This window comes from Heterocephalus glaber, unplaced genomic scaffold (genome assembly GCF_053883595.1).
Source record: "Heterocephalus glaber isolate CG9 unplaced genomic scaffold, H.glaber_assembly_v1.0 deba00001724, whole genome shotgun sequence".
Classification (NCBI taxonomy): domain Eukaryota; kingdom Metazoa; phylum Chordata; class Mammalia; order Rodentia; family Bathyergidae; genus Heterocephalus; species Heterocephalus glaber.
The window spans coordinates 2318728-2390816 of NW_028258435.1; the positions used below are offsets into that span (position 1 = coordinate 2318728).

At 35.8% G+C, this 72089-nt stretch overlaps 1 pseudogene; it reads right to left on the bottom strand.

Annotated features, from left to right (window-relative positions):
• Positions 1–5546: 5546 nt before the first annotated feature.
• LOC101705397 (akirin-1 pseudogene) lies at positions 5547–56863 on the bottom strand (annotated as a pseudogene).
• Between the last annotated feature and the right edge of the window lie 15226 nt (positions 56864–72089).

Sequence of the window (72089 nt, forward strand, 5' to 3'; positions counted from 1 at the left end):
AGAACTTGACATACAGATAAGTGAGGCATATAGGACTCCAGCTAGCCCTTATCAAAAAAAAAATCTACACATACGCATATAATAGTTAGGATTCTAGAAATCCAACAGAAGAGTAAAATTTTACAAGCAGTGAGAGAAAAGAAACAAATCACATACAAAGGAAAGCCCATCAGAATCACAGCAGACTTCTCAATGCAAACCCTCAAGGCAAGAAGAGCTTGGAGTGATGTACTTCAAGCCCTAATGGAAAACAGCCTCCAACCCAGATTGATGTACCCTGCAAAGCTATCTTTCAAAATTGATGGAGAAATAAGATACTTTCATGATAAAGAGCACCTCAGGAACTTCATGAATACCAAACTGGTACTCCAAAAATTTTAGACAATACCCTAGGAAAAGACAATGAGGATCACAACCCCAGGAAACCAAGTGGAATGAATCCACTGGGCTTGACAAATTAAACACAAAAGGGGAGAATCCAACAAAAAGGAAAAGTCATGACAAGGCTTTTAAAACTTTTAACTTCATCTCGCTAATGAGTGCATAATTCAATCTTGTTATTGTACTGATTAGTATTTTTCTGATTCTAGAGTTGCATACCTTTCCTTGTGCTATACTGGCTATTTATCATCTTATGTCTACTTTTTAATTGGGTTGTCTATTAATGAGCTATGAGTTCTTTATATATTCTGGTCATAGGTTATGTGCATTGTAAATATGTTCTGTTTAAGGACTACTTTTCATTTTAATGATGTCATTTAAAGTTCTAAATTTTGATGGAATCTCATTTATCAATTTTTTTCTTTTATACATCATGTTTTTTGTATCCTAGGTAGTTCTTGCCTACCCTGAATTCATAAACATTTTCCCTTATAATCTCCTCTTAAAGTTTTATACTTTTAGGCTTTCTTATTTAGGTTCACAGATCCCTTTAAGTTATTTTCATGTATGGAAATAAAGGGCTGAGGTTAATTTTTTATATGCAGATACCAGGTGTTCTAGTGCTGTTTGCTAAAAACACTATCTCTTCCTCGGCTCTTGAATTGAGTTCATATTCTATAAAATGCTAATGTTAAATAATCTTTCAAAGCTCAGTGGACCATGTATGTGTGGTTCTATTTCTAGATTCTCTGTTTTATTCCAATGATCTATATGTCTTTCCTTACACCACCACTGCCTTGATTAGTGTAGCTTTAGAAGGAGTTTTAAAATTAGGTACTAAACGTCTTCCAATTATTTTTTTTTTTACTTTTCTAGGTCCTTTGTACTCCTACATAACTTTTAAATTTCAATATCCAATTCTTCATTTATAGCAAGTATACACAGACCTGAATTTTTTATATATACCTTGTGTTTTCTAATCCTGCTAAATTCAAATACAAGTTCTCGGGATTCCTAGAGATTTCTTAGTATTTCTCTGTAGATGATCATTTCATCTACATATAAAGATTTTGCTTCTACCTTGCCAATCCTATCCTAATTGTGTCATTTTATTGCCAGACTATTTTGGTGGGGCCTAGGTTTCAAAGTTTAATGGACAGATAAACAGTAAGCATATCTGCCCTTGTTCCCCACCTTAAGGAGAAAGCATTGTATCTTCTCCATACATATAAGGCGCTCTCACTGGAAGTATGGAGTACATCTCTTTAATCTATTAAGAAGGTTCTTTCTGTTCTACTTCTAGTCTCCTGATAGCTTTTACCATGAACAGCTGTAGAATTTAGTCCAATACTTTTTCTGCAACTACAGACGGGATCATATGGCTTTTTCCTTTCCTCTGTTAAAATGATGAATTTTGGGGGTGGATATTCCAATGCTGAACCAACACTGCCATCCCTATAACAAAACCACTTTCTACATACTGCCAGATCTGACTTCTAATAGTTTGTTTTGTTAAACAGATTTTTATCTATGTTCATACTTTTTTCTTTATCCAGATTTATTATTAGCAAAATGTTGATTTCCTAAAATGAGTGAAGTGTTCCTTCTTTTTTCTGCTTTAATTGTTTGATATAATTTATCAGTCAAAATGTATATGAGCCTGCTGTTGTCATATAGGTAGTTTTTCAAGCTAGGAATATACTTTCTTTAATAGGTGCTATTCAAATTTTATATTTCCTCCAGAGTTAGTTTCATTAATTTGTCTTTCAAGGTACTTCTTAGGAGTTGTCAAATTTATTTCAAAAAAGATTTTTGGAATATGCTTTCTATATCCTTTTAAATTCTGTAAAATCTGTGGTAATGTCTCCTAGATCTTGATATTGTAATTTAAAAAATGTATAATTGATATTTTCTAATAGGTAGAAAAGGTCTAAAGGAGCAGGGGAAGTGGGAGGGGTAGGAGAAAGGAAAGAAGGGAAAAGAAAAAATATGAGAAAAGTAAAAAACTGGAAACAAAATCTTTGCAAACAGTGAAGGGTGGAGGGGGTGAAGGGAGGGCAGGGGAAGGGGAAAAAAAAATAAGAACCAAGATACTCATGTAAAGGTACAAGATCCCAATGATGAATGTAACTGAATTTTATACCTAAAATGTACCAACAAACTTTATGGGAAAATAAATAAATAAATAAATACTCTCTACTGAGAAACCCTATGAATGTGAGCAGTGTAAGAAAGCTTTCTGCACACATAGTCAGTATGAAATACATGAAAGAATTCACACTGAATAGAAAATCTGTGGAAAAGCATTAACTACACATAGTTATTGTCATATATGTGAAAGAACTCACACTAGTGAGAAACCCTACATAAGAAATGTATGAAAGCATTCAATACTCTGCAGAAGACTTTACTCCAGTTTCATCATAGACATTAAAAAACATCACAGAAGAAATTAACCATGAGTATGTAATGGCACAATGACATGAAAGGATTCAGAGTGGAAAGAAGCCCTTTCTTTGTAAACAATGGGAAGTTAGTAGTGCTCACAGGTATCAATACATACATAAAAGAATTTGGAAGGAAGAAAACCTGAACACATGTGAACACTGTGGTAAAGGTTTTTATTTACCTTGAAACATGAAGAAATTAACACTGGATAAAAGCCTTATGTAGAAAGCCTGTTGTAATTTCCATCACTTCAGAAAACACACTGAAAATACATATAAATATAAATTGTGGAAATTCTTCACTTTTACATGATCTTTCATGTAAAAAGAAACATGAACAACAGTCCAGATTACTCCTCTAAATGGGCACTCTATGAGAACACCTGTAGTCATTTAGAGTCTATTCTTACAGAAGAATGTAATATAGTGAGAAACCATGAATGGAAGGGATGCACCCAAGTTGTAGCTGGCTTATATATAAGAATGTAAATTGGATCAAAAATCCCAGTAAATGCATAAATATCTTAGTTATAACTAATTTTCAAAGTCCTTTGAATATTTCTCATGTAGTGAAAACCTAAAAACCATATTATACAAAAACCTGACGACAATTACTTTGTGTAGAATGCTCCAGAAAGTACACAAAGAAGGGATACATCATACACTATAAATATAGTGTAGATCTCTGGATTATGTAAGTTCACTTCTAAGAATTAATGTGCTGACATAATTCTATGTTTGTGAAGCAGTATTGTGGGAATTTACTGTCTTGTAATCAAATTACGTGCTACATTAATTTGCATCATGTTGAGTTCACAGGTGAATTGACATACATTTTTATATTACAAGAAGCTTAATATTTGCACTGTTTTAATAATTGTGAGGAGGCCTGGGGATGTAGCTCAGTGGTTCCGCCTCCTGCCTCACAAGCACAAGATCTCGAGTTTGATCCCTGGTACCAAAAAAAAATTGTGAGGTAATAGGACACTTAAAACTGAATTTTTATTAATGATTGAAATTTTCCCACTAGATTCTGTTTAAATTCTTCGTGGATATGCTTCAGTTTTTCCTCTTTGTTATAAGGGTTTTTAAATGAATGTTGTATTTTAAAATTATAATATATATATATTTTAATATTTTTGAACATGTATTTTAGACAGTTCAACTGTTTTCCAACAACTTACAGATTAGCAAGTATTGTTTTCCGTATTCTGAGATGATATCTGTATGTATCCAAACATAATTATAGATTATATGCAGTGTATAATTTTTCCTGTTTTCTTTGATATCAAGAAACATTATCATGTCTATACAATTTTAAGGTTTTTGTACAAAATAAATATTTATTTTTTATGCTAAAATAAATAAGGACTCTTTGAATGTGACTATTCCAGAAATTTCTCTAAGCCATTTGATCAGAACATTTTGTCTCTGAGTATTATCTTAGTTTGAAACGTATTGGCATACATTTGAATTTAACTGAAGATCTTTCAAAATAAGCTATAATTTAAAAAACTATTCTATATGCAAACTAAAACAATTTTAATAGAACTTTCCTTTCCAGAAACAATAAAGGAAACAAGGCATTTTGTAAAATGTGGTCCTGAACAAGTCACAGTAAAAAATAAATGTATCCTTAGCTTCCACCTCCTCAAAACAGAGGCTACTTTCTGTTCCCCAGCCTTGGAAACAAGGTGAAGAACAGCCTGTAAGCCACTTTGGACGAGGGGCTGCCAAAATGAAGCTCAAGCGGTTGAACACGGACATCTCAGGAAAGTGTTTTGGGGAACCTAACCAAAGGATCTGAATTCTATTTTAACAAGTGATGCAAAGGTGAAGTGGCTCTTCCCAAGTAGCAGTGCTGCCAGGGCCTGGCCTAGTCCTGTGCTCCCCTGTGTTATGCTCCCGCTCTAGGGGAGAGCTTTTCCCTTTAGAAGCTCGGTATCCAGGGAGCTCTCTGTGTGAATGAGACGAGTGTCCACTCCACCGGGTCTTTTAAGGCTTGGAGTCGAAGTATTTTTCTAACAGGCTGGGCAGAGTCCATGTGTCAAGACCCATATCCAGTTTGCTCTAATTTCTAACCGCACATTTGTAGATCTGGGACTGCAGATCTTTGCTTTATCATCATAATCACACTTAATGTCCATCCTAACTTACGATTCATATTTTGTGCCCGGGAGCAGTCCCTGTATTTAACAATAATACCTACACATAAAACAATCTACTGTTACAGCGTATATGGTCACAAAACATTAACCATCTTCTGTAGACCAAGCAAATGGTTTTAACTATAATTGTCATGCATCAATTCACAGCCAGAATCCCCAAGATCAAAAAAATTTGCACAATACAAATGATAACTTAAAATATACACACACACATACACACACTCCTTACAGATCTGTGCTTGGGGAAACACCATTTGTTGAGTGCCACTGAAGGCATATTTTGCTAAACTGCTGCTCCAGGTATTTTTGTTTGGAATATCTATCACAGTAGGGCAGAGCTGTTTATTGGATGAGCAGAAAAGAAAGATATGCTTATGGCAACCAGAAAATTTTAAGGTCTTTCAAGTTGTATAAAATGGAGCTGCAGAAACAGTTAAGTGTTCTCAGGATGCACAATTTGGAGCTGAAATGTGATACCAAACCATTTGCAAAAAGTGTACAGCAGTCATCTCTTGAGGTCAAACCTGGTACCCAGATGTGTAAGAAAGCTTCAGGATACATAGCTTGTTGCCCCTGTCCCATATAGCCCCATAATTTGATCATGTGTGAATTTCACAAAAGATTCATACTTCTCTGGTAATTTGGTATTAAGGATTTGCTCATATTCCTCTCGAATTTTATCTTCACTCTGGTCCTTGCACATCTTCATAGTCTTAAGAGGCTCTCGCGTATTATTCCAACTCGCCGAAGGGTAAAGCTGGGCTGGTCCTTCTTCATTCAGAGGAACCTGGAGAACTAGGTGCCGTGAGTCCTGAGGAGTGAGGCTGGCTTTCTAAAGCGCAAGCTTCACTCTGATGGAGAACAGCTTCTAGATGTCTCCACCTCTGATAAGGACTGTATTCTTGCTTCTGAAAAATTTGCTCCGGATTTGGAAGGTGTCACTCGCTGCAGGGCGGGGTCTGCGTCTGAAGTGGCTAAGGCGGCTCAGCGTCCGGGGGCCTGAAGCCCAGAGTGGGGCCAGGCAGAGGGGCACAGCGCTGCCTTTTCGGGGAACCCGGCTCAGCAGCGCCTCCTCGAACTCCGTACTTCGGCGTCGCCCCTCACGCCTTGCCGCTGAGGGGCCAGAGACGAGGAGCCGACTCGGGGACGACTGCGGTCGGAGCTCAGGCTCCTTAGCGGGGCTCGCAAGCCAAGCGGGCTGGAAGGGCGCCTCCAGCACCCGGCTTGCTCTCAACACTTTAAAAAGCTTCCCTCCTCTATCTTCCTGAGAAGCATATTGGGATGGTTTTCTACGGGCACAATTATCAAGAGATTTCCTTACACAGTATGTGACAAAAATTTACAGTGAATGTTTAAATAAATATAAAATTATTACAGAAAACATCACTTTACCATGAATTCTTCTCAAAACACTTCCCCTCACTAAAAATTTAAATCCCAGTATTCTTGCCCCTTACTGAGGCAGTAACAGACGTCCACTTTCATGAGTTAGGGTCGGTTTAGTGTTAGGGTTTCACGAGTTAGGATTAGTGTTACTTTATGGCATTGCTCTGAACTGGTTCGAAATAGTTATGGCAATTTCTGTCGAAGAAAGACATGACACTCTGCCCTCATCCACCATATTCATGAGATCTGGCACTGTGCAACTTCGAACTCTTTCCCAAAAATCACAATGAACGTGAAAAGTAAATACTTTTAATCTATCCAACACATTGAGGCTGTTGGGACAGCAAAACTGAAGACCCTTAGGAGAGAGGACTTCAGAGCTGCTGCAGAAAGTGGCAAGAATGACGGGATGAGTGTGTTTGAAGGCAGAGGAAGGATTTGAAGGGAATGAATAGCATTGTGTCCTTAACTGTAATCATTACTTTTAAAATTTAAACATTGACCATATTTTTATCACACCTCTTGCAGAAACAGAGTTGTCTCCACATACATACTGTAAGGATATATCAAAAAGGGAAATCTTTAAAAGATGTGAAAAGAAAGTAAAATATGTATATGTTCATATTTGTGTTTGTGTATACACACATGTGTTTTAAAACAAAGAAGTATATATGTATTCATTTTCATCTCTACAATGAAAATAATACTGGAGTAGAAATTTATTTATTCATTTATTCTTACAATTTTACATGATAAATGAAGTAAGGTAACATCAATATATATATGGTTATTATATAAAATATGATTAATATTTTGACTACTTTCCTTACTCCAACACAAAGGGAAAGATTTAAATGTTTGAATACTTCATTGTTTTTAAGTAGTAGTGCTTGTAATAATCTCTATAAAACACAATGGTTCATATGCACAGGAAGTTAATTGGTATTTTCTCTAGATGTAATAAAATGTTAACATGTGTCATGTGACATCAAGAATTCCATGTACAGTGAGTTTCATGGCTACAAGAAAAATTTCATGGCTGTAGTTCAGATAGAAAAATAAATTTGAAAATAATTTTGAAATCAAAATATGTAAGGGAACTATGTAATAAAATTTTGGGATAAATATTTTTAATGAGTATAAATATAGAAGTAAACATTTTTATATTCATTCAAAATATAGGATTTATTTAAAGTGAGAAATGTAAAACATACATAATATGGTCCCATATTTATAAACACATCTGTCTGTTTATATATTTAGAGAAAAAATTAGAATAATAGTAACAGACTTTGAGTTGTTTTATTTCTCCAAAATTTGGTATATAAGAAATATTTTATTTTACTTTTAATTCTTAACTTTTAAAAATAACTTTTTTAAAGAAATGAATATGTATATTTAAAACAAAAAGAAACAGCAAGTAAATCATTACTCAAAGGAAAAACATCCTTTCTCTTCAATTTGTTACACTCTTGATAAATTCTTCCTTTACTCTGCTAACAACAAAACCAATCTGGCTCTTTTCCAAAGCTAATGTACACTTGTCATTATGGATGATAATTTTGTGCTTGATTCCTGTATGCTGTCTCCCAGGCTAGATGATGAGACCTTCAATGAGTGAAAGTTGTGATATTTTGGAATCCGAAGCCTTAGAAATTTCCAGTCCTCAACACTTTAATATTTGCTGATGCTATACATGTACAAGGTGGACACCAGTGGCCTCAGAGTTGGGTACAGATTAAAATCAGCAACAAAACATTAAGCACCCCCAGACCCGTGTCCCTCTTTAAGCTTCCGGGAATGATAAACCTGAAGCTCCAGATTAAAGAATGAGAGGTATCAGTGTCTTAGAAGTGAGTCCAATATGAAGTTAAGGTTAAGAACCACACACATAAACAGAATTTCTACTAGCATACATAATACAATATTTTATCTAGAATTTATCCTTCCCCCAGAAGTTTCAATTGGAGATTTAATAAATCATATTTTTTATGTGACTCACCTTTTCCCTCTATTATTATATATAATACAAACTACACACAAATACTATTTTTCATTTAGATTTTATATATGATTTATGTTCACAGAAAAAAATACAATAGACTTTCTGTAGAAAGACCAAGGGTATAATTGTTCAAAGTTATGGTCACGTTTGAAGAAGGTTGTTTGAATTTGGCCTAAAACAGGGCTTTGTTAAAGCATAACAGCTACCAAAGCTCAAAAATTAAATTCATGTTAACTAAAACTTACATAGGTCTAAGTAAATACCTTAATATCGCTTCAGAAAAGTACCTTAAATATATTCAGAAGGAATGAAAATTACAGTAATCAACAGTAAGCATATATTAAGAAGAAAAAGTAGCTCTAGTTAAAATATTACATCATGTATGAGGTAAATTTTAGGCTTTAAACTTTTTAATTCAGTTCTCAGAAAGGCTTTTGAAGCAGATATTATATTCTAGTTTATACAAAAAGTTGAACTGGGGTACGGACACTTTGGATAATTTTCCTAGGATCATACCACTCAAAATTGACAGAGAAAGAATTTCAACATTTGTGTGTTTCTGTCTAGAACCTATTTTATATCCGTGTATTCTTTTCCCTCTCAAGGAACTTGTGTTGCTGAATTATAACACAAATAAATACAGCATTCACTAATCTTGATAAATCATTCTAATGCAAACAATTTCCCTTCCATCTACGAGACTTGTATGCTGAAGTCAACCTGAATCAGAGGGTTTTGCAGTAAGGATGAAGCCTTTACAAGTATGTTACAAAAAATATTTGACTATTTTTGAAACTATTGATTTTTAAATGAACATTTCTTTCAACGAAGTCCGAGAGCTCTATGCAGTTTAAAGAGTAAAAAGTTCCATAAATCGTATTAAGGAAAACAGCCACTCCTTCCCCGTCACATTCCCCAAAGAGGAGAGGACTCCTTTGGTTGTAAGACTCATGAGTCTGATCTGAGGGGACTGAGTAACTGGCCTGCTCTGTATCTTGTTGCTGCGTGCTTAGGAGCAGGTGGTAATTGCTCATGAGAGAGGAACTTGCATCTGGCCAGAGACTGGGTGATCCATACAAGATGATCCAGACGTTCATAAAATCTTCATGGAGAGGGTCAAAAAGAACTTCTCCCAGGTAGCAGAACACCCCCTTTACATGGTTGGCATGGTTCAGAACTTCATTGCCTTTTTTTTAGCCTCCATGGAATGGAAGGTACCTAATGTTTCCTCCCTAGTGCCCCATAGTAAGATGATTATAGACACTATTTAACTTTATAACAATCATTTTACTAAGCTTGGATAGTTTACCAATTTCTCTTCATCCAGGTATAATAATACCTCCAAATGAATCAAGGTGCATGTATAATTTATTTTTGGTTTTATCACAGTGAATTGCTCATACAACCTCAATAAATATTAAAGTCACTGGAATTTTGTGGCTTGAAATTAATTTACTTAACTTGCATTAAACCCTGGGGCTGTTTCATTTGTTAATGGATTTGTGTGTGAATTTCTTAATAAGAGGCAGTGTACTAAAGCCATGCTTAATGAATGGGATAGAATAACTATGACATTTGATTTATTCAATTTCTGTTCTTTATCTATGTTCTCTGAAAACCAAATTTATTTGTGAAATACTCATTCCTTTATGAGAAGTCCATAAATAAAAAAATTTATAAATATTCTTTTAAGATTATTTTTATTTGGTTACTGTGCATATTTAAGGAATCATCTACAGAAATGTTTAGCATTTGCACTGTAAATAAAAGAATCACAACTTATAAAGTGTTATAGAATTAGGCCACATTAACGTCAAAGAGGCATTTTTTAATTTAAAATATCTTTTGTAATTAAAGCAGGAAATTTAACTAAACGTAAAGAAATCAGTAATAATCACTAAAGATGAAAACCTTCACAATTCAACCCTACTGGATCTGCATGGAGAATCATCTAGAAACATTGCTTTGAGACAATTCCGCAGATCCTAGGTTCCTGGGATCTGAGGCAGGAATGAGGATGGGGTTTGCAATGGGCACTGTGATTTCCATGGGTTAAACTGCTGGGAGCCTGGTCAGGTTTCCAGAGCAGTGAGAGGCTGCTAAGGAGAATGCAGTGTGTGGACACCTCCTGTTCCTTTACATGTTTCCTTACCAGGAGCATTGTCCTTGGGCGTGTTTTGATCCCCCTAACTTACACATTAGTGGAAGCTTTACCTTAATATTTGCTTTATTAAGATTCAGCAAGTTGGGCATGGTAGCATAAGCCTGTTTTCCCAGTATACTCAGAGGCTGAGGTAGGGGGACTGCAACTTTGAGCCCATCCTGGGCAGTTTAGCAACTATGCAAGACCTAGTCTCAGAGTAAACAAATGAAAAACAAAAGAAAACAAGAACAAGAACAAGACAAAACAAAACAAAAAAGAACACGGCTGGGGATTCAGCTCAGTGTAAAGGCACTGTGATCAACCCCTAGTACTGGAGGGGGAATAGTAGTCTCCATTCTACTTTATGACTGGTTTTGTTTTGTGGAGTGTTGGGCAGGAATGTATCTTATGAGATCTTCTAGGGCTGTTACTCAATTTCCTTAATACTCCTGGCTCTTCACCAGTTTAGCACTGTTACACTCTTGTAGTGATCTGTGTCTAGAATCAGACTTTTCATTTCAGAAGATATAAATGGAGCCTAAGGGATTGCTATGTTGCCTCAAGAAAATCTGCACAGATGGTTAAGAAGCAATACAAACCCAAGTCAATATCTCTACAACTTTCAGATCCTTGCATTCACACCCTTTGTACACCTATCAGCTTTGTGACATTGGTATGTGATAGTTATGTTTCTAATCATTAGGCTTATTTTCAACCATCAATAAGTTGCAAGATTGGACTTTCAGAAAGTTTTCCTAGTAAGTGTTTATTTTTATTACTTTGCCTTTAATTGAATTTCCTACAGTATTATAAAAGTTGTTTTAACAAACTGGTGCCCCTCTGATGATCAAAAAGTCCTTTACTTTCATAAACAGTAAGCATCTGTGGATCTCAAAACACAAAAATAAATTTGTATATTTAAAGTGAAGGGGAGGGAATGGAAAGAAATGAGATTAGGGAAATTTAAATTGAATAACTGATTTGCTAGTTGATTCATATGAAATCACAAAAGTTTTCATAGATATTATGGCTTTCTTTCCCAAATATACATATATATCAATGAGAAGAGATGGTATATCACTTACTTAAGATGACATAATAGATGGATAAAATTTTGTTTTAATACGTGTCTCTTCAGTTTGAATACATATGGCATTTATCTTGTGTTTGCTATTGACAGGAAACATAAAAACACATCAGTTATTAGGGGGGTAGGAGATCAATGCAAACATGATCAAGTTAGATATGGAAGACAGAATTTTTACAAAAGAGAGGGTGATTTTGTCGTAGTGTGTTTTTCTTTTTTTTAGCAGTGCAATCTTGTTTGGACCATGCAGACATTGAAGTGTCACATGAAAAGAGATTTTCCCCTTATAAACCAAATCTCCTGTAGCAGAGAAAGGGCAAGTCTCTTTCTACTGTGATACAATATTTTCATAGTTGGTAAGCATAAGTGTGTTACTTTACACCCCTGGTACACAATTTTTTCTAATAAGGGAAATAATCGCCATTTTCCTACCTTACAAAACTGCTGTGAAAATCTCGTGAAATATTGCATATGAAAGGTCATAAGAAATCTAAAGTGTTAAACACATCCAAGAGACAATGATTCAGGCAAAGTAATGAATTCTGAGAATTTCCATTCCCTCAAAGAAAGAGATCCAGTACTTTTGTTTATTTATTTATTTTCAAAGACGTACAACACAGAGAAATCGACCAGTGCAGAGGAATTGCAGAGGAATTTATGGAATGAATTCTGATTTAATGTTTATAAATCTGTGGCATTTAAAGAATAATGCTATGTCCAAAATCTTATTAATCAGAATCATCAGCATTGTATTAATCTGTATTCCTCACAAGGTGGTTATTATTCAATCATTAAAACACAGAGAGGTTTAAAGCATCTAATGTCAGCACCAATGGTTAAAAGTTCAGTGATTGGATCTCAAAAGAAAGAGAAGAGCAAACATTTCTGTATGCAATAAAATATGATAGCGAAGACCATCCTTGCTCCCACCAATCCATCTGAGGCCTGCCAAGATGTGCCTTTCATCTCCTCTCCTGGTTGCAGAAGGAGAATCCAGGTGCAGAGCAGCCACTGGCAAAGTCGCAAATTAAGTTTTGAGGTTTGCAAAAGCTGAAATCGCAGACGTGATTCCAAGCAAAGATTAGGAAATGCCACTTTACCCAGTGTCGGAATGGCATTAAAACTTAGAAATTATTTAAACCACTCAGGTGAAGGAACATGCAGGGAGGTTTCCTCAGGCAAATTTCATTCCATTTTTTTCTGCTTAGCATACTATGTAACATAGCTCATTAATTTATACTGTGACTCAAAAATACTACATCTGGGAGACCAAGGAAGGAGGATTGTGAGTTGGAGTCCAGCCTGGGAAACTTTGACACTAAGTGGGATCTTATCTCAAAACAAAATTTAAACAAATGGGTGGGCATGTAGCTCAATGCCAAGACCTTGGGTTCGACCCCCAGTCACACACACACACACACACACACACACACACACACACACACACACGAGGTTAGCAGAGAAGCTAAAATTTGGAAATTTTTCTAGGTCAGCATCTAGACCTAGGATTTACTGGTATGAGGTAGAATGAGATCATATAGGAAGAGGAAATATTATCCAACTCAAGGATATACTACTAATTTCCCCAACTTCATTGAAAAGAAAGTTTTGCATTATTGTCTGTGTCATTTTTGTAAGAGAGAACCTTTAGGTCTGTGTCTTCTACTCTGAGTAACTACTTTTAAGATAATGATATGCAGTGTATTAACTTTTCTCATTATTTTGTCACAAAATTTTATTCTATTTTTACATAAAAAAGAATATATATCATTTTGGAGTGAATAGTCAAATAGTTTTGCAATTCATCGTTTGAGGAGATCTTAATGTGAAACAAAAGATGTTCATTTACAATAATTGAGATCACAAGAAAAGCTAGTACTTTCAATGATTAGAACTCTCAATATCGTGAAAATGTAATTTTTGGTCTTTACTTAAAAGATTTCTGATTACCTACTTGCTATTCATGTTTCTCAATGTAAATCAATATTTCAGAAGAAAAATACTGAAAAATCACAGAAATTAAGGAAAGCAATATTGTCTGCTTTAAATTCTTCATTAAAAGTAATTTTTCACACTTATGAATGACTTTTCTTTTTTTCTTTTTTTATTTATATATTAATTGGTACATTGTAGGTAAACAATACATTTACATTTATCACTGGGTGCTTGTACCTGAACATGATGCATCTTAGTTCTTATTTTTTTCCCCATTACCTGTGCACCCTTCACCCTCTCCGCCCTTCCCTATTTACATAGATTTCCTTTCCATTTTTTTTCTTTCTCATAATTTTTCCTTTCCCTTCTTCCCTTTCCCCTTCTCCTCCCACTTCCCCTACCCCTTTGGACCTTTTCCTATTTCAAATTATCAATTATTCATTTTAATCATTTTCATCCTTATTTACACTTTCAGTTTCTCACACTAGAGAAACTCGAAAGACTTTTCTTTAGGAATAGTTAAAAACATCTGCAAAAATTTAGGCTCAAAGTTATTATTTGTTGTGGCTTGAAATGATGTAGAAATAGCGTCCAGAAATTGTGTAGCTGTCCCCCAATACAAAACGATTAAGTATTCAGGAAACTGAGAAGGTTTAAACATATAATTATGCTCTTGAATATGAATATGTGTAAAAAGATTCTTGTGGTGTATAAAATATCTTTAGGAGTGAAATTAGGCAGAGTGTAGCTGAATAGGAGATAAAGAAGTATGCTATTATTTTTTATAAGAACTTTATTGATATATGATTCAAATACCTTAAAATTTACCTTCAGGTTGAAAATTGAGTGGTTTCAAGTGTATTCACAAAATGAATATCCAAGTTGAGACATTCATCACTCCAAAACGATGCTTTGCACCCATTAGCATTTACTCCCCTTTCCTCCCAACCCAGAAATCACTAATGTGCTTGGAGTCAGTGAATTTGAATATGTTGGACATTATCTGTCAACAGAATGATGTGTTTCCTATGTGGCTCTTTGAGACTGCCTTCTTCCGTGTAACATGATGTTTTCTGTATGCTGTAGCTGTATTTTAGTTCTTCATTTTTGTTGCAGAAAAAATTATTTTTTGTCATTCATTGGTTGATAGAAAGTTTGGGTTGTTGCCACTTTTGTCTATCATGAATTATGCAGTTATAAACATTGTATAAAATATTTTTGGGTGAACATAAGTTATGCTTTCTCGTGCATCTACACTCGGGAGTGGAATTGCTATCTATGTTTATTCTGTTGAGTGACTGTCAAAGTGATTTGCAAAGTGACTGAACCATTTTATATTCAGACCAAAGGGTTTGAAGCTTCTGATTTTCAACATTCTTGTCAAAACGCGTTATTCTCTGTCTTTCTGATTAGAGGCATCCTAACGTGCTTGAAGTGGCAATTTATAGTGACTTTTATTTGCATTTTTAATAGCTAATGATGTTGAACATTCTTTCATGTGTATATTGGCTGTTTATATATCTTCTTTAGAGAACTCTTTCTTATTTATTTTTTGATCGAGTAATTTGTTCTGTTATTGTCAAGCAGAAGAGGATTTTACATATTCTAGATATAAGCTCACACTCAAACATATGATTTCCAAACACTATCCCATTCTATTGGTTGCTTGTATACATGCTGCTCTTTACACTAAAGCTTTTAATTTTCACGAGGTCTCATTTATTATCTATTTTTGTTGCTTCAGCATGTGTTGCATCTGAGTTTAACATAAGAAACTTGTAGAGCTTAGCATTTAAATATACGGGTGCTCTTTTGTTATTTTTGTTTATTAAGGGATGATGTGAGGGTTTAACTAAATGTTTTTCTATTGCAAGTAGACTTACATTTATTCCAGAAACAGATTGTGAAAGATAATTCTTTCCCATTGAATGGTCTTGGATCCCTTCTTGACAACCAATATTGACTGAAAAAGATAAAAATTTTTAGTTGGATTCTCAATTTTATTCCATGCACCTATATTTTTATCCTCATGCTAATATCTTATTTTCTTGATTTCCATAGCCTAATAATAAATTTTGAAACTGAGATTTATGTCTTTTCCAATTCTATTCTTCTTTTTCAAGATTATTTTGCCTTTTGGGGGTTTCTTAAATTTCCACGTGAATTTTACAGAAAGCTTGAAAGTTTCTGCAAAATTCTGAACCCAGATTTTGACAAGGATGATTCAATTTGTAGATCTATTTGGGCAGTATTCACATGTTGAAATACTGCTTTCTGAAAAGCTATTTACTTACTAGGTCTTCTTTAATTTCTTTCAACCAGTGTTTGCTATTTTCAGTGGACAAGTTTTGAACTCATTTTCTTGAGATTATTCCCAAATATTTATTTTAATTTTATTTTATTAAATATTGAATTGTTTTCTTATGTTTCTGATCAACTTGTTTAATGATAATGTATAAAACTATAATTGATTTCTTGACATTGATCTTGTATACTGCAACCTTACTGATTTACCCTGTTATGTCTAATATTATTTCTAACACTACTTTTGTGAACTCATTAGGACTTTTTATGTAAATATCATGTCATCTTTAGACAGAAACAATTTTACTTCTTCCATCCAAATATGAATACCTTTTATTTTCTTGCCTAATTGTTACTTTAGTTGTCATTCAATGATTAAACGATGCTCTCCTTAGATTTCTTGAGCCAGAAAACCACCAAGTCCTTGTTTAGTGGTTCCTTTTGTGTTGGGGCTGGCTTCAGCACTCCAGCAGTTGACAGCCCTGCCTTACCTTACCCTTTTGCTCTGCAAAGCTGCATGTTAGCCAAAGATAAGTCAGTCCATGCTGAGGGCCTTCTATAATCTTCAGGGCCTGCTCAAAGCCAGGAACTTGTGAACAGTCTCTAGTCCCAGGTCTGTGCTAGAGCTATCCCAACCCTCCATGAACATCTCCTTATCCAAGTTTTGTTTTTAAGATTTGTGAGCACAACTGGTATTGCCACCATAACGAAATGATTTCCACTCATTATTTTCAACAAGTTTTCTGGAGACAGGACTGTCCAGTGAACAGTGAGTTGGAGTGGATAAAAATAAGTCCTATGACTTGCATTATTATAGGAAGAATATATGCAGGTTTAACAGTGGTGATTCTTCAGTCATGTGGCTTTTGAGAATGTTCTTTGTCCGTTCTGCCCTTCCACTTCTAGTGTGCTCTGTTTGCAGCCCCTGGGATTGTCAGAATTGGCTTTCAAAGCCACTCCAGAGGTGAGGACAGGAAGCCGGCATTTGAGGAAGTTAAAAAAACAGAATATGTACTGTTCCTACTAACATTCAACTATTCTTCTTAAATAAAAGCTCATCAAATTGTTGCACATCTTTGTTAATTTACACAGTTCTATTTTCTAGTGTAGTCTTTGCTTTGATGGGATAGTTAATTGTGCTTATTTCTTGACTCCAGAACTGCTTCTAGTCCATATCAGTTTCAAGATAAGCACGCATCACAACCTGAATCAACTTCCCTTGTAAATGTTAAAGTATATAGATAGCATACTTTTACAAATAAGCAGATTATCAAAATGTTCTGTACCTGTGAGGCACGAGGTAGAAAGTGGAAATTCCTGGACTGAGCAGGTTTTGATGGGCAGGGGGAAAAAGAGGAAGCTGGCTCTCTAAAACCCACAGAGTGCCCAGTTCTAGCAGCTCACCACAACTGGGAAAGACAAGAGGGCACATATGCTATAGCACTCTGGGAGGCCAAGATAATCTCTCTAGGAACAACAAAAAGCACTTGCTTTGAAGGATTAAGCTATGCTTTGGGAATGAATATGCGATAGAAATCCTAAAGAAACAAAAGTGACCCCGGGTCAATTATAATTAATTGCAATCTCACGTGCATTGTGGTTTTGATCCTCTAGGGACTTTGGGCATCATGACAGTTCCTCAAAGTCCATATAGGGATAAAAGCTCCTTCCACGGAAAGGAGGCGACTTGACCTGATTGGAGTGAGCTGCAGCACCAGATCAAAGAGCTGCCCCCTCCCTCTAAAGACCACATGAAGGCTCTGACGCCTGGCTTCTTCTGGGCCATGAGCTCTTTTCACTGGCCAGGTCCCACCCTGGCCGCAAAATCTAGGCTCTCGCTTCTACCTATGTGTGTGCTGTTCAATTCTTTGTTCTGGATACCAAGAATCTAGGATGGTCACAGCCTTGCAACATCAAAATATACAGAAAGTGGAAAGATAATTTGAACTAGATAATTATTAAAATGGGATATATGAGAGTTCTTGAAGGTTTTGAAAGGCAATATGGACATTCAGAGTGGAGGAAATTATATGAGCAACTGCACATAGATATGCTACTGTGAATTATGTTTAGAAATGTGAGGTAAGAACAAATATATCATGGGATCAGTTATTTTTATTTTGTCAGGGGCTTTTTGTACATCGTCAGTATAAAGTAAATATAGCAGGAAACAAACTCAGAAAAGCTGAACAACTTTTCATACTCACAGAGGTCAGCACAGAGTCACCACAGAAACCCAGAGCTCTAGAGCAAAAATATTTGGGAACTCATGTCACCTTCCACTTTAAATGTACCAGAATAGTGTGTACTGAAGGTAGTTCTGTAAGGCAGGACTGGGCAGTAGACTTAATTTTCTTGTTTACAATCTAAAAATCAGATGTATCTATATAACAGTAACCCTAATTATCCTGAGAAATAATGACCTACTTTTTTATTCAAAAATGATATAAGGTAAATTGGAGAGGGGGATATTGCAAATTTTAAGTCATGAAATACGTAAGTTAAGACATAAGATTGCATGAAGATTCATACCTCAGTGTTTATAAGAGGCTATGATATAGCTGAGAACTTGAAAAAAAGGATTTTGGAAAGTCAGAGTGGTTGGGGTGGCTTTCTAAATCTCACAAAACACAATGAGAAACTTAAAGGACAGTGATTATGGAAACTTAAAGAGATGCACAGGATTTTTTTTTTTAAATATTCCTCCCAGAACTCTTTAAGAGTTAAATTTGTTTTTTTTTCTTTTTTTTTTAGTTCTTTTATTGGTACATTTTAGATATACAATTCATTTACATTCATCATTGGGTGTTTGTACCTGTACATGATATATCTTGGTTTTTATTTTTTTCCCCATTACCTGTGCACCCTTCACCCCCTCCACCCTTCCCTATTTACATAGATTTCATTTCCATTTTTTTTTCTTTTCTCATAGTTTTTCCCTTCCCTCTTTTCCTTTCCCCTTCCCCTCCCTTCACTCCTTTGTCTTTGGACTTTGTTTTCCTATTTCAAATTATCAATTATTCATTTTAATCATTTTAACCCTTGTTTACACTATCAGTTTCTCACACTAGTGAAACTATTCAGTATTTACACATGTGTGTCCTATTTATTTCACTTAAGAGTATGGCCTCAATATGCATCTTTTTAGCTATAAATGACTCTAGGTTTTCATTATTTATGGCTGAGTAGTACTCCATTTTATCAAAAAACCCACATTTTCTTTATCCAGTTTCCAGTTGATGGGTGCTTGGGCTGCTTCCAAGCTTTAGCTATTACAAACTGTGCCGCTATGAGCATGGGTGCACATATATCACTGTGGTATGATTCTTTTAATTCTTTGGGGAAGATCCCCAGCAGGGGAATAGATAGGTCAAATGGGACCTCCAGCCCTAGTTCTTTGAGGTATCTCCATACTGACTTCCACAGTGGTTGTGCCAGTCTGCACTCCCACCAACAATGGAGAAGGGTTCCTTTCTCCCCACACCCCCGCCAGCATTTGTTATTGATTGATTTCTTCATAGCAGCCATTCTTTCTGGGGTGAGGTGGAATCTCACTGTTGTTTTCATCTGCATCTCTAGAATGACAAGTGATGTTGAACATTTTTTCATATATTTGTTTGCTGCTTTTACTTCCTTGCCTGAGAAATGTCTGTTCATTTCAGATGCCCATTTTTGAATTGGTTCTTTGAATTTGGGGGATCTGATTTTTTCAATTCTTTATATATTCTAGATAGTAGCCCTTTGTCTGAGGTACAGCTGCTAAAAATTATTTCTCATATTGTAGGTTGTCTGTTAGTTCTGTTGGTGGTTTCTTTTGCAGTGCAGAACTTTTTAATAAGGTGAGATCCCAGTTGTTGATTCTTTCTGCTAGTTCCCGTGCTGCTGAGGTTTTGTTCATGAAGTGTTTTCCTATGCCAATGTCTTCAAGAGTTCTATCTAACTTATCTTCCAGTAAGTTTAGTGTTTCTGGCTTAATATTTATATCTTTAATCCACTTCGATCTTAGTTTAATGCATGGTGATAGGTATGGATCTAGTTTCAGTCTTTGGCAGGTTGAAATCCAATTTTTCCAATACCATTTATTAAACAGGCTATCTTTCCTCCAATGAGGGTGGTTGGCTCCTTTGTCAAAGATGAGGTGGCTGAGTGTGCCTGGAGTTGTTTCTGCATCTTCAAATCTATTCCACTGATCCTCAGGTCTGTTTCTTTGCCAGTACCATGCTGATTTTATCACACTAGCTTTGTACTATAGTTTCAAGTTGGGGATTGTGATACCCGCAGCCATGTCTCTGTTGCTTAGAATTGCTTTAGCTATTCTAGGTCTCTTCTGGTTCCAAATGAAGTTTTGGGTTCTTTTCTCTAGTTCTGTGAAGTATATTGTTGGAATTTCAATTGGTATTACATTGAATCTATATAGTAGTTTTGGAAGTATGGCCATTTTCACTATATTGTTTCTTCTTACCCAGGAGCAAGGGATGTCTTTCCATTTTCTTGTATCCTCTTCAATCTCTTTTTTCAGAGTGCTGTAGTTTTCATTGTAGAGGTCTTTTGCTTCCTTTGTTAGATTTATTCCTAGGTATTTCATTTTTTTAGATTGCACAGCATTTTCTTAATAAACATTAGGCAAATCATAAAGTGATAAAATGCATGCTTGGTAAACCACATTAACAATAATAACAGGTGTTTATTTCTTCATATATGACAAAATGTATCATGGATGCAATATATGATTTGCATTCATTTTGACTAATGTTATGAAATACTCTGTTGGAAATTGCAAAAAGATTACCAACTCTTTGAAGTGTCCCTTTGAAGAAAGTCTATTTACCTAGTTATTCTTGCCCATGTGACTTGCTTTAGCCAATGAAATGAAGGACCCTTGATGTAAGAAGATTGTTAAATTCTTTACACATCATCATTGGGCTGGGCCACCCCAACTTGGGGGATCTTTTTTGGGATCCTGTGCATAACTCTAAGCTAAGTTCTTAGGTAAAGAAAGACCTTGAAAAGGGAGATTTCCACTTTTCCAAATACACCTGAGCTGAGGCCAAACATATGAGTGAACCATTCTAGGTCATCCAGTCCAAAGTAGCCATCTTGACTGCTGGAACCATCTGGCTTACGTGCAAAATGTAAACCAATTAAATAATTATTGTTTTAATCCCTTAGCTTATGGACTGTTTGTTTTACAGCAACATTAATAAAAAATCTAGTTGTATGCTTGGGATTATCTTAAGTCATCAGATGAAACAGTTTAATTTCATAGTATTAAAGTTCATTATTCAATGCTCTCCAATTCAAAAGAATAAATATTGAGATTCAAAATCATATCTGTTTCAATTAGCAGTTCAGTCCGTCCTTTGAATGTCACTGACTACACACACTGGTTCATTTCACCCACTGGTCCAAAGTATGAAATACAGAACTTGCCTGGTTGACCCCTTCAGCTAGTCAATTGCATCTAGAGTGCATACTTTCTATGTGAAGGCCCACAGGACAATCAAGAGAAAGATATTTGGAAAGAAAATCACTGTATTTAAAAATACTCATGAGTCTAAGTGCTTTAATGTGCTGGGCACAATGTGCTATTTCTAAAATTTAGTAGAATTCAATAAACAGTTTTAAATCCTGAAAGAAATTGCTATTTAGTCTAAAATGCTTTTTAACATACAAAATTGACCCTAGAATGGTACTCTGTGCATATTGGAAAATAAAATTTGCTCCTACAGATTTTTCTACAAAGAAAGTAAAAGTAAAGTGCTCTAAGTGCTTTTTAAATATTGACATGTACAGCTAGTAGCTATATCCTTCTTCTTTCCTACTGGGCAGTACAAGAAGCCCAAATTTAGAACTGATATAGATTTCCTACTCTATCAACAAAACTCCAATACTACATTCATTAATTCACAAATCCATATTACATCAGAGATACAAACTTAAGTATTTTTGATAACCATACATGATTATGGGTCAGCCTTCTGAATGACTTCACCACTACTAAATCTATTTGTTTTTTGGATTATCCTTTATATTTTTTGAATATCAGTTTCATTGTTTCTGTTCAGTATATATGTCATTGTCTTAACAAAGTGTAGCTACTGACGCTGGCAGTGATTTTATTAAAATATAAACCTTTTATGTCATGAGTCCATCATTGCTATAATAACCTGAGATCAGTTGCCATAAAATATTTCCTTAGATTTTTTCTCAGAATCTTTTCAAACTAACAGATTAATAGATAATCTGTACAAACTTCTAAACAGTGATACCTCATTTGTTGAACTCAATTTGTTCCCCATTCGTGTTCAAACACAAATAAGTTCAAGAACTGAACATACTTTTCCCATAAGAGAAAATGGAAAACCAACTAATTGGTTCTGAGGTCCAAAAAATTGCACTTATAAATTCATTTGTTCAGGACTTTAACAAATTTCCCAATGCTTTTTTTTTTTTTTTTTTTAGCTCTATCGTGGTCCTCAGTTTTCTTCTTAGCTTCACTGCTGGCATCACTAACTTTCTTTGGAGCCATGATGACAATATTTTAAACAAAGTGCAAAAAAAGCACAATGATGAATGCTCCAAGGCGCCAATGCAAGATATGTGTTGCATGGAGGACAGTGGTACTTAGACGGAAGCATCGCGCCTTCCCGTCCGCTGCAGCAAAACGCGTCGTGACTCACTCAGCCCACACAGGTTTTTTCAAGTTAGGTTTTTGGTTCGACTATCAAACAAAGTTATGAACATCGAGGAGATTGTTTCCAACTTTGCTGTTCAAGTAGTGCAAAGTTCGAATTTGGAGCTGTTGGTGATGGAAGTATCACTGTATTTTATTTTCCTTTCTCTACCTTGTTTTGGCCCTCAGGTGGGAGATTAGGACTGGGGCAAACAGATTAAGCAACTGAGCAAAATCTCCCAAAGTCCTGGAGACCCAAGGCACGTGGGCAGAACACAGGACCTGGGAGGAATCTGCAGCTCCTGAGCTGTGCCCCAGCCAATAAGAAAAGCGCTGCTTTCAATTCCACAGTTGCATCTGTTTCAAGGCCAAGTAAGTCTTTCAATAGAGCAGTTTAAATCTAGCGCCAGGTCAAGGGAGTTTTTAATAGGAAAACCTTCCCAATGCCTAATTTACACGAGGGAGAAGCCATTGGAGAAATTCCAGGTACAAAAGACCATTTCCACATCCTCACTGCCGCTGTGAATCAGCTCACCAGCACACTCTCACTCTGCAGAGTGTACTTCTTTTCCACCTTCAGTAAATGCACAGCTCCCCTACTTTTCTGTGTGTCTTGGCCAGTTCTTTGTTCAGGGGACCAAGAACCTGGAAAGGATTCCCCCAGCCCCTTCATGTGGTAACAGTCCTGCTGCATGACCAGTGTGCTTGTGTGACCGCTGGCAGCTCACCCACATTCCACTCAGCAAGAGAAAACTGCTTTCTCTAGAATTCAATATACAGCTTAAAATGTGTTATGAACACACAGAGCCAGGAAATGCTTTCACACACTGTTAAAAATGATCCACATGCATAGTTGTGGCACAGGTTCATGAAATTCTATTTGTCTTCTCTATTTCTCAATCTGAGAAAGCTGAAAAGTCCCCCTCCAGAAATAGCCCTAACATCTTCATTTTGCTGGGAGCATACTAAGCTTTACAGATGTATAATCCCTGGGAAGAAAAAGTGAACTTTTTGCTTCTCATGTTGTGCCTCAGCATCAACCTCTCTACAGAGTGACTGACACTTGAAACCTTGTTGCTCTCAAAAATTTGTCCCCTCTCTCAGGGGGCAGGTGCCAGCCTCACAGAGGGAAAGGTAATTTCAACACGTGAAGGAATAGTTCCCACGATCTGAGGCACATGTTCAACGGCAAAACTCAGTTCATGTTATGCTGCACAAGCAGAGCATATTTATTTTTTACAGGCTGTCCTTCAGGTTGCCTGCGGAAAGGACTTCTTGTCAAAATCTGATAGCCTGAGGACAACTACAGAGCAACACACACACACACACACACACACACACACACACACACACACCCCCCCACAAGTTCCTCAAGGCAAACAATACTATTTTTATTTAAAATGCTTCCTAGAATTTTAAGCTCTTTGTGTCTCCACTTCATATGAAAGGAGGTGGCAGATTCCCTTGGGATCAAACCTTGACTTTATGATTTATTCATTAGATGAACTGCACTGCAAGGCCAAGTACTGAGGGCTGATGATACCTGTGTTAAAAAAGAACTTATTCAAGCAAGGAAAAGAATAAAGACATGAATTTATTCTGTCCAAATTACATTGTCAAGGGAGGCAGAGGCTGAGTTTCCACAACCAGGGTGAGAGATTGCAGTCTATGGGCTTGAGGATGTGGAAATAGGATCTAGGCAGCAAATTATCTAAAGAATGTCTTTTTCTGGATAATCTAGCGCCTGTAGATTTTCTGGGAACACCTGTATTATGTTTAAAATTATATGTTTAGAGTTGCAAAACCATTCCCCTTGGTTTATGGAGATGTTTACCTTTAAATAAGGAGGTGATTTGGAGGTCGACAGATATCTTTTAAATAAGATGTTCTGAACTCACTGGGAAGAATGAGCCCTATATCAAAAGGGTTGTTTTTAGCAATGTTGCTATCTTATGACTGCCACTGAGACAGGCACAGCTTTACCTAGAATTCTGCTGCTAAGGATTTTTAATCTTTTTGCTGCCAATAGACATCTACCCAAAGAACCTGGATGTATTATTTAACCTTTCTGTGCCTCAGTATGTAGCTCCTAGGGTTTGTGTTAAGGACCAAATAAAACCATGAATGGAAAATGTAAAATATCAATGCCTCAAAATAATAACCATTAATTTTTTCACAAATGAGGTAAATTAATGGCCAATTCATGTTTTTAAAATTAGTGATTATCTATGAAAAATACAGCATTAATGTGCACTCAAGGAATTAATGTGTGTATGTATCCAACACTCCCCAAACTACGAGTTGCTTGTATTATTTTCCATGAGATTTGCAATTTGTAAGGATACCGAATCATGTTTTCATCTTACTTTTGTATTTCTCCAGATGAGTTACAGACAAACTACTTATTTAAAATTGTATTTCTCTATTCAATAACTGAATGATTTAGATTCTGCTTCTCTTACACTTTAATCATTTTGGATTGCTTTCCCTTCGAGTATTGCTGGCTGAAGACACTGGACAGCTGTGGCCAACTCACATGTCAACATAATTTTAAGCTAAGTTTATATTTCAAATATTTAATTGCTTATAATGTTAGAATCTGCCAAAAGAACACTTTTTATTTCCAGATTGTAAATTGGAGGTGATAAATCTGGTGCCTGAAAAAAAAGAAATCATCTAACTCTAAATTATGTGACTGTGATAGGGAAGCTGTAATAGAACATAAGGTTTAAAAAATCAATATACTTATATTCTTTATAATTTCTGAATCTTTATAATTTTTAAAGGAAATTTAAAATAAAGCTTTTTAATATGCTGTGGTAATAGGCTCAGATCTTTATTAATGTCAAGGCTTGAGTACTCATTGTGCTATTCATTTTTAAATTTTAATTAATTTGACAATTACATAGCAGATATTAGACATGGTATTATGGCAAGGGAGTCTCACTCTCAATGATTCCTTTTGTCATTTCAGCTGCCTACCCGCTTAAGATGACTATTATCCCAATTGTGGTTGAAGAAGATAAATTAATCGTGAAATTGCATCTAAAACAATTTGAAATGTACTCAAGATTTATATTTTGCCAAGATAAATCTATAAAGACTTTGCAGGAAATAAAAGACCTACCTGAAATATATGAGTAATTTCTTGGTTTGTAAATGACGAACATAACCCACATTTACTGATACTTGACACTTAACATAAACATGGAAAAACCCAACATTGAACGGATTACCCTTTATTTCTTCTTGTTATTACCTGGCTAAGCTTCACCATAACTCTACGCATTGATTTAATACCACTGTACATTAGTTCCATATTACAGATTAAGATGCAATTGTTCAAAATGTAAAGTAACTTTCCCAGGACTATACATGCACACATATATTAAAGAAACTCATGTTTATTTTCGTATATATTTTTATAGATATAAACAGTAATGGTAAAACTTTGGGGCTTTCAATGATAACAAACAGCCAGCTACGGCACACATGGCATAGGTTTGCAACCTCTGATATAAAATCTGTAGCTCATTATATTTCCTAACCATCAGCTGAGTCCAGAAAGAATGCTATCCTATTAACAATGAGAAGTAGAGCAATTTGTTTTTATTTCTAAATATTGTGGTTCTACCGCCTGCCTTGCAAGCACAAGGACCCAAGTTCAATCCCTGGTACAAAAATAAATAAATAAATAAATAAATAAATAAATAAGGTTTTTTTTTTTTTAAAAAAATATATATATAGGGCTAGGGCATAGAAATTAAAGATAAACATTTTTAGTGCCAGAAACAAAAAAGAAAGGGAATAATATGTGAATGTGTGAAATGGACAGAAGAGCTAACCTGAAAGACCACTGTATTTCAAATCTGGAGCAGTTTTAGCAGCAACACAAAACAGTGTTAGATTTTTAATCTAAATTATAAATTAAATATGCATGAATCCATTTTGACATTATTCTATTTATGCTAAAAGAAAAGTCATTTTTACACACGAACTCTAAATAATATACATAATTATCACCCTCCTGGATAAGGTAATGTCCTTTCCTTAAGTGTCAGCAAGATTTAGTAGCAACACAATTCCAAAAAGTAAATATGGAAAGGGAAATAGACTGACTATACTGTGGGAAACCTAGAAAAATAACCTTAATGGATTGACCCAGATGAACATCAGTGGTAAATCAGGTTGATGTTCTGTTTCTGTGATATGAAGGATATTGCACAAGTCACTTTCCTGTTGCTGGGCTAAATTACCTGATTATCTGCAACTTAAAGGAGAAAAGATTTACTTGGCTCACAGTTTGAAAGGTTTTAGTCCATGGTCAGCTGCCCCAAGGAAGGAACATCATGGTGGAAGGGCCTGGAGGAAGAAAGCTGCTTAACCCATGGCAGCCAAGAAGCAGAGAAAGAAGGGAGGAGCTGAGGACAAGAAGGCATCCTTCCGGGTCACACTCCAGTGATCACCTCCAACCAAGGGCTACCTCTTAACAGTGCATTCAGCTACTGAATTTATGAATGGATTAATTCACGACAAATATAGGACTGTCTTAGTTATTTTTTTCTCATGGCTGAGACAAAATACCCAACACTTAAAGTCAGAGGAGGAAAGGTTTATTGTAGCTCACAGATCATAGGTGTTTCAGTCCATAACTGGTTGATTCCAGGGCAGGTTGGCATGGGAGAGAACCAGTTCATGTCAGGCAAAAAGTAGCAAGATAATTATTTCTTGCTATCTTAATATAGTTACTTAAAATGATCTTTATTTAAGATCTTTGCTTTAACTTCTTAGATATTTCAAATTTAAAAATTTCTTCTCCTTGATGAATCTTTTTTGTTGACATCTTATACACTGAGTAACTACTTTGAAGATAATGATGCATCATGTATTAACTACTGTTATTCTCTTATTACTTTGTTATGAAATTTTATTTTTTCATACATTAAACTTTTGAAAAATAAATGAAAGAAAACAAAAAATCTATTCTCCTTGAATGGTCTATTCCATCTTGGTAGCTTTTGTTTATATTTTATTTTTAGTGAGTTTTATGTCATTTTTATTTGCACCTCATAATCTTTGATTGTCTCCTCAGGAGATGGGACATCTGAAAACACAACCATTGAGAGTTCAGGATGTATAAATATTGTTTCTTCTTTCTGTGGTCTATATTAACAGGAGATCTTCTCAAAGAACCTTGGATATCAATCCCTTGTCTTGGGATGCATTTCTGGGGAACTCAAATTTTTTATGGAGCACTTAAAATTTCACTTAATCCTGTCTTTAGAATGGCACTCTCTCCCTCAAAGAGGTACCTTTGAAAAAAAATTCTCTCAGGGATAAAACTTCTGTCTTTTGTCATATGTTGGTATCTTAGTCCTATTTGTTGTTGTTGGTGGTGGTGGTGGGTGTGTGTGTGTGTGTGTGTGCACGTGCACTACTATAACATAATATCTGGCACTGTGTTGCTGGATAATTTATAGGAACCAGTTTACTTCTTATAGCTCTCAAGGCTGAGAAATCCATTATCAAGGTGTCCAAGAAGTTTGTTGTCTGGTATTGCCCAATCTTGACTTCCAAGATGGTGCCTTGAACACAGTGCCCTCCTGAAGGGGAAATACTTTTCCTCGTAGAGCAGAAGAGTGGAAGAATCAAGAGAAAACTAAAAAAATCTGAACTCACGCTTGAATATCAGTACCAATTCTACAGTGAAAGTGGCGTCCTTGTGGCCTGTTTACCCCTTGAGTGCTCTCCTTTGTACTCCTACAATACCAATTCTGTTTCAACACAAATTTTGCCCAGGAGATTTGAGCCATAGTGTATCAATCAAATATTTTTTTGCAATACTCTTCAATTTGGGTGTGTTTCATGTTTTTCTCATGGTTAGATTGGAGTTGTGAGTTTAGGGGAAGAAAAAAATCAAAGAGGTAAAATACCTATTACATTTTTATATCTAAAATGACTCCCCAAAGTCTCCTGAGTTTGGAAAGTGATTGAATCACATGAATGCTTATTATGGTGCATCTAGATGTTCCCTCAAAGTCTCGTGTGGTCATAGGAGTGGTTAGATGTAGAGTGTTGATGCTGGGATTACAGGTGTGATGGTAGGACTGATGCAGGGTGTGATGCTAGGGTTAAGGGTGTCCCAACCTGGGTGTGAGTGCTGCCCACTCCAAGGGAGGGTAGCCTGCATAGAATGTAAGGGACAGAAAGTGGAGTCCTGTTATCACTGCTTGCCATTTGCTACTTGTTGTTTGATTTGCTCAAATAAAAATGACATAAAACACACTAAAAATAAAATATAAACAAAAGCTACCAAGAGGAAAGAGAGACCAAGAAGAAATGTTTTGTTTTCTTTCATTTATTTTTTAAACATTTTAAAGTATGAAAAAAGTAAAACATAATTTCATAACAAAATAATAAGAGAATAACAGTAGTTAATACAACATATATCATTATCTTCAAAGTAGTTACTCAGACTACAAGACATCGACAAAATGATTTGTCAAGGAGAAGACATTTTGAAATGTGAACTTTTAAAATATTTAAGTCAAAGATCCCAAGGTAGTCTTAAGTAAATATATGAAGGTAACAAGAAGTAATACTTTTTTACTAATTATTGTTTTCAACCACAACTAGCCTTGACTGAAGCCGGTGAAGAGGCTCGGGTGAGAAATAAAATGTATAGAATACATGATGAGCTTGAATGGAGGGGATCGAGAAAACAGCAGAACAATTTTGAGTAAATGCGTGATAAAGACTAAGGTAAAGAGGGCCAAGGATTTAGCTCAGCGGTTTCGCCGCCTGCTGCGCAAGCGCAAGGACCCGAGTCCGATCCCTGGTACCAAAAAAGAAAAAAAGAAAACACACAAAAAATTGAAAGAGTAAGGTAAAGACAATTTAGAAGAATGGCAGCAAAGATGATCACAGCGGAGGAAAACCAGTCAATTAAGGTTTAGGGCACCAGTGTTTTTGGAGCTGCTGCCTCGGGTACAAATAGCACCCTCCCATTTTCTAGCTGGATGACTTTGAGAGTTATTTTCTTCACCTGAAAATTAAGCTTAACCATCTCACCTCATAGAATTCTTGTGAGGATGGAGTGTGTGTGTGTGTGTGTGTGTGTGTCTGTCTGTCTGTCTGTCTCTAATTGGGTACTAAAATTTCCAGGGAAAAACTAATACTTTTGAGGAAAGAGTGTCATCCAAATACTTGCAGTCAGAATAATATTGATCCCTAGTGCTGCTCTAGCAGGATATATGGTAGCAAAACAGACTGGACGGTGTATGTGTGTGCGTATGTTTATGCGTGGTGTGTGCATGTGAGAGAATTATGAGAAAGTGCATCAAGGTAATAAAACAAATTTAAATTCTTATCTTCTATACTAGAAAGTCAGTAGATAGAAGCTAAAGCTGAAAATCAATAAGTGGTTATGTAAGTATGCCATTTATCAGCAGAATTAGCTAAAAAATGGGAAAAATATTTGCTTCTACAGAGAGTTAATGGTTAGGACCCAATTTTTTTTCATATCCAGCTTTGCAGAACTAATTGATTCTTTAAACTCACTCATGTATTACTTTGATGAAAAGTTAAATTAAATTTAAAAATTAATATTGGTTTAAATATAAGCATAAATTCATATGCTGACTAATACTGTGGTCTTTGTATATTGTTTGTCTCTACCTGTAAGGTTGAATTTATGCTGTGTTTTTCCTTTTCTATTTTTGAGCAGTAAACAAATCTCAACTCACTGTGGATTTTTTTTTTGTGCCAGGGATCAAACTTAGGACCTTGTTCTTGAGAGGCAGGTGCAGTGCCACTGAGCTCACTGAGCTAAATACCTGGCCCAATAAGCATGTGGATTTGATTGCTCTTTTATTTGTCTTCTCTGAACTGTGGCCCTTCCTCCCTCGTAAGCTATGTCAAAATTTGGGTTAGGTGCCTACCTTCACTTCTAGGGAAGATGTTCATGATAAAAACTGTTTCTTTATTGTCTCTGTTTGGCACATTACCTTGATTCTGTCCATTTGATTGGCTTGGAAGCCATCCAGGGGATGGTGGAACAAACTTTTCAATGTTTCTGAATGCGTCATGAAATCCTGACCTTGAGTACGGTATCTGTCCTCTGGCCTTTTCCTTTCTAGCACTGTTCTCTTGCTTCGCTCCCTGGCAGCATGATCTAAGTAGTTTTGCTCTACCACAGCTTTCTGCCATGATGTTCCTACCTTGGAGTTAGTTGACCATGGACTGAATCCCCCAAACTATTTAAGTTGTGAGCGGGGGAAATTGTGTCCTAGCGATGGAAAAGCTGTCAAATGCCTTGTATTTCAGTTTTCTACACACATCACAGCAAGAATAAGTAATTATTTAGGAAGCAAACTAAAATACATAAATGTTAGAGCTTGAGGACTGTGGAGGTAGATATGATTCCATGAAGAGGGAACCTATACTATTTTCCGAAGGACTTCTTACAGTGAGCACCACGGTCGGCTCAAGGCACTGGGAACAGAGATGTCTGCATCTTTCTTTTATATGGACACTAATTCATCATGAGAAACACACCCTCGTGGCTTAATTGGTTCTTGAGGCACTGGCAAATACCATCACTCAGCACCCAGAGCTCCAGAAGGTGAAATATTTTTTGGTGGGTCACAGATATTCACCCTGTAAAAATGGGAAAAGAGGTTGACTCCTGATTTAGAAGTCTACGTGTTATGGAGAAGAAAGGGGTAATGTTTAACTTTCACAGTCTCCTATGACTCAGGACTAATCATAGAATTTCTGAGAAATGTTACATTTTTTCCTGGCATGTGAAACTATTCTCAACTCAAGTATCTTTACAAGAACACATGTGTTGATTCTTTCTGCTAGTATGCGTGCTGCTGAGGTTTTGTTCATGAAGTGTTTTCCTATGCCAATGTCTTCAAGAGTTCTACCTAACTTATCTTCCAGCAAGTTTAGTGTTTCTGACTTAATGTTTAGATCTTTAATCCACTTTGATCTTAGTTTAGTGCATGGTGATAGGTATGGGTCCAGTTTCAATCTTTAGCAGGTTGAAATCCAGTTTTTCTAACACCATTTATTAAAGAGTCTATCTTTCCTCCAATGAGGGTGGTTGGCTCCTTTGTCAAAGATGAGGTGGCTGAGTGTGTCTGGAGTTGTTTCTGCATCTTCTAATCTATTCCACTGATCCTCAGGTCTGTTCCTTTGCCAGTACCATGCTGATTTTATCACACTAGCTTTGTAATATAATTTCAAGTTGGGGATTGTGATACCTCCAGCCATGTCTCTGTTGCTTAGAATTGCTTTAGCTATTCTAGGCCTCTTATGGTTCCAAATGAATTTTTGGATTGTTTTCTCTAGTTCTTTGAAGTATATTGTTGGGATATCATCTTATTAAAAAGCTTCTGCACTGCAAAAGAAACCACCAACAGAGCTAAGAGACAACCTACGATATGGGAAAAAAATTTTAGCAGCTGTACCTCAGACAAAGGACTACTATCTAGAATATATAAAGAATTGAAAAAAATCAGACCCCTCCAAATTAAAAAACCCAATTCAAAAATGGGCATCTGAAATGAACAGACATTTCTCAGACAAGGAAGTAAAAGCAGCAAACAAATAAATGAAAAAATGTTCAACATCACCTGTCATTTGAGAGATGCAGATGAAAACAACACTGAGATTCCACCTCTCCCCACAAAGAATGGCTGCTATCAAGAAATCAACCAAAAATCAACAACCAGAAATCAACAAATGCTGGTGAGGGTGTGGAGAGAAAGGAACCCTTCTCCATTGCTGGTGGGAGTGCAGACTGTGGAAGTCAGTATGGAAATACCTCAAAGAACTAGGACTACAGGTCCCATTTGACCCAGCTATTCCCGTGCTGGGTATCTTCCCCAAAGAATTAAAAGAGTCATACCACAGTGAAATATGTGCACCCATGTTCATAGCGGCACAGTTTGTAATAGCTAAAGCTTGGAAACAGCCCAAGTGCCCATCCACTGGAGACTAGATAAAGAAAATGTGTTTTTTTTTATAAAATGGAGTACTACTCAGCCATAAATAATGAAAAACTAGAGTCATTTATAGCCGAATGGATGCATATCGAGGCCATACTCTTAAGTGAAATAAATAGGACACACGTGTGTAAATACTGAATAGTTTCAGTAGTGTGAGAAACTGAGTGTAAACAAGGGTTAAAATGATTAAAATGAATAATTGATAATTTGAAATAGGAAAAAAGGTCCAAAGATGAAGTAGTGAAGGGAGGGGAAGGGAAAGGAAAAGAGGGAAAGGAAAAACTGAGAAAAGAAAAAAAAATGGAAATGAAATCTATGTAAATAGGGAAGGGTGGAGGGGGTGAAGGGCACACAGGTAATGGGGGAAAAAAAATAAGAACCAAGATACAGCATGTAAAAGTACAAGCACCCAATGATAAATGTAAACTAATTTTATACCTAAAATGTACCAATAAAAGAACTAAAAAAAAAGAAAAAAAGAACACGTGTGTGTGTGCACGTGCTCACACACACACACTCCCATCTGTATGGATGTAGTAACTACAGTTGTGAGATCATGGCTTACAGTTTAATTACTCATGACCGTAACACAACATTGCCTCTGGTGAACAGTTCACATGGCACCATAGGTATTGATCCTTTGGAATTTTGAAACTGAAAGTGAGGAAGGAAATTCGGGTTCTCTAGAACTGCCTGAAGCTATCTAAGTAAGGTGAATTCAGGAGTTTCCATCCTGAGCTGAAGATGCGGAGAAAGTCTATCTTCAGACGGAAAGGAAAGAGCAAAGCACAGGCATAAAGCAAGGAATTCTGGAGACTCCAAGCCACCGAGATTCTGTTTCCTTTTATTCCTAGGGCTGTGTTTGTTCCTACTCATGATATTTTTCACACAATTTAGTGTGATTCTTTTTTTTTTTTATATTTCAACCATTTGGAATTGGATTTATGGTATTTGTAAGCAGAAGACCACCAACAAACACAACATAAGGAAGAGACCACAACTCCTGGGGAGAGCATCAGCAAACCAATTAGAGATTTAGGAGCTGATGTTTTAAGGATAGTTTTTGTGTGTTTGCTTTCATAGTATTTGCTATTCTATGGTCTTCCATTTCGATTTTCTGAAATTTCATTGGCACACATTTAACGTAGATTAATGTTAAAGCTAGTACGAGCAATTAGGCATGGGCATGACATAAAATTTGGACTGAGTGACAAAGACAAAGGAATATTTGCCTAAGACACCAGAGAGCATAGGCTGTTGTGGTAAATAGAGAGTATTGATTAGTAATACTAAATAATTCACCAGCATCCCGGGAGGAGTGTGGTAGCCCCATGGTGAATCTTGAATCGTGGATGCTGACAGATGGGAGTATTCTGATAACTGTTCAAAAAGATATAATGGAAAATTTGAGATAAATTTTTGACTGGTCAATAGGTGTTACAGCTATAAAAACATTATTTTTCTCAGTACCATGAAGGCCAGTTTCTTTCCATCTCACAAGTGGAAGAAAAAAAAAAATATGGGCATTGTAGACATAGGAAATAGTGGCTCATAGTATTGATGAGAGATAATGAGATTTTTTAAAAACTGAGCTAAGTCAGCTGGTTTGTGTTAGTATTCTATTGGTATGTGAAAAATTACCACTTGCATTTATTGGTCATTTGGTTTTCTTCTGAGAAGTGTCTATTCATTTCTGTTGGTCATTTTTTTTTTTTGGTACCGGGGATTGAACTCAGGACCTTGTGCTTGGGAGGCAGGCCTGGTGCAGCTGAGCTAAATCCCTGGGCCCTTCAGCTGTTTATTTTTGAGTGGGTCTTTTAGGGAATCTAATTTTTTTAAATTATTTATATATTCTAGATATGTGTCCTCTGTTTTTTAAGAATAGCTGGGGGAAAAAATTTTCCCATTGTGTAGGTTATCTCTTCATTCTGTTTCCTTTGGTGTGCAGAAGGTCTGTATTTGATGTGATCCCATTTGTTGATTCTTGATCTACATTATGTATGTGTACCAACTCCCCACAAGAAATGTAATCACTATCTACTGCACAAGTACCAATAAAAATATTAACAAAAAATGACAGCAAAATTATTGATCTAAAGCAACACTTAAGGTGTTATTTTACTGTTTATTTGAGTCAGGAATCCAGACAAAGTTTGGCTGAATCCTTAGCTCGGGTGTCTTAAAGATAACAGAGGAAAAGGGAATGAAGATGCTTACAGGTGGATCAAGAGTGAAGTATAAGCATCTCTTTTGGGGATCTGAGGTTGTGTGTGTGTATGTGTGCGTGTGTACAGTGTATGCATGGGGTATGATTAAAATGTATAGTGAATGTTTGTATTTTAATAAAATCATTATAGTTAAAAAACACATTGCCATGAACCCCTCTCAAAATATTGCTTCTTGCTTTAAATACACTGAACCCAGAATTCTTCTCTCTTTGTGAAGCAGTTCTGAAAGTCCTTTTACCTGAGTCTTTATGATACGTGATTTTAAAAAATATATGTGGTGAATGCTGCCGAGTGCCATCCAACAGAAAGGAAGGGTCATAAAAACAGGACTCTGTGTCCTCATCCACCTTAGTCACCAGATCTGGCACCGAGTGATGTCTGGCTCTTCCCCAAAACAAAACGACCTTGAAAGTGAAATGTTTTGAATGGATTCAGAACATTGAGGCAGCCAGGACAGTGCAACTAAAGACCCTCAGGAAAGAGGACTCCAGAGCTGCTGCAGAGAGTGGCAAGGATGATCAGATGAGCATGTTCACAGTGAGGGGACAATTTTGAGGGGGATTCATGATAATCTATCACTTACCATAATTTTTTAAAAATGTAAGCATACATTATATTGTTCAGTCATACATCATATGTATGTGTATATATGAGTGAAAGCCAATTCAACTTTAATGATACTGGAACATAGCTAATGAAGAATCATTTTATTGGTAGCCTTCTTAGAGGTATTTTTTTTTGCCTTTATTCCACAGGTATTTTTTAAACCCATATTCTGCTATATTGCTATTTATATCAGTGTTTAACAGAGAAACTGATTTAATGACAAATAAACAAATATATAAGAATTTACAATATTGACTTACAATGGCCACCCACAGAGTTGGACATGGAAGTTTGCACTCAGCCTGGAGCTTGCTTTAGTGTCAGGAAGTCGAAGGGTCTTGATAGAGGCTCAGGAGTCTGTGCTGGAGGCCAGGAGATGATGTCCAAGCTGATGGTGTCACTGGAGCTCTTCTGAAGAAACAGAAGAGAGACTTCCTTCTTGGTTTCCCTTTTATTCCATTCAAGGGGCAAGCTTATTGGTTGCTGCCATTCACACCCCATAAATCCCAGAAAATCAACTGTTGAGTGAATCCCCTCACCCGCACCCAGAACTATGCTGATCCAGTTTAGCTTGGCACTTCTTTCTCAAGGTGACACAACAGTTAACTATCACAATCACCTATTAATTGGGCATATTTAAGCAAGACTTCTTAATATTCTATGATCGATGTTTTTGATGCCTAAAATAGAAATATTATACCTAGGTTGTTGTTAAGTAGCAAAATGTGTTAGTTTACATAAAACACTAAGAATGGTGCCTGAGATAGAAGAAATTTGTTTACTGTGAGCTACCTTAATATTTCATTGATATCTCTTATTTTTATTCCCATATTTATCTCGTTATTATGGGGAAATATGCCTTCAAAAATGACTGTGAATTAATAAATATATGACTGGTTGAATACATTATCGTCTCTAGATTCAGTTCACTAGAGGTCACAGAAAGAGCACAATCCATAAGCAAATGTCTCTGGAAATTTGCAAGAAATCATTGAGTTGTGGACCGAAAAAAAGAGAATTTTGCCCCATGTAAAATATGTCTCAATGAAGATGTTAATATCAGTTTAAATACACATATTTCCCATGCAAATTTAACTTTGATTATGTACATATTAAAATAGGGAAGAAAGACTCTTTCCTGCTCAGATTCCAGACAAGCAATTCTGATGAAAGATATTCTTAATGCAGTTATTTTGTTGATATATTGCTGTACTATTATATATATAATTCAGTATTTGTTTAAAATGTTAAGAGATTCTTTAGGAACTGCTTAAATACACTTATTAAAACTGCTAATTCCTAAGATTATTAATATCTTTATATCTCTAAGTAGATTCTAGAAAACTTTTCTCTATTATATTAAAAATATGATGATTTTTTCCAAACTGAACCCATGCATAAATTTCAAATAAACTACAATGGAAAAAAATATTAAATTTATTAAACTAATTGTAATTGCTGTGACATGGTCTGTAGTCTTCTGTTCTCTGAGATTTGGAAAAGTCCTTCATGGAAACCGACCATGCTTGGCGATATTGCAATGTTTTTGTAAATCATTTTTACTTACCACTATTGTTGGTGGTATTCTCTGAGCTACATATCAAATAAAGATTTATTTAGAGTTCACTTGATTTCAACAAGAGTTTAAAATGTTTCTACCCAAACTATTGGACCATAAATCCTGCTTTTGAAAAACTTGTTATTGAACCATTATAAATTAATGGTATTCTCTGAATGAAATTGAAACCATATCAAAAGATTGAAATAATTTATAAAGCAATGTACTTATTTGACACAGTGAGATTTTTGGCTATATTAATATTCCTAAAATATAATTGTATTCTCTTTCCTGTGAAAAGGAAAAATTCTAATCATTTGATCCTGAACATTTATATGGTACTTAATATATTTTTCAAGATTAGAAAATGTAGCATATATGTTTTGTACTGCATAGCAGTAGGAACAGTTTAGAAACCCAGTTTTGGGATGAGAAAACACTGTGTTCATGATCCTAATATCATCACTAGCTAGCCCTGTGGCTGAAAAAGTTGTTAATTTTTAAAATCTTTTTGTACTATCTTACTTTTAGAAACTATAAAACCTAACTCTGAAGATTATTATAAAGATTAATTGAAATAGATATGTAAAGCTGGTATAAAATAAGTAGCCAATTAAGTTTAACTTTGATAGTGATAAAAAACTAAAAAGTAAGACATAAACTCCACCTCCAAACCAATAATGTAAAAAGAAACTGTATTTACATGATTACAGAATTATTTCTTCATTTTTGTATCAATAACTAATTTTTAAAGAAGTAATTTGAGTAATTGAGAACTTTCCAAGATAATCAGAGTACTTGAGAACATTCCAAATATTGAAAATATATGGAAAATGAATCCTAGACCCATCAGAGAGTTCACACTGGGCATTTTCAACCAGATAAATCTCTGGAATTTCCAGTTGAAATTTTTCACACAGGAGATAAAAAGCTCAGCATGTCCTCAGCAGTGGTCTAGTAAAACACCTGTTGTTACCATGTTTTCATCATAATGTGCCACAAGATAGCAAAAGAATGAGGAAATACAGGGAGATTGGTTAGGTTTGGATGTGCTTTCTTCCTCCAGGCTTGCTGTGTTGGAAGCCTGGTCCTTGCTTGGCCTTCTTGAGACAGTGGACCTTAAAGAGCTGGGACTTAGGCTGTCCTCGAGCCATCGGAAGTGCTCCCCTGGGAAGGAACACTGGGCTCCTGGAATGTGTTCTCACCAGAGTGGGTTGCTCTGAGAGTGATCCCACTTCTGCCTTCTTTCTAAGTAGCTGGCCTCAGGTATTATGTTACAGTGATAAAGAACAGCCTAATATAGAAGTGATAGAGAAAGATGACACATTAATATCATCATGATCACTTCACAGTTATACTGTTAAGGGAAGTACTTTCTGAACCAATGACTCATGAGTGCCTACTCACTCCTCTGCTCTAGCCATCTTGCTTCGAAAAGCAGAAATGATTTTAGTAACTAGTTTCCACATTTTTCTTTTCATACCTCCTCCTCCTCCCTATGTAGACAGCTGAAATGACATTCAGTCACTTGCTTCCCATATGTCTGTGATTTAATTATAATTCACAGTGTCAGGAAGGGAGACTAAATCACAGAGGTCTGTCAGGGCAAACTGCACAGCATGGGGATTTTCCACATTCATTGCTTTTCTGACTTCAAATTTATATTAATAGCCATTATTCCTCAGAAGACTTTCCTAAGAAATAATGATCACCAAGAATGAAAAAGAAACCAACTTGTATGTTGTCTCAAGCAAGGGAGACTTGCTGTTAAATTTCCTGAATACAAACTTAAGCAGCTCACTTAAAGCCTCCCATGAAAATATTTTTCCCATTCCATAAACTAATCATATTTACTTTGTCTATCTTATCCTATGTAGACAAAGAGGTATTAGCTGTCCTACCACAAAGATAGACATGGGAAATAGAATACATTTTTGGGAGACAAATCAACTAGAATTAAATGGATAAGAAAGTCACCCAAAACAAACATTTTAAAGGCCAGTAAATTTAGTCAAAGCCAATTTTAAGGAATAGACCATGAGACAAGGCACTTGTTTAGCTAAAATAGAATGTGTAGCACATCTAATCAATAGAAATCTTCCTAAAATGTGAGCAAAAAGCACTTCCACTTATATGATTTCTCTCACTTAAAGAATATATCGCATAAAGGTACAAATTCCCAATGATGAATCTGATCATATTGTATACCTAAAATGTACCAATAAACTTGATTAAAAAAAAGAATAAGATTCTTGATTCTGTTAGGGTAGTCTACTTCAAAAATTTAGGTTTAATCTATCTGCTCCAAATTTTATGAAAATAATAAACAGATTTGCTTGAAATAGACAAATTCATTTCCTAAAATGGGGATATGATATGGAGATATGCATTTATTCATGGAAGTATTTCCATTCAAATGCATTGAACCATAGTAATGTGCCTAGACTCCAAAGTCCTGCTGAGACCTATGACACTCTTTGGTAGTGAGGCCATAACATCCTCAATTATTTTCAGGTCTGGATGTCTTTCCTTCCATGTTCTATTGACATTCTTCAGTCCATATGACTTCTGACCTGATTCATTCCTGATGCTATTTTGTGTTATCTGGGCCTAAATGTCAATTTGTACTTAAGAATATTCTCAAATTTTAACCAGTCATTATTCCATTCACAAGGGTACATTTGTCAGCTGTGCTTTGTAATCTGGCCCTTTCTACTAAGATCTCCCCCCACCCCTGACTCCTTACTGCCAACCCACAGGACAGCCTAGATATTTCTTTGCACAGAATTTTCTGTTGTGCTCTGATGAAGGGAGGAAATTTAAATTCTTTTAGAGGGAGGAATAGTCACTTCTAATTGGGATCAAATTTGACAGTGGTTTTTCCATTAAACAGACATGTATACAAAATGATTCTTTCTGTAAAAACTCATTGAATAGTCACACCCACGATTTTGGAAACTTTCCAGGACTATTTTATGTTTATTTTTTAATCATCAAATTTTCTGAACAATTTGTTCTCATGTACCAAGAGAAAGATTCAGTATACATTACTCATGAGTAGGCTCAATAAAGGCTTTAGCCCAAATAATCGATGCATGACTTTAGTTTTCTCTTTTACATTTCACTTGTTTGTGAAACATAGTACATTTGTGATGAATAATAAACACACTTGTTGTGGGGAGCAGGTACACATGCACAGGGCATCTTGATTCTATTCACTTCCTCTTCCTCTCCCCTTCCTACCCCCTTTTCCCATCCTCAGAGAACCTTTCCATCTCCACACCATCTGTGTCTTAGTTTTTTATCATCTATCTTTTATTTTTCTCTTTAAATTATTCATACTTTGGGCTACTCATACAAAAGAAACCATGAAATACTTAATCTTATTTTTCTGACTTATTTCACATAGCATTGTGGTCTCAAAATGCATTCTTTTTCCAACAATAGACTCGAATTTAATTCTTTATGGCTGACTAGTACTTCATTATATATATGCATCATGCTTTTTATCCATTTATGTTGATAAGTACACAAGCTTTATACAGTACTTAGCTGGTATGAATTGTGTTGTTATAAATATGAGTGTGCATGGATCACTATAATATGATGTCTTTAACTCTTTTGGGAAAATACCTAGAAGAGGAAGAGCTGTGTTGTGTGGAATTTCTAGTTTTAGTGTTTTGAGGAACCCGCATCCTGATTTCAACAGTGATGGTATATTCCAATTTTTTCATAATCTCACTAGCATTTATTGTCTTTTGGCTCCTTAATGAGAGCTATTCTTCCCTGGAATAGATATTGTTTTGATTTGCATTTTTCTGATGGCCCAATATGTTGAGAATATTTTCATGTATCTATTGGCCATTTGCATTTCTTCAGAGAGGTGTCTATCTATTTCAATTGCACATTTTTTGACTGTCTTTTATTTTGGGGGGGTTAATTTTTTATTTCAAATTAGCAACATAACAAAATAAAAATCCTTAGGTATTAAATGTTTATTCTTAAATTCTTAAAATTGAGTTTTTACAGCTAAGGAGCTTTAATCACTTATTTACCAGATTAATTTTTTCATTTTTTAAAGGAAAATTTTGAGTATTTCTAAGACTTAATTAATATAAAACAGAATGATACCTGTAAGCTTTCTCTGTTGAACTATGTGTAGGAGACGCTAAGACTATACCTTATAGCTTCTTTGTCACAGCCAATTATAAATTCTACTTGTATTTATCACTTCAATTATGTGTTAAAATTTCATAGATATTTGGCACTTTCAAGTTATATTTGTATGTGTTTTAATAATAAAATAATATTGAAATTGCTCAATATCAGGCAAAGCAAACAGCAAACAAAAATCTGGAAACTAAATAAAAATTCCTACCTGTCCTGTTAATTAATGAGTAATATTTTTGTATCTAACCTAGCTCAGAAGATGTTATATATATGTTCTAAATGTAAGATATCTGATATAACATATAATCTTAAGGTTCCAAGTGCTTTTTTTCACATGTCCTTAACATCCTTCCATATAATCTTGAAAATGACCCGACAGGACACAGTTTTGAGAATATTCCCAGTGCAACACATTTGGAATTACAGAGAAATATTTCCTTTGATCGACTTTCTTCATGAAGCCTAAGTAAGAGTTCATTGTGGATTGTGAAAATAATGACAGCTATGTTACAACAATGTGAACACCAAATACTGACTAGAAAGAGAAAAGAAAATCTCCACATGGGAGTTCCACCAGCAGGAGGACATGTGTATCCTACTGAAGTCTTTGGACTGTGTCAAAAAGGCTGAGGCATTGAAGACACTCAAGAAGGTATTTCCATTATAGTATTATACATTAGTATCATCTCTCTGGTAGCATCTGAAGTAGTTGAATCTGGGATGGAGAGATAGATATAGAGATTACTGTGATGTTTCAAATGAAAAGTAATGGCACAGTGACAAGGTTGAGAAGTTAAAATTATTTCAGAATATGGGCTTGACAGCTTTGTAGGTTTTAAGTGCATGGATGAGGGACAGAATGAAGTCAAGAATGACTGCTAGGAGTTGGCTCACTAATGGGTGTAATTACAAGATAAAATGTCTTAGAAATGGGGTAGAAGACAAATTCCACAACACTATACACAACAGCAACTGACTTCTAGCAGCAGAGGATACAGTTTGAAAGACATCACTACAATGGCAAATATTTGTCTTATTTTATGTTATAATGCAAGACGAGGTAATAATAACTTAAAGTTCAAGAATGATCATGGACTTCTAACTGAAAGAATTAGTCATCATATCAGGTGATTCACATTTAAAAGAGGTATATAACTTTACCAGAATGTAGTGTCCTTGTTTAGAAAACATCAGTAAAAAGACTAATCACATGAAATGCCCATCTGATTGGTTTAGCACAGTTCTGGATGTGCCTGGATGATTGATGTACTGAAGCCTCACCCTGGGTGTGAGTAGCACCAACCAATAGGCTTGTAGCCTGGGTGGAATAAAAAGGGGAAGAAGAAGGAAGTCTGGCTTCTGCATCTTTGGAGGAGCTCCAGTCTTCTCCATTGCCTTTAGGTCTCTATCTCCACACTACCAGTGCAAACCCTTCAAGTTCCTGATATGAATTCACATGAGACTCCGTAGTGCATTCCAGGCCTTTGACTGTTGACTGGATCCTTCAGATCTCCAGCATGCAGTCAGCCCTTCTGTATCCTTCCATACCTAATTCTGCAGGTGGCCAGTGTAAACCTACCTGGTACATTAGATAACTAAAGTAGGCCAATAATCCCAATGGATTATTTGTGTACATTAAATTCATGTAAACCTCACAATAGCTCTATTGGTATAAATTTTATGTTGTGCATTTTATTAATTGTTTAAGTTATGAATCTATTAAATTCCAGCCCACAAATTATATCTAGGTCTATGCCTCCCTAGGTAAAAGGTGGCAATAATGTCTTGCCTCAAAAATAATGTCATGCTGAGTATATCATCCTGAATATCAGTACTAGAATGGTAACATGTGCGTGGACCAGAAATACTGCCCTGAGAATCCTAAAAAAATGCTTAACACCAAAGGCCCTATGATGCTAATTTGATTTTGTTCCTGAAATCACTGATTACATATGATATGTAAAAACAAAGAACTTCTTTTCTATCAGTGTAGAAAAAATGTTTTATTTATTCATTTTTCACTTGTTTGTTATTTTTGCTTTTGGGGATTGAACTGAGGCTAGTGTACTTGCTAAGGAGGTACAGTGAGCTACACTGCCAGTTGAACAGACTTCTCAAATTCACATTTTATTAGAAAATATTTCTGAATATTATGAAATACTGCTTTTTTTCCCTCCCTCACCACTATTTCCCATCTTTCTTTCATCAGTAATAGCACCATTTAAATAACATTTTTTATATGTGTCACTGTGTGCAATCTTTCTTCCATTCTTGGCTTTCATCATGTAATCATTCTTGACACAATGAGAAGGCATTGAAAGGCACAGAGAGAAAGGATCTGATGAAATTCAGGATGCCTTTCTGGGTGCCTTATGCAGATAAAACCAAAACAATGTAGAATCCATCCAAAACTCACAAACATAGGAAAGATAAAAACATCTGCTTTTACGTCAAAACATTTAAAGGTAACAGCTTTCTTGGTGTGGGAAAATTACTACTGTTTAAAGGATTCTGGCTTTGGTGCTCAGCAGGGCATATTTATTAGGTGTGTTTGTTCATCTGTATAATAAAATGCATCAAAAAAACAAAAATAATTTTAAATGCTATTTTATAAGATTACTGTGACTATTATATGAGATAATGTATGTAAATCCCTTAACATAGTCATTGAAGTTCTTTTCATTAAAAATTAATTCTTTTTTTAAAATTAAAGTAAATCATCTTTAGTAAGTGCTGACCTAAATGAATAAAGCATTTTTGGCTCCTATATTATAATTAAAACACCTACTCCTGGTGATAACATTTAAATCACACTAAAGTAGGGGCTGGGGATTTAGCTCAGTGGTTTCGCCACCTGCTTTGCAAGTGCAAGGACCTGAGTTCGATCCCTGGTACCAAAAAAATAAAATAAAATAAAATAAATAAATAAATCACACTAAAGTTGGCAGAGGAGGTGAGCCATTCCCAACACCCAGGAGGACCCTTCTGGGCCACCTTACCACCAAACCCCAGCACAGAGGCAGGGAGCAAATAGCAACACACACACCCCCAGCCCCCACTGAAATGAGAAGACACATAAACAAATCTCAAAATCAGACTTCCAGATCACCTGAAGCACCCAAAGAGAAAGGAGATGGGTCACTCTGATACTCAACCACCTGGACTCCCTGAACTAGCAACAAAAGAGGATCTGGAAAAAATGAAATAACAAATAATTTCTCACATAACAGCAGAAACTGTGCCCATAGTGCAAGACATGATTAATAAATCTAGAGAAGACACAGATAAAAAAATAAAGGAGCTGAGGAACATGATGGAATCACAACATAGTAAACAAATGGAGAAAAAGCTGTGGTGACCAGTGACCAGTGACCGGCCCCGGTGAGACAAGGCAAGCAGCTTGGGGTCCTGCGGCCATCCTGGGCCACGCCCATGGCACGGTGAGTTCCGCTTAGCGCCCCAATGCTCAGTCCCCCCCGCCCCCGCCGTGCACTGCCTACCTTCTGGCTTTTTTACTACCTCATCCCACACTACAGAGGCACAGGAGACTATAAAGACCTTGTCCTGAGCGCCACAAGATAGAGCAGAAGTTAGTGACAGAAAGAGGGCTTCTCAGGCTTCTGGAAGAAAACTGAAGCTCAGCAGAAAAGTAAAGAGAACTTCTGCAATAAAGGCACATGAGACCACTGTACTTGGTCTGCTGCTGGGCTGCTGAGACTCATTGACTTGTGTATGCACAGGGATTCCTACATTGCTTTCTGTGACAACAGAGACATACCCTGAAGGAGGCCCATAATTTCTAGTGCTATTTGCAAAAAAGAAAAAAAAATTTTTTTCTTATTTTTAATTCTCAATTTTTACTTTTTTTCTACTCTTCAAAGTTTTACTTTTCTTTCTTTTCTTTCTTTTATCTTTTCTTTCTCTCTTTCTCATTCTCTCACTGTCCCACATTGCCCCTCATCTCCCCATTTGTTCCTTTCTGCACTGAAGTCAGATTTCTCCCCTACTGTTCTTTTCTTCTCTTTTTCCTTCTCTTCATTATCATTAGGTTTAAAGGAAAGTAAATTTGGTATCTTGCCTCCCTGTTGCTGTTAGGTGGTTCTATTCACATCTTTGTTCTTTCATTCTGTCATTTTCTCTTGCCTTTAACAACTTCTTAGAGTTTGTGTGATCTTTCTGTGTTTTTTGGCCTCACTGTTAATCTTACCTGTTCTTTCTACCTGTCCCTCCCTCCCCAACTCCTTTTAGCTCCCCACCCCAAAGGGGAAAGATGCTATATTGAAGAGTTTATTCAATATAAACTTATGTTGGGTTGGTCCTTGGTTTTAATTTAACTCACATAGTTAAAAGTGATAGATTAATAGCTACCACAGATTGTCATTTTCTAAGCTGTGCTTGATGCTATGGTATTGCTGACTATATCAGAAGAAGTTAAACTGTCATTATTTGGTGATGATATGATACTTTACATAGAAGACCCAGAAAACTCAGTCAAAAGTCTTCTAGACCTAATTGACAGATTCAGTAGAGTAGCTGGATACAAGGTTAACACTCAAAAAACAATAGCCTTTTTATATGCAAATAGAAGACCCATTGAGAGAGAAACTAGGAAAATAATTCCTTTTACAATAGCATCTAAAAAAATGAAATATCTAGGAATCAACCTAACAAAGGAAGAAAAAGACCTCTACACTGAAAACTACAGCACTCTGAAGAAGGAGATTGAAGAGGATATAAGAAAATGGAAAGATATCCCTTGTTCCTGGGTAGGAAGAACCAACACAGTGAAAATGGCCATACTTCCAAAACTACTATATAGATTCAATGCAATACCAATTGAAATTCCAACAATATACTTCAGAGAACTAGAGAAAACAATCCAAAAATTCATTTGGAAACAGAAGAAACCCAGAATAGCAAAAGTAATTCAAGGCAACAGAGACATGGCTGGGGGCATCACAATCTCCAACTTGAAACTATACTACAAAGCTACTGTGATAAAAACAGCATGGTACTGGCAAAGAAACAGACCCAAAGATCAGTGGAATAGATTAGAAGATGCAGAAACAACTCCAGACATACTCAGCCACCTCATCTTTGATGAAGGAGCCAACTACCCTCATTGGAGGAAAGATAGCCTATTTAATAAATGGGGTTGGAAAAACTGGATTTCAACCTGTCAGAAATTAAAACTAGACCCATACCAATCACCGAGCACTAAACTAAGATCAAAGTGGATTAAAGATCTAAATATTAAGCCAGAAACACTAAACTTGCTGGAAGATAAGTTAGGTAGAACTCTTGATGACATTGGCATAGGAAAAGACTTTATGAACAAATCTTTAGTAGCACGGGAGCTAGCACAAAGAATCAACAACTGGGATCTCCTTGTATTAAAAAGCTTCTGCACTGCAAGAGAAACTACCAACAGAGCTAAGAGACAATCTGCAATGCGGGAAGAAATACTTAGCAGCTGTAACTCAGACAAAGGACTACTATCAAGAATATATAAAGAACTGAAAAAAAAATCAGACCTCCCAAATTCAAAGACCCAATTCAAAAATGGGCATCTGAAATGAACAGACATTTCTCAGACAAAGAAGTAAAAACAGCAAATAAACATATGAAAAAAAGTTCAACATCACTAGTCATTTGAAAGATGCAGATGAAAACAACACTGAGATTCCACCTCACCCCAGAAAGAATGGCTGCTATCAAGAAATCAACCAATAACAAATGCTGGTGGGGGTGTGGAGAAGAAGGAACCCTTCTCCATTGTTGGTGGGAGTGCAGACTGGTGCAACCATTGTGGAAATCAGTATGGAGATACCTCAAAGAACTAGGACTACAGGTCCCATTTGACCCAGCTATTCCCCTGCTGGGAATCTTCCCCAAAGAATTAAAAGAATCATACCACAGTGATATATGTGCACCTATGTTTATAGCAGCACAATTTGTAATAGCTAAAGCTTGGAAACAGCCCAAATGCCCATTGAGTGGAAACTGGATAAAGAAGATGTGGGGTTTTTTTTACATGGAGTACTACTCAGCCATAAAGAATGAGAAACTAGAGACATTTATAGGTAAATGTATGCATATTGAGGCCATACACTTAAGTGAAATAAATAGGTCACATGTGTGTAAATACCAAATAGTTTCTCTAGTGTGAAAAATTGAAAGTGTAAATAAGGATGAAAATGATTAAAATGAATAATTGATAATTTGAAATAAGAAAAGGTCCAAGAGTTTGGGGATGGTGGAAGGGAAAGTGGAAAGGGAAGAAGGGAAAGAAAAAAATTATGAGAAAAAAATATAGAATCAAACTCTGTGTAGATAGGAAAAGGTGGAGGGGGTAAAGGGTACATAGGTAATGGGAGAAAAAATAAAAACTAAGATGCATCATGTTCTGATACAAACACCCAATGATAAATGTAAATGTAATTTATACCTAAAATGTACCAATAAATATATATATTTAAAATTTTTTAAAAAATAAAAAAACCAAATAGAATCCCTAAAACAGATGCAAACATATTTTCAGGAAATTAAGAACTCCTTTGAAAGTTTACACAGCAGAATGAGCCAATATGAGCTCAGAATCTCAGATATAGAAGATTAAAATTACTGAGCAGGAAAAGAAAGATTTCTTTCAATTTGTTAGGAACCACAAGAACTCAATCCAGCTGTTGCTAGATAATGCAAAGAAGAATGACATAAGACTGATTGGAGTCAATGAAGAAACAGGAGAGAGTACAGATGAAATTAAAAAATTGTTCACAGAAGTGATGGCAGAAGACTTCCCAGTCAGGGGAAAAGAATTTGACATGCAGATAAATGAGGCATATAGGACTCCAACTAGCCTTGATCAAAACAACATCTACACATAGGCATATAATAGTTAAGATTCCAAAAACCCAAAGGAAGAACAAAGTTCTACAAGCAGTTAGAGAAAAGAAACAAATCACATACAAACAAAAGCCCATCAGAATCACAGCAGACTTCTCCATGCAAACCCTCAAGGCAAGAAGAGCTTGGAGTGACGCATTCCAAGGCCTAAAAGAAGACAGCCACCAACCCCGATTGATGTACCTTGCAAAACTATCTTTCTAAATTGGTGGAGAAATAAGATACTTTCATGACAAAGAGCACCTTAGGAACTTCATGAATACCAAATTGGCACTCCAAAAAATTTTAGACAATATCCTAGGAAAAGACAATGAGGATCACAAGCCGAGGAAGTCCAGAAGAATGAATCCATCAGTTGCAACAAGAAATTAAGTGTAAAGGGGGAGAATCCAACAAAAAGAAAAAGTCATGACAATGATAAGTCAGTACGTATCAGTTATATCCATCAATGTTAATGTTCTCAATTCACCAATCAAAAGAAATAGACAGGCAGAATGGGTAAAGAAGCAAGATCAAACAATATGCTGCATATAAGAAACACATTTAATTCAAAAAGAAACTCATAGACTGAAAGTTTAAGGGTGGAAAACAATACTCCATGTGACAAGAACCCCTAAAAAGCAAGAGTAGCTATCATCTTTGCAGATCAAGTGGATTTCAAATCCAAATCTCAAACACTCTGGTCCCAAGAATTTCAGATAAGTGTTAGTCAACTTGTATGTTAAAATCTATTGTGAACGTCTGTTTTCATTCCTCTTAAGTAAAAGCTTAAGAACAGAACTGTTGGTTCTTAACAGTAATACAAGAAATTTCTATATTGTTTTCCAAAATGGTTTTGTCATTTTACGTTCACATTAGCAGTATTAGATAGTTCTGACTGGTTCACACCTGAGCTGACATTTGTTCTTGTAAAACGTTAACTTCAACTCCCTAATGAGTATATAATATGATCTTGTTATTATATTGATTAGTATTTTTCTGATTCTAGAATTGCACAACTTTCCTTGTGCTGTACTGGCTATTTATCATTTTCTTGTGCCTACTTTTTAATTAGGGTGTCTATAGTTCTTTATATGTTCTGGTCATAGGTTTTATGTATTATAAATATGGTTTGTTTAAGGACTACTTTTCATTTTCTTAACGATATCATTTGAAGTTCTAAAATTTGATGGACTCTCATTTATCAATTTCTTTCTTTCATACATCATGTTTTTGTATCCTAGGAAATTCTTGCCCACCCTAAAATCATGAACATTTTCCCATATAATTTCTTCTCTTTTTTTTGTATATCCTTTTATTGGTACATTTTAGGTGTACAATATAGTGACATTCATCAATGGAAATAGGCACCTTTACATACTCTCTTGGTTCTTATTTTTTCACCCTTCCCCTGCCCTCCCTTCAATCCCTTAATCCCTTCCTATTTACAAAGATTTTGTTTCCTTAATTTCATTTTCTCATACTAATTCCATTCCCTTCTTTCCTTTCCCTTACTCCTCCCACTTCCCCTTCCCCTTTGCCCATTTTCTTATTTCACATTATCTATTATACAATTTAGTCCTTATTTACACTTTCAGTTTCTCACACTAGAGAAACTATTCAGTATTTACACTTGTGTGTCCTATTTATTTCACTTAAGAATATCACCTAAATGTGCATCCATTTAGCTATAAATGTCTCTAATTTCTCAATTTTATAGCTGAGTAGTACTCCATTTTATAAAAAACACACATTGTCTTTATCCAGCCTCCAGTTGATGGCATTTGGGCTCTTTCCAAGTTTTAGCTATTACAAACTGTGCTGCTATGAACATGGGTGCACATATATCACTGTGGTATGATTCTTTTAATTCTTTGGGGAAGATCCCCAGCAGTGGAAGAGCTGGGTCAAATGGGACTTCCAGTCCTAGTTCTTTGAGGTATCTCCATACTGATTTCCACAGTGGTTGCACCAGTCTACACTCCCACCGGCAGTGGAGCAGGGTTCCTCTTTCCCCACAGCCCTGCCAGCATTTGTTATTGGCTGATTTCATGATAGCAGCCATTCTTTCTGGAGTGAGGTGGAATCTCAGTGTTGTTTTCATTTGCATCTCTTGAATGACCAGTGATGTTGAATATTTTTCCATACGTTTATTTGCCATGTCTACTTCTCTGTTTGAGAAATGTCTGTTCATTTCAGATGCCCATTTTTGGATTGGGTCTTTAAATTTAGGAGGTCTGATTTTTTTCAGTTCTTTATAGATTCGAGATAGTAGACCTTTGTTTGAGGAACCACTTGTAAAAATTTTTTCCCACAGTATGAGTTATCTCTTCACACTGCTTGTGGTTGCTCTTGTACTGCAAAAGCTTTTTAATGAAAAGAGATCCCACTTGTTGATTGTTTGTGCTAGTTCACAGGCAACTGTGGTTTTGTTCATAAAGTGTTTTCCTACACCAATATCTTCAAGAGTTCTACCTAAACTCTGTTCCAGCCAGTTCAGCATTTCTGTTTTAATATTTAGATTGTTAATCCATTTTGATTTTAGTTTAGTGCATGGTGAGAGATACAGGTCTAGTTTTAATCTTTGGCAAGTTGAGGCCCAATTTTTCCGGCACCATTTATTAAAGAGGCTATATTTCCTCCAGTGAGAGTGTTTGGCTCCTTTATAGAAGATGAGGTGGCTGAGTGTGTCTGGGGTTGTTTCTGCATCTTCTAATCTGTTCCACTGGGCCTCAGGTCTGTTTCTTTGCTGGTACCATGCTGTTTTTATCACAGTAGCTTTGCAGTATAGTTTCAAGTTGGGGATTGTAATACCCCCTGCCATGTCTCTGTTACCTAGAATTACTTTTGCTATTCTGGGTCTCTTCTTGCTCCAAATGAATTTTTGGATTGTTTTCCCGAGGTCAATGAAGTATGCTGCTGGGATCTCAATTGGAATTGCATTAAATCTATATAGCAGTTTTGGAAGTATGGCCATTTGCACTATATTAATCCTTCCTACCCAGGAGCAGGGGATGTCTGTCCATTTGCTGGTATCATCTTCCATCTCTCTTTTCAGAGTGCCATAGTTTTCAGAGAAGAGGTCTTTGATTTCTTTCGTTAGGTTGATTCCTAGGTATTTCAGTTTTTTGGATGCTATTGTGAAAGGAATTATTTGCCCTATTTCTCTCTCAGTGAGTCTGTCATTGGTGTAGAGGAAAACTATTGATTTTTGTGTGTTGACCTTGTAACCAGCTACTTGACTGTATTTGGTTATTAAGTCTAGAAGACTTTTGGTGGAGTTCTTGGGGTCTTCTATATAGAGTATCAGGTCATCTGCAAATAATGACAATTTGACTTCTTCATTTCCTATCTTTATTCCTTTTATTTCTTTCTCTTGTCTAGTTGCCATGGTTAATGTTTCCAGAACTATATTGAACAAGAGTGGTGATAGTGGACATCCTTGTCTTGTTCCTGATTTTAGTGGGAAGGATTTCAGTTTTTGACCATTTTGTATGATATTTGCTGTTGGTTTTTCATAGATGGCTCTTATAAGGTTGACCTAGAGACAGTCTATTCCAATTTTCTGTAAGGTTTTTATCATATATGTGTGCTGGATTTTGTCAAATGCTTTTTCTGCATCTATTGAGATGATTATATGTTTTTTGTCCTTAGCTATATAGATATAGTGTATTACATTTATTGATTTGTGTATGTCGAACCATCCCTGCATCCCTGGGATGAATCTGACTTGGTCAGGGTGTATGATCTTCTTAATGATCTGCTGCATTCTATTTGCCAGTATCTTAAGGATTTTTGCATCTATGTTCATTAGTGAGATTGGCCTATAGTTCTCTTTTTCAATTGCATTTTTCTCTGCTTTGGGGATTAAGGTGATGCTTGCTTCCTGGAATGAATTCTGGAGTACTACTTCCCTTTCAATTTCATTGAAGAGTTTAAACAGTAGTGGCAGTAGTTCCTCTCTAAATGTCTTGTAGAATTCAGTGGTGAAGTCATCAGGACCTGGGCTTTTCTTAGTTGGTAAGTTTTTAATTATGTTTTCAATTTCATTGATTGATATTGGGTTGTTTAGAATTTTTAGGTCTTTTTTGTATAACTTTGGTAATTCATATGTATCTAGGAATCTGTCCATTTCTTCTGTATGTTCCATCTTATTGGCATATAGGTTCTCAAAGTAGGTATTGATGATCCTCTGGATTTCTGCCAGGTCCATTATAATTTCACCCTTTTCATTCCTAATTGCATGCATTTGTGCCTTTTCTTTCCTTTTTCTGATAAGGTTGGCTAAGTGTTTGTCAATTTTGTTTATTGTTTCAAAGAATCAGCTCTTTGCTTCGTTGATTTTTTTTTATCATTCTCTTACACTCCATTGCATTGATTTTTGCCCTGATCTTTATAATTTCTTCCTTTCTATGGGCTTTGGGTTTTTCCTGCTCTTCTTTTTCTAGAAGTTTGAGGTTTAACATCAGGTTAATTGGGCTTGCGCCGTTTTCCTAATATGAGTATTCAGTGCTATGAATTTCCCTCGTAAGACTGCTTTCATTGTGTCCCATAGATTCTGATATGTTGCATTGTCATTGTCATTTAATTGAAGGAACTGTCTGATTTCTTCTTTAATTTCCTCTGTGACCCATTAGTTATTCAGAAGTGTGTTGTTCAATGTCCATGTGTTTATGGAGTTTTTGCAGTTTCTTTTGCTATTGATCTCCAATTTCATTGCACTATGGTCTGATAATATAAAGGGAATAACTTCAATTACTTTGCACTTATTACAATATGTTCTATGAGTGAGTATGTGGTCTGTTTTGGAGAATGACCCATGTGCAGCTGAAAAGAATGTGTATTCTCATTTTGTGGGGTGAAACATTCTGTAAACATCTGTTAAGTTCATATGTTCAAGACTTTGATTGAGTTCTAGTATTTCATTGCTTGATTTTTGTCTAGTTGTTCTATTTGTGACAATGGGGTATTGAGGTCCCCACTACCATTGTATTAGTGCTTATACATTTTTTCATGTCTGCTAGTATTTGTTTTATATAGTTTGGTGCATAGATATTTATGATTGTCATCTCTTCCTCTTGGATTGTTCTCTGATCAAGGATGTTGTGTCCTTCTTTGTCTCTCTTAAGCAGTGTTAGTTTGAAATCCACTTGGTCTGCAAAGACAATAGCTACTCCCGCTTTTTTTTGGATTCCTGTTACAAGGAATATTGTTTTCTACCCTTTAACTTTCACTCTATGAGTCTCTTTTTGAATTAAGTGTGTTTCTTCTATACAGCATACTGTTGGATCTTGCTTCTTGGCCCATTCTGCCAGTGTATTTCTTTTGATTGGTGAGTTGAGACCATTAACATGGATGGTTATAACTGATACGTATTGAGTTATCATTGCCATGACTTTTTCTTTCTATTGGATTCTCCCCCTTTGATTTTAATTTCTCATCTTTCCCAGGGGATTCATTCTGCTGGTCTTCCTGGGGTTGTGATCTTTCTTGTCTTTTCCTGGGATTTTGTCTAAAAATGTTTGGAATGCAAGTTTGGTATTCATGAAGATCCTAAGGTGCTCTTTGTCATGAAAGTATCTTATTTCACCATCAATTTTGAAAGATATTTTTCCAGGGCACATCAATCTGGGTTGGAGTTTGTTTTCCTTTAGGTCTTGAAATACATCACTCCATGCTCTTCTTGCCTTGAGGGTTTGCATGGAGAAATCTGCTGTGATTCTGATGGGCTTTTGTTTGTATGTGATTTGTTTCTTTTCTCTAATTGCTTGTAGAATTTTGTTCTTCTGTTGAGTTTCTGGAATGTTAACAATTATATGCCTGTGTGTAGTTTTTTTGAACAAAGCTAGTTGGAGTCCTATATGCCTCACTTCTCTGTATGTCAGGTTCTTTTCCTCAGCTTGAGAAGTTTTCTGCTATCACTTCTGTGAACAGTTTTTTTTTTTTTATGTCATCTGCACTCTCTCCTGTTTCTTCATTGACTCCAGTCAGTTTTATGTTATTCTTCTTTGCATTATCTAGCAGCTGCTGGAGTGATTTCTCATGGTCCCTTATAATTTTAAAGTAATTTTTCTTTTCCTGGTCAGTAATTGCAACCATATCTTCTGTATCTAAAATGTGTCCTCACATTGGCTCAATCTGCTACATAGGCTTTCAATTGAGTTTTTAATCTCCTGGAAATCTGTTTGCATCTGTTTTATGAATTCCATTTATTTTCTAGGTTGGGATACAATCATGTTCCTCAGCTCCTCTATTTTTTTTTTCTGTGTCCTCTCTAGATATATTAATCATGTCTTGCACTATGGGCACAATCTCTGCTGTTATGTGAGAAATTATTTCTGATTTCATTTTATTCAGTTCCTCATTCATTGTTAGTTCAGGGAGTCCAGGTTGTGGAGTATCAGAGTGTTCCATCTCCTTTCCCTTTGGGCTTTCTGAAGGTGATCTGAAGTCTGGTTCTGAGGCTTGTTTCCATGTCTTCTCATTTTGATGGGGGTGGAATGGGGTGGGGGTTGCTGCTGGCACCTGCATAGCTCACCTCCTGTGCCATGGGAACTGTGGCACACAGACCTGGTAGACTCCTCTGTGCTGGGAGCTATGGCACATTGACTTGGAAGCCTCCTCTGTGCTTGGAGATGTAGCACGCCTACCTGGAAGCCTCCTCTATGCTGGGAGCTGTGGCATGCTGACCCGGAAGCCTCCTCTACTCTGGGAGCTGTGAAACACTAACCTAGAGGCCTCCTTTGTGCTGGCAGCTGTGGCACACTGACCTGGAAGCCTCCTCTGCCTATAATTTCTTCTTAAAGTTTTATAGTTTTAGGCTTTCATATTTAGGTTCATAGATTCTTCCAAGTTATTTTTATGTATGGAAATAAAGTGTTGAGGTTAAGTTTTTATATACAGATACCAGATTTTCCAATGCAATTGGCTGAAAACAATATTTTCCCTCCGCTCTTGAACTGAGTCGATGTTCTATAAAATGTTAATGTGAAATAATCTTTCAAAACTCAGTGGACCATATATGCATGATTCTATTTCTAGATTCCCTGTTTTATTCCAGTGATCTATATGTCTTTCCTTACACCAACACTGCCTTGATTATTGTAGCTTTAGAGGAAGTCTTAAAATGAGGTACTAAATGTCTTTCAGTATCTTTTTTTTTCTTTTATCTTTTCTATGTCCTTTTTACTCCTACATAACTTTTAAATTTCAATATCCAAGTCTTCATTTATAGCAAGTATACATAGACCTGAATTTTTATATATACCTTGTGTTTTCTAATCCTTCTAAATAATTCAAATACAAGTTCTAGAGGCTCCTAGAGATTTCTTAGTATTTTCTCTGTAGATGATCATTTCATCTACATATAAACATTTTACTTCTACCTTGCCAATCCTATTCTAATTGTGTCTTTTTATTGCCATATTATTTTGGTTTGGACCTATGTTTCAAAGTTTAATGGACAAATGAAGAAGAATAGGCATATCTGCCCTTGTTCCTCACCTTAGGGAGAAAGCATTGTATCTTTTCCATTTATACATTGCTTTTTTTCTGGAAGTATGGAGCACATGGCTTATCTGTTGAGAAGGTTCTGGTCTACTTCTAGTCTCCTGATAGCTTGTAGCATGAACAGCTGTAGAATTTAGTCCAGTATTTTTTCTTCAACTACTGACAGGATAATATGGCTTTTTCCTTTCCTCTGTTAAAATGATGACTTATGTGGGGTGGAACTTCCAATGCTGAACCAGCACTTCCCTCCCTATAATAAAACTGCTTTCTACATACTGCCAGATCTGACTTCTAATAGTTTGGTTTTTTAAAACGAATTTTTATCTGTGTTCATACTTTTTTTTCTTCTATTATCTTTATCCAGTTTTAGGATTAGCACAAAATTATTTCCCAAAATGAGGGAGAAGTGTTCTTTCTTTTTTCTGCTTTAAATGCTTGATGTAATTTATCGGTGAAAATGTATATGAGCCTGTTGTTGTCACATAGGTAGGTTTTCAAGCTAGGAATATACTTTCTTTAATAGGTGCTATTCAAATTTTATATTTCCTCTAGAGTCAGTTTCATTAATTTGTCTTCCAAGGTACTTCTTAGAAGTTTTCAAATTTATTTCAAAAAAGACTTTTGTAATATGCTTTCTATATCCTTTTAAATTCTGTAAAATCTGTGGTAATGTCCTCTGATTTTTGATATTGTAATTTTAAAATGTATAATTCATATTGTGTAATAGGAAGAAAAGGTCTAAAGGAGTAAGGGAAGTGAGAGTGTTAGGGGAAAGGAAAGAAGAGAAAGGAAAAAATATGAGAAAAGAAAAAATGGAAACAAATCTTTGCAAATAGGGAAAGGTGGAGGGGGTGAAGGGAGGTCAGGGGAAGGGGAAATAAGTAAGAATCAAGATACATCATGTAAAGATACAAGATCCCAATGATGAATGTAACTGTATTTTATAACTAAAATGTATCAATAAACTTAATGGAAAAAACAGAATAAATCATACCAAAGTCTTTCTCCTAGGCTGTATCACCAAATCTAAATAAGGGGTTCAAAAATGTTAGAGTTACCCCAGTCAGTCACTGTCCTATGCAAAAAAAAGCCTGCCTGTCCTGCTGTTTTGTTGAATTCAACTGCTATGGATTTAGGGTCTCTTCCTTAGACTCATATGGAAAAATGTCAGTCAACAGAGTTCTTCTGTCCCTCCTGATGAAAGCAAAATGTCCAGGCCAAAGTACCCATTTCATCAGGAAACATTTACCCAGCCAAAAAGGTTGACTCCTCTAACAGTTCCACTAATGCCAATGTCCGAATGTGTTCTGGTGACCAGAAAGCCCATAGCACCTTGGCCCCTGCCCAATCAGGCAGCGTCATGACCACGGGCTTCCCTTAGTATTGGTTGGTTCTCTGGAGGAATGGAACTGGTAGTTACACAAGGGGATCTCACAGGTACACTTAGGGATGAAGAGTGGGAGAGTTTATAATGGACATCTGTGAGATCCACAGGATGCAATAACTTCTCAGTTAAAGAAGCCGGATGTTGCTGTACAAGAGGGATGAAGAATATGACACTACCGTGAAACCAAAGACCTGTATCACCCCTGTACAGGTACCCATATAAATCCATATAGGAAGGCTAAAATTGGAGTCTGATGTCCACAGGCAAAAGCAACAAAATACTCACCTGCTCAAGCAGGATGGGACTTTTCAAAGGTGTCGACTCCTTTCTTCCTTCCCTTTTGTTTCATCTAAGCTGCAAACCTGTTTATTGGTGCCACCCACAATCAGGGTGCATCTTCCCCCCTCAGTTGCTGCCCTGAATGCCAATCATCTCTGGAAACACCTCACAGATATATCCAGAAGTGAACTTCACTGATCTGTTAGCCTTGCCTCATCCAATCAAATTGACAATCACAATTAATAGTCACATCTCCCCACCACTCCATGAAGACACCCAGTGCTCTAGTCCCTTTGATGTAATGAAAAACCTGTCTCTCTCTCTCTCTCTCTCTCTCTCTCTCTCTCTCTCTCTCTCTCTCTCTCTCTCTCTCTCTCTCTCTTCCCCCTCTTCTGTGACTGAGAAGACAGCTCAGGTCAAAATTTCACTGGAAATCCTTCAGAATTAATGATAGGTGATAAGAGGGCCTGACTTGCTAGGCATCATGGGGGAATCAGCTTCCTTCCTCAGATTTTTTGCACTGTAGGTTCTGAAAGGGGCTTCAGACAAAAACTCACAAATGTGTCCTGCAAGCCTAGCTGCATCCACTCTTGGGGAGGAGAGGCTGAGGACCTTTTTACAAATTCTCCTTGTGAAACAGTCTTGACTAAAACTCTCTTCTCTCCAATTCAGTGCTGTTCTACTAGGACTAGGTCCTCCTTGTCTTCCCTTCCTGTAACCCCTACTCCAAGCCTCTTAGGTCTGTAAGAATTCTGGAAGCTTGTGTGCAGCTCTTTAAGGCAGTGAGATGCTTACCTGGCTGGCATGCTTGTCCTCTGATTGACCCTCATCCAATGCTGTCTTGAGAAACTGGAATGCTGGGGTTTGGTCCCTTGCTTGCATGATCTCAGTACACGAATAAAGGCCTCATAGTTGCTTTTATTCTACCTCATTGCCACACGGAATGACCTTGTCATCTAGCTCTTCTAACACTCTGTCAAAGTCTAGAAAAATCCTTCATATACTTCAAGGCACAGCAAGGTGTTCTTAGAGTCTTCTCTCCTGTGACTTATAGGAAGTTAAACTAATCTTTGCTTTGTAAATGTATTTGTCTCCTGCATAAGTCTCAAAACTTATGCTATTATCACTTCTCCTTTGGCTATAATTTTACATAGTCTTTGGGGTTTTTTTCTTTCTAAGAGACTGTGGACTTTTTGAGGCCAGCTGTCAGACTCATTTCCCCCATAATACTGTGACAACAGGACACTTACCAGATACAGAATCTAAAGACTAAATGATCCAATCCTATCACAATCTAGTGAATTGCAATATTTATCTTCTTATAAAGACGCATATGTTCTGCTCTGCTTTCTATAATCTAAAACAAGATCTTTAGGGTATGGAACAAGTCAGTGTGACACCTAATATTGTCTCTTATCAGTAAATGAGAAGTTTAAAAGAAAACAATTTCCCAAATTTCTAAGTCTTATGTTACAAATGTGATTTCCTTTTATTTAGTTTCAACTACTTTTTCCCCACAGATGCTCCATTGGTCAGCTTTCAGTTGCTATGATGAAGTACCTGAGAAAATCACCATATAGAAGGAAAGGTTACTCCTAAGTTTGATCCCTGGTACCAAAAAAAAAGGAAGGAAAAATTAATGTTGGCTCAGTTTTTCAGAAGAGTCAATCTGTGGTCACTTGGTCCCATTTCTCTACTTCCTCCTGCTAGGTGTCACCTCCTATGTGTCCACTGTCTCCCCCTAGTACGTTTAATTGTGAACCATCAATAGATCAATCCACTGATGAGTCTGGAGTGCTAATGCTCCCTTAACCACCCATAGGTCCCGCCTCCGAACACAGCTGTTTTGGGCCCCAGCCATTAGCACATGAGCTTTTGGAAAATATTCGATTCAAACCATACTGGGTGTCTGATTTTTCATCTATTTAAAAAATTAACCTGGAATGGAGATATATGCCTGTAATTGCAGTACTCTTAGAGTTTGAGGCAAGAGGATCACAAGTTTGAGTCCAGCTTGGGTAACTTACTGACTTAGGAAAACCTAGTCTCAAAATAAAGAAAATAGAAAATTTCTGGGAATGTAGCTCTGTATGAAGGCCCTGAGTTCAGTCCTAGTACTAAATGAATAAATTAATATTTAAAAGAGTAAAATATAACTCCCTGCAATGTGTCTAAAAAGCCAAAATTTACATTCACAGTCACCTTCTGGCACAACTACAAAAAAAAGTTGTTCTTTTCAGTATAAAATATCTACAATTCTGAACTGTTCATAGGAACACTAATTGCTACTGCTGCTATAGAGTTGGTTTGAAAAATTAAAATACAATATTTAGGCTGTATAGATTCAAAATGATATCGAAATAATTTATATTTACACATATAAAAGTCATACATGAGTATTATTCCAAAGACATTCTCCCAAGCATTAAAATGCCATTACACTTAAACTCTTACAAAACTATAGTCACTTACATAACAGTATTATCCAAATGACTAAAGAATGCTTGCAAGTTTACAAAATCTATTAAGAGACAGAAAAAAAAGGCTCAAAATTCTTGCCATAACTTGATATACAGTAAATTTCTTATTTGACTCTTGAATACCTTCTAAAGATGTTGACTGTCATAAGATGTACAGATTTGGGTAATAATTCAGCCATATAAAAATAATGGGGGTATCTCTTGGTATATAGGACATTCTTTTTGTTGCTGGAATAAATGATTACCCAAGAAAAGAGCTGACTGATTTCCTATGGAATTTACATCTACAGTAGCTTCCTGGAATTAACTCAGCTCATAAATAGCCTGCGGGCATGTATTGCCAATGAAAGAAATTAGATAAGAGGAACAGTTAAGAGGGTGGGGGATGAAACTTTCATTCATTTTTTTTTCCCATTAAGTTTATTGGTACATTTTAGGTATAAAATACAGTTATATTCATCATTGGGATCTTGTACCATTACATGAGTATCTTTGTTCTTATTTTTTTCCCCTTCCCCTGCCCTCCCTTCACCCCCTCCATCCTTCCCTATTTGCAAAGACTTTGTTTCCATTTTTTCCTTTTCTCATATTTTTTCTTTTCCCTTTTCCCCTTCCCCTACCCCTCCCAATTCCCCTGCTCTTTTAGACCTTTTCTTCCTATTACACAGTATCAATTATACATTTTAAAAATTACAATATCAGGATCTAGGAGACATTATCACAGATTTTACAGAATTTAAAAGGATATAGAAAGCATATTACAAAAATCTCTTTTGAAATAAATTTGACGACTTCTAAGAAGTACCTTGGAAGACAAATTAATGAAACTAACTGTGGAGGAAATATAAAATTTGAATAGCACCTATTAAAGAAAGTATATTCCTAGCTTGAAAACCTACCTATATGACAACAGCAGGCTCATATAGAATTTAACAGATAAATTATATCAAACAATTAAAGCAGAAAAAAGAAGGAACATTTCTCCCCTCATTTTAGGAAATCAACATTGTGCTAATCCTAAAACTGGATGAAGATAATAGAAGAAAAAAGTATGAACATAGATAAAAATTTGTTTAACAAAACAAACTATCAGAAGTCAGATCTGGCAGTATGTAGAAAGTGGTTTTGTTATAGGGATGGCAGTGTTGGTTCAGCATTGGAAGATCCATCCCCAAAAGTCATCATTTTAACAGAGGAAAGGAAAAAGCCATATGATCCTGTCACTAGTTGCAGAAAAAGTACTGGACTAAATTCTACAGCTTTTCATGGTAAAAGCTCTCAGGAGACTAGAAGTAGAACAGAAAGAACCTTCTTAACAGATTAAAGACATGTACTCCATACTTCCAGCGAGAATGCCTTATATGAATGGAGAAGACACAATGCTTTCTCCTTAAGGTGGGGAACAAGGGCAGATATGCTTACTCTTTATCTGTCCATTAAACTTTGAAACCTAGGCCCAACCAAAATAGTCTAGCAATAAAATGACACAACTAGGATAAGATTGGCACAGCAGAAGCAAAATCTTTATATGTAGATGAAATGCTAATCTACAGAGAAAATACTAAGAAATCTCTAGGAACCCCTAGAACTTGTGCTTCAATTTAGCAGGAATAGAAAACCCAAGGTATATATAAAAATTCAGGTCTGTGTATACGTGCTATAAATGAAGACTTGGATATTGAAATTTAAAAGTTATGTAGGAGTACAAAGGACCTAGAAAAGTTTAAAAAAAAGAGAGAGACAAAAAACAGTGTTGGAAGACGTCTAGTACTTAATTTTAAGACTTCTTCTAAAGCTACAGTAATCAAGTCAGTGTTGGTGTAAGGAAAGACATATAGATCATTTGAATGAAACAGAGAATCTAGAAATAGAACCACACATATATGGTCCACTGAGTTTTGAAAGATCATTTAACATTAGCATTTTATAGAATATAAACTGAACTCAAGAGCCAAGGAAGAGATAGTGTTTTCAGCAAATGGCACTAGAACACCTGGTATCCATATATAAAAAATTAATCTCACCTCTTTATTTCCATACATGAAGATAACTTGAAGGGATCTATGAACCTAAATATGAAAGCCTAAACATATAAAGCTTTAAGAAGAAATTATAAGGGAAAACGTTTATGAATTTAGGGTAGGCAAGAACTACCTAGGATATAAAAAACATGATGTATAAAAGAAAAAAATTGATAAATGAGATTCCATCAAAATTTAGAACTTTAAATGACATCATTAAAATGAAAAGTAGTCCTTAAACAGACCCTATTTACAATGCATATAACCTATGCCCAGAATATATAAAGAATTCTTAGAGCTCATTAATAGACAACCCAATTAAAAAGTAGACATAAGAAGATGATAAATAGCCAGCATAGCACAAGGAAAGGTATGCAACTCTAGAATCAGAAAAATACTAATCAGTACAATAATAAGATTGAATTATACACTCATTAGGGAGACGAAGTTACAAGTTTTAAAAGCCTTGTCATGACTTTTTCCTTTTGTTGGATTCTCCCTCTTTGTGTTTTATTTGTCACACCCAGTGGATTCATTCTGCTAGGTTTCCTGGGGTTGTGATCCTCATTATCTTTTCCTAGGGTACTGTCTAAAATTTTTTGGAGTGCTGGTTTGATATTGATGAAGTTCCTGAGGTTCTCTTTATCATGAAAGTATCTTATTTCTCCATCAATTTTGAAAGATAGTTTTGCAAGGTACATCAATCTGGGTTGGAGGATGTTTTCCATTAGGGCTTGAAATATATCACTCCAAGCTCTTCTTGCCTTGAGGGTTTGCGTTGAGGAGTCTGCTGGGATTGTGTTGGGCTTTCCTTTGTATGTGATTTGTATCTTTTCTCTCACTGCTTGTAGAATTTGTTCTTCTGTTGGATTTCTGGAATCCTAACTATTATATGCCTATGTGTAGATACTGTTTGATAAGGGCTAGCTGGAGTCCTATATGCCTCACTTATCTGTATGTCAAGTTCTTTTACCCTCCTTGGGAAGTTTTCTACCATCACTTCTGTGAACAGTTTTTTTATGTCATCTGCACTCTCTCCTGTTTCTTCATTGACTCCAATCAGTCTTATGTTATTCTTGTTTGCATCATCTAGCAGCTGCTGGATTGATTTCTCATGTTCCCTTACAATTTTAAAACAATTTTTCTTTTCCTGGTCACTAACTGCAATCTTTTCTTCCATATCCAAAATTCTATCCTCACATTGGTTCATTCTGATGCACAGACTTTCGGTGGGGTTTTTAATCTCCTTGAAAACTGTTTGCATCTGTTTTATGGATTCCATTTTTTTCCTTTGTTGGGATTCCATCATGTTCCTCAGATCCTCTATTTTCTTATCTGTGTCCTCCCTAGATTTATTAATCATGTCCTGCACTATGAGCACAATCTCTGCTGTTATCTGAGTAATTATTTCTGATTTCATTTTTCCCAGATCCTCTTTTATTGCCAGTTCATAGAGTCCAGGTGGTTGAGCATCATATTGTTCCATCTCATTTCCCTTTGGGGTTGCTGTAGCTGATCCAGAAGTCTGTTTTTGAGGCTTGCTTATGTGCCTTCTCATTTCCACGGTGGGGGGTGGGGGTGCTTCTGGCGCCTGTGCTGCTTACCTTCTCTGCCCTAGGAGCTTGGGATGGCAGCAGGGGAGCTTCCTTCCAGGTGCTAGGAATGGCTCACCTTCTCTGCCCTAGGAGCATGGGATGGCAGTGCGGGAGCTTCCCTCTGGGTGCTGGCATCAGCTCACCTTCTCTGCTCTAGGAGCCTGGGATGGCAGCAGGGGAGCTTCCTTCTGGGTGCTGGGATTGGCTCACTTTCTTTGCTCTAGGAGCATGAAAACTTTCATTCTTGGTAATACTCTTGGCCCAGATTAAAAGCAAGCTCTCCCGACAGATGTAGTGGGCCTATTAGTCAAAGAGCAAACATGGAAATCCTTTCACCAAAAGTTCTGCTTCACAAACCTTAAAAAGTGATGAATTTATCTAATCTAATGACTGCATTATCTTTATATGCTACACACGAATTCATCATCTTTTGAGAAGTTAATGCCTTTCTCTGGTTCATTTTGTATTATCTTGTCCTTTATAGATTCTAGATTAATTACACTTAAATTTTTTCTTTTGCTAACATAATAGAATTTTTATTCTACTATCATCTAGAAATAAAAATGCAAGCATTCAGACAGATACTTCTAAGTAGGATTATATTTGAAGTTGACAAACCATCTCATTCACTAAAAAGATTAGTAAAAAAGTTAAAAAGAATTACGTGGCCATTTTGGTTAAAAAGATCAAACAGTTTTTAGTTCAAAGAAGCCTGATTTAATTAAAGTTCAAGAGTTGGAAGAGCATTTCCTAGGTGATCTGAGATAGGTAACCATTTCTTTTCCTAGGAATCTTCTCAGAATCTGGTAGTTGGGCTCTCCTGCCATTGGCAAAATTGTGTTAACAGGGGGCAGAGAAATAATAGAGTTTGTCACATATCTCGAGGGACTAATAACACAAAGAACACAAAATCCATGGTTGTTTCCCTTCTCTCCTTTACCAAATTCTAGGTACATGCATGAATGTGAGTGTCTAGAAAACAGAATGAAATCTTCTAGAGTTTTTTGATGCTCAGGAAGCGAATCTCTCCCATACAAACCAGTATATCTTCCTATCATGGTATTTGCCAAAGTGCTATCTGAATGGATAGCAGATTAAAGACCTAACCCAAAAAACACCTGTAAGGACAGATTTCGAGCCACATGAGGGAGAAACACAGAGGGACCTGAACTAGAAAGGAATCATATGAAAATAAAAATAAAAATTAAAATTAAATTAAAAAGCCCCAGTCTCATCGTACAAAAAACAACATCTTTTTGTTTCCCCAGGTTTCCATTACAGTTGAATGCTTTCCAGCCATTAGTTATTTATCAAATATTTTCCTGTCCATCTCTACTTCTAGGATTCCAAGTCCACCTGGTAAGTAGATTGGTATTTTTCTATGTCTCCAGTTTACCCTTGGTCTTGTATTTTCCTGCTCTGAAGTTTAGAGTTTGTTATAAATTAAAGTTGATTGCATATTGTTGCTCCTTCCTGAGTGTTCAAATAGTTCTTAAACTGGTTCAAGGACATTTTTATTTCAATTATACTATTTTGTAACTTAAAATATTCTATTTATTTTATATCTTCTATTGTTTTTCATATATATTTATTATATATATATATAAATATATATATATATATACTATCCTGGAAATATTTATTATGCTTATGTTATTGAATATATTTCTGATAGTTGTTCTAAAATCCTTCCCTGCTGATTTCACTGTCTCTTTTAATTATGAACCTATATCTTGTGTCCATTTTTTTCAACTTATTTTGCCCATATTTTTTTGCTTCTCCATATTTCTACTAATTTTTTACTGAATCCTTGACACTATCTTTTAGACATCCAGTGATAATTTTTGTTTTCATTCATTGAATATTGCCATACTTCCTTTGGGCCAGAATTAATTGTAGGTTGCTTCAATATTGCTGTTTTAATGCCTTTTTTAGGACTTTTATTTTAGGGCCAATTAAGCCCTACTATTAAGGCACAGTCCTCACAAGGAATCTTCTGAATGCCTTCATGTGTTTAATGAGCTCTCCCAGTACCAGAGCACAAATACTTTCAGCAGAATGCAAAGTCTGAAAGTTATTTAGTGTAGAATTCACAATGGTTTTTTTTCTGCATTCCTGGAGTTTCTGTGTTTTTAAACAGTTAGTTTAATATTTAATAAAAATATCAAGGGGCCTGAGTAATATTTCTAGGAGTCTTTACTTAAATATTCTATCATCTCTTGTATGCTAGTCTTCAAATTTAGTCAGTTCATCATGTATCAATACACTCTTCTCCTTATGTCATTGAGATAGCATTATTCAAATAATCAGAAATACATCCACTTGATTAAAATGAAAATACTTTCTAAACAGAATAAAATGTAAATGTATTCCTGAAACTTACATGTTAAATCATTATTTTCTATTTCACCTAGTTAGAAGATTTATTGATTTTGAAGTAGATGGTGATATTTTTCTCTTCAGGGAGTTATCTGAAGAAGTTCATCTGATCAGTTATTTCACTCTAACTTCATGATAAAAAATACATGTTTGTACAAGTTACAAACTTATCATCTGCTTACATGAAGAGCACAAATTCAGTGTTGATTTTTTTAACATTTATTTTATTGATCCTTGTTCCTGAAAGGGCTTATGGCAAAACACTTAAGCAATTCATAAATAAAAAGCACTACTTAACAAGATGAATATATACTTGTGTATAAATAGTATAATGAGTTTACACTGTCATTATTACATAATTTTTCAGAATATTGTCTTTAGGTCTATGACAATTGCTTAGCCTCTATTTACTATAAGTTCTTATTTCTAACTTTCTACATTTCCAACAGACTTGAAAAATTAGTTTTTCATGAATGCCAAGTCATTTGTTTAGGCAAAGCTGGTTGGTACATCTAGTAATAGAAAACATCCTTCTGCTACTACCCCACAGTAGGAGGAATAAGTGTCTGCAGTCATTGGAATCACATGTTTGAGCACTGTTTGTATTTTGTTTTACATCAAAGTCTGCATGGTATTTAAAAGCAAGGGCATCAATTGGATGAAATATGTAAGTCTCCAGAAAAATAGAGTTAAACTAGTAGTCATAATTCAAATTAAACTATGTATTACAGAGAATAAACTGTATTTAACATAGGCTTCATAAATTAGTATAAGCTACAAATTAAAACAAAAGTCCCCTATCCACTTTGACTTAGTCTAATGAAATTTTTTTTTATTAAGTTCTTTTATTGGTACATTGTAGGTATACAACACAATTACATTTCTCATTGGGAACTTGTACCTTTACATGATGCATCTTGGTTCTTATTTTTTCCCCATTCCTAGCCCTCCCTTCACGCCCTCCACCCTTCCCTGTTTACAAAGACTTTATTTCCATTTTTTCCATTTCTCATCATTTTTCCTTTCCCTTCTTTCCTTTTCCCTGCCCCTCCCACTACCCCTACCCCTTTGGAACATTTCTTCCTATTTTGCATTATCGATTATTCATTCTAATCCTTGCTACATTTTAGGTATACAACATAATGACATTCATCATTGGAAATTTGCACCTTTACATAGTCTCTCTTGGTTCTTATTTTTCACCCTTGCCCAGGCCTCCCTTCAACCCCTCCATTCCTCCCTATTTACAAAGATTTTGTTCCTATTTTTCCATTTTCTCATATTAATCCCATTCCCTTCTATCCTTTCCCCTAGCCCTCCCACTTCCTTCCCCTTTGCCCGTTTTCTTCCTATTTCACATTAGCTATTATACATTTAGTCCTTATTTACATTTTCAGTTTCTCACCAGAGAAACTATTCGGTATTTATACATGTGTGTCCTATTTATTTCACTTAAGAGTATCGCCTCAATGTGCATCCACTTAGCTATAAATGTCTCTAATTTCTCATTTTTTTATTGCTTAAAATGGAAATCTAAAAAATGATGACAAAGATAAAATGCCAGCCAATGCAGCTGTCTTATACTAAGTCTTTCCTTGACAGAAGTTGATTATAATCACTCTGTCTACTCTCTTACCCATGTATTTTAGTCAATTCTTTGAATTATTGTCCTTTGCAAATTTTTTAAACATCCACTACACAATGAAAGTAGACTTTGTTACTCATTGTGTGTAGATAACAGTTACCAGAATTCTTCAACTATGTTAAATTTTAAATAAATATTTATTAAATGAAGGAAAGCTTCCAGCAAAGCTTACATAGTCTCAGTATTAGGAAGACTGTGAAGTACCACAAAATTATTTTATTAGTAGTTATAACTATTGAATCCAATTTGGATTTCATTCTCACAAAACAGGGTGAATTAAATAATTAATCCAACAAAGTATGTTCTCTATGCATGAAGTTACATCAGGAGAAATGTGAAGAAAATAATCATAAAATAAAAAGAGTGCTTGAAAAATATAGTGAATGATTAAAGTTTAGAAAATAAAAAGTTATTATAGAAAAATACTCATTGCCAAGAATGATGGAATAAATGCATTTTAAATAAGGGGGAGTGTTTTCAGTATGTTGAGGGGTATTAATGACAATGAGTTTGTATTGTAATCATTACTTTTATTTAAATATCAGTGTATTTTATTAAACAACATTGTATCTTTTGCTAACACTGCATTGATCAAATATATACCGCAATTTCTGTCAAATAAAAACATTACAATGTGTTCTCATCCACCTTATTCACCAGATCTGACACCTTGAAGCTTCTAGCTCTTTCCTAATGTTAAAATGACCATCAAAGGTAAACATTTTGAATTGATTCAGGTCATCTAGGCAGGCATGAAACTCAGGAAAGAGGACTCCAGAGCTACTTCAGAAAGTAGCAAGACTAATAAATGTATTAGAACTAAGGGGGAGTATTATGAGATGAATTAATGGGAATGTGCCTTTTATTGAAATAAATATTTTAAATGTAATTACTCACCGTATTTTTATCATCCCTTACATACAGTCCCTAAGAATCAGAGGTATATGCATGAAATATGTTTTAGCTAGTGTCAAGTGAGTGATCTACCCATCAGTTATATAATCAATCATTTATTGGGAAAAGAAAAGTCTGACAGTGAACATCAAAGATGCATAAAATACATCTCGAAAGTATTAGCAAGATCTTCATAGAAGTAAACTTATGTTGGAATTTCAAAGCACAAACTCTTTTAGGATGACATTCCACGTATGACAAGAAGATCAGGTGCAAAATTTTAAAATGAGGCTCGATCAGGTCTCTGCGGAGACATTGGTAGAACAATCCTGATGAAGCAGAGCTTTCCTGAGAAAAAGCAGCAGAGAGAAAGTAACTGCACTCAGGTCCTAAATGGTCTTGTTAATGCTTTCAAAAGCCAAGCTTACAATTCTGCACTCTGGCTTGTTGAAAGCCATGGAAATAATCTGAAAAAGAGAATAAAACTTTTTAAAGTACTTTCAAAGTATATTTGAGGAAAGACATTAAATCTGAGCTGGGTGAAGCCCTTAGGATTTTTTTAAATTGCAAGTGTTAGAAATCAGACTCAAACTGGCTTAAAGAGTGAGTGGGTTTATTATATTATTGTAAGTGGGAAATCTACAGGCCAGGCTTTCTCCAGGCATGGTTTAATAGGGAAATAACTTCAATTCTCTAACACTTGGTGCCCTGTTAGGTTGGGATGATTTATCTTTCATTAATTTTATGGGTACATTTTAGGCATACAATATGCTGACTTTCATTATTGGGAATTTGTACCTTTACATGATATATTTTGGTTCTTACTTTTTTCCCCATTCCCCTCCTCTCTGTACAACCCCTCTTCTCCTCCCTATTTACAAAGACTTTCTTTTCCATTTTTTCCTTTTCTCATATTTATTCCTTTCCCTTCTTTCCTTTCCTCTACCCTTCCTACTTCACCTTCCCTTTTGGAACTTTTCTTTCTATTTCACATTATCTATTACACATTTTGATTGTTATTTATACTTTCAGTTTTTCACACCAGAGAAACTATTTGGTATTTACACATTTCTGTTCTATTTACTTCACTTAAAAGTATGGCCTCAAATTGCATGAATTTAGCTATAAATATATCTAGTTTCTCATTTTTTATGGGTGAGTAATGTGATATTTTATTTTTAAAAAACACGAGATTTCCTTTATCCAGTCTCCAGTTGTTGGGCAAATGGGGTGTTTCCAAGTTTTACTACAAACAGTGCCACTATGAACATGGGTGCACATATATCGCTGTGGTATGATTCTTTTAATTCTTTTGGAAAGATAACCAGCAGGGAAATAGCTAGGTTGAATGGGACCTCTAACCCTAGTTTTTTGGGAATCTCCAAATTGATTTCCACAGTGGTTGCACCAGTCTGCACTACCAACAACAGCGGAACAGGGTTCCTTTTTCCCCACACCCCCACCAGCATTTGTTATAGGTTGATTTCTTTATAGCAGCCATTCTTTCTGGAGTGAGGTGGAATCTCAATGTTGTTTTCATTTGTATCTCTCTAATGACCAGTGACATTGATCATTTTTTCAAATGTTTGTTATTTCTACTTCGTCGGAGAAATGTCTGTTCATTTCAGATGCCCATTTTTGGATTGGGTCTTTAAATTTGGGAGGTCTGATTTTTTTAAGTTCTTTATAGATTTTAGATAGTAGACCTTTGTCTATGGAATAGCTGGTAAAAATATTTTACCACATTGTGGGTTGTCTCTTCACTCTGTCGGTGGTTTTTCTTGCTGAGCAGAAGCTTTTTAATAAAAACAGATCTCACTTCTGGATTCTTTGTGCTAGTTCACATGCAACTGAGGTTTTGTTCATCAAATCTTTTCCTACGTCAATGTCTTCAAGAGTTCTATGTAAGCTCTCTACCAGCTGGTTTAGTGTTTCTGTTTTAATATTTAAATCTTTAATCCACTTTGATTTTATTTTAGTGCATGGTGAGATGTATAGGTATGGTTTTAATGTTTGGCAAATTGAAACTCAATTTTTCCAGCACCATTTATTAAAGAGGCTATGTTTCTTCTAGTGAGGATGTTTGGACCCTTTGTAAAAGATGAGGTGGCTGAGTGTGTCTGGAGTTGTTTCCCCATCTTCTAATTGGTTCCCCTGATCCTTGGATCTGTTTCTTTGCCAGTACCATGCTATTTTTATCACAGTAGCTTTGTAGTATAGTTTCAGGTTGGGGGTTGTGATACCCCCTGCCAAGTCTCTGGTACCTAGAATTGCTTTTGTTATTCTAGGTCTCTTCTTGTTCCAGATTAATTTTTGGATTTTTTTCTCAAGGTCTGTGAATTATGCTGTTGCAATTTCCATTGGGATTGCATTGAATCTATATAGCAGTTTTGGAAGTAATGACATTTTCACTATATTAATTCTTCCTACTTGGGAGCAAGGGATGTCTTTCTATTTTGTGATATCCTCCTCAATCTCTTTTTTTCAGAGTGCTGTAGTTTTCAGAGTAGAGGTCATTGATTCCTTTCATTAGGTTGATTCCTAGGTATTTCATATTTTGGGATGCTATTGTGAAAGGAGTTGTTTCTCCAGTTTGTCTCCCAGTGAGTCTGTTGTTTGTGTACAGGAAGGCTATTGATTTTTACGTGTTGACGTTGTATCCAGCTACTCTACTGAATTTGGTTAAGTCTCAAAGACTTTTGCTGGAGTTCTTGGGTTCTTCTATATAGAGTATTATGTCATCTGCAGATAATGACAATTTAACTTCTTCATTTCCTATCCTTATTCCTTTTATTTCTTTCTCTTGTCTAATTTTTGTGGCTACTGTTTCCAAAACTATTGTGAACAGGAGTGGTGATAGTGGACATCCTTGTCCTGTTACTGATTTTTAGTGTAAAGCATTTCAGTTTTTGACCATTTTGTATGATATTGACTGTTGGTTTTTCATAGATGTCTCTTATGAGGTTGAGGTAGAGACCATCTATTCCTATTTTTTGCAGGGTTTTATCATAAATGCATGTTGGATTTTGTAGAATGGTTTTTCTGCTGAGATTTTCTGTACTGAGATGATCATATGGTTTTTGTCATTGGCTCTATTAATATAGTGTATTACATTTACTGATTTGTGTATGGTGAACCATCCCTGCTTCCCTGGGATGAATCCCACTTGGTCAGGGTGTATGATCTTCTTGATGATCTTCTGCATTCTGTTTGCCAGTATCTTATTGAGGATTTTTGCATCTATGTTCATTAGTGACATTAGCATAGAGTTTTCCTTTTCGGTTAGGTCTTTCTCTGCTTTGGGGATCATGGTGATGCTTGCTTCCAGGAATGAATTTGGGACCACTGCTTCTCTTTCAATTTCATTGAAGAGTTTAAACAGTAGTGGCAGTAGTTCTTCTCTAAATGTCTTGTAGAATTCAGCAGTGAAGCCATTAGGAGCCCAGGCTTTTCTTAGTTGGCAAGTTTTTAATTACATATTCAATTTCATTGATTGATATTGGGTTGTTTAGGATTTTTATGTCTTCTTTGTTCAACTTTGGTAATTCATATGTACCCAGAAATCTGTCCATTTTTTTGTGTTTTACATCTTATTGGTGTAAAGGTTCTCAAAGTAGGTATGGATGATCCTCTGGATTTCTCCTGGGTCCATTGTAATTTCATCCTTTCCATTCCTAATTGCATGGATTTGGGTCTTTTCTTTCCATTTTTTGATAAGGTTGGCTAAGGGTTTGTCAATTTTGTTTATTCTTTCAAAGAACAAACTCTTTGCCTCATCAATTTTTTTGTATCATTCTCTTACTCTCCATTGCATTGATTTCTGCTCTGATCTTTGTAATTTCCTCCCTTGTATGAGCTTTGGGTTTGTCCTGCTTTTATTTTTTCTAGAAGCTTGAGGTTCAGCATGA